At 38.9% G+C, this 72,089-nt stretch overlaps 1 protein-coding gene across 1 annotated transcript; it reads right to left on the bottom strand.

Annotated features, from left to right (window-relative positions):
• Nucleotides 1-8,475: 8,475 nt before the first annotated feature.
• LOC135364202 (cell surface glycoprotein CD200 receptor 2-like) lies at nucleotides 8,476-55,488 on the bottom strand. Its single transcript, XM_064589483.1, has 6 exons — nucleotides 54,633-55,488; nucleotides 50,252-50,311; nucleotides 47,179-47,496; nucleotides 46,816-47,061; nucleotides 11,788-11,911; nucleotides 8,476-8,566 (listed from the first exon to the last, which is right to left on the bottom strand). The coding sequence occupies exons 1-6, from the start codon at nucleotides 54,730-54,732 to the stop codon at nucleotides 8,476-8,478; spliced, it is 939 nt and encodes a 312-aa protein (XP_064445553.1). The 5' UTR covers nucleotides 54,733-55,488.
• Between the last annotated feature and the right edge of the window lie 16,601 nt (nucleotides 55,489-72,089).

Genomic DNA, 72,089 nt, shown 5'->3' on the forward strand with positions numbered 1-72,089 from the left:
TGCATAATATTCTATTTATATATACACTTATATATATAATATATAAGTATATATATTATAATTTTCCATCTTATATTATATTCCATTATAATTATGTTATAATTATAATATTCTATTATATGTCATATTATTATAATATTCCATAATATTCCACATATATTCCATATATATGTATATATATATACATATATATATATATATATATATCACATCTTCCTTATCCATTCATCTATCAGTGGACTCTTAGATTGCCTCCCTATCTTGGCTCTTGTAAATAATGCAATAAACATATAAACATAGGGGTGCACATATCTTTTTGAATTCGTGTTTTTGTTTTCTTTGGGTAAATACCCAGTAGTGGAATTATTACATCATATGGTATTCCTATCTTTAATTTTTTGAGAAACCACCATACTGTTTTCTGCAGTTGACTTCCAATTTACATTCCCACCCACAGTATACAAGTATTCCATTTGTGACAACATGGGTGGACCTAGAGGGTATTATGCTAAGTGAAATGAGTCAGACTGAGAAAGAAAAATACCACATGATTTCACTCTTATGCAGAATCTAAAAAAAAAAAAAAGAAGAAGAAGAAGAAACAAACAATGAGCAGAATCGGACCTGTAAACACAGAGAACAAACTGAGGGTTGCCAGAGAGGAGAGGTGTGGGGGGGATGGGCAAAACGGGTAAAGGGGAGTGGGAGGTACAGGCTCCCAGTCATGGAATGAATAAGTCACAGGAATAAAAGGCACAGCATAAGGAATATAGTCAATGACATTGTAATAGCGCTGTATGGTGACAGATGGTATCTACCTTTGTGGGGAGCACAGCATAATGTTTACAGTTGTGGAAACACTATGTTGTGCACCTGAAACTAATATAACATCGTGTGTCAACTATACTCAAATAAAAAGGTTAATTAAAATAAAATAGGATAAAAATAAGGTACATTTGGTGGCAATTAGGGACGCATCTGGTCCTAAGTCATCTGTCTCACAGGCATTTGTGGAGAAAACCCTTGTTTCCCTCTGCCTGGCTCCTCAGAACTGGAGCCTGCCTTTGCCACGTCAAGATCAGAAGAGTAGGAATCAGTCTACTGCTACTGCCTGTTATAACAAGAGAATCCCTGCAAAGTCATCCAGGTTCTCTTCCACCAAAATTCCCTCTGCCTTTCACCACTTAGCTCTGCCTGGGTGAGAAAGCCCCCCAGAGTAATCTGTGTTCTCGTCACTTACCCCATTTTCCCTTCTCCACTCAGCTCAAGGTTGGTTGTTGCTGTTGTTTAGGTTCTGGGGAGGGTGGAGGGAAAAGATTCAGAATTCTTTCTGTTTCCCTAAAAGAATTTACACTATTGAAAACCAGAGTTAAGAAGGAGCATAGATGCAACATTCTTAACTTCTGCCCAAGTATGTCTCTGCCAAGGTGATGAGCCTAAGATGGCCAAGCTTGAAATGAAAGGGGATACAGAGAGAATGGAATTATTAAAAAGACACTGAAAAAAAGTTGGTTTTTATACTTACTGTACATAAATTAGATCATCCTAGATGTATTATTCTTTAACTTGCTTTTTCTTCTTGTTCAGTATGCTTTGAAGATATTTCCATGATGCTACATATAGTTCCACAAAAGTCATTCAATAACCACTTATTGAGTCCCTATTATGTACCAGAGGCTGCATATATAGCACTGGAAAAATAGACTAAATCTCTATTCTTGTCAGTCAGCTTACATGTTAGAGAAGAAGAAAGATAATAGTCAAATATGAATATGCATGAGTAATATAATATGAAGTGATGGATAAAAGGAGAAAGAAGGTGTGATAAAGGGGCAGAAACAAAGGTGGTGTTGCAGACAGTCAGAGAGGACCCCTCTTCAGGGACAACCTCATTCTTTATAGCTAGCATGACATAGCCCTGCAGAAGGATAGCAAGATTTGCTTCCCATTACAAACCATGCTGTAGTATTACCTCCTTGTGCACATGAACAATAGTACTTCGAGTAGATGCTGAAAAACAGAAATATTGAACCATCCTTGCAAACTGTTATCTGAAATGGCTATACTGATTTTTATTCCCATCAGAAACTGTTTGTTCCCCATAATCCTCTTAGTTAATACTATCAAAATTATTGATTTTACCAATCTGATGTATCCAAAAAATGGCATCTTGGATTTTTTTTTTTTTTGTAATTGGCACTTCCCCTTACTACTGAGGTTGACTATGGTTTCCTATGTTTATTAGACATTTATATTTCCAATCTTGTAAAAATAGCTATACATATCCTTTGCCCATATTTCTATGGGATTTTTTGTCTTTCTCTTTTGATTTGTTGGAGCTAATGTACTCAAGCTAATAAAGATTGTCTTACATATGTTGTAAATATTTTCTCTCATTTTATTCATCCTTTTAATACTCATACCTTCATCAGTCTTTATTATTTTGAATTTTTAAATTCAAATTCAGCACACATTTATTGAATACTCACTGCATATAAGACACTGTGCTAGGCCCTTTGGAAAATATAAAAATAGTTGAGACCTGACATCTGCCCTCATGGATCTCACAATTCAGTGTTGGGGACACATGTACACAAATATCTATAAAGCCAAGGGTCTTAATAATCTTCAAAGTACAGTAAAAAGAAATACTGTGGTGAGGCAATATCTAGCTCAGAAAAAGGCACGTGGAAAAGTTTCACAGATGCAGTAGCATTGAAGAGACAGCAGCCTTTTGAAAGGCAGGGATAGGTAAAAGTCTTCATCACAGGAGGAACAGCACAAGCCCAGCAGAAAATGCAGCCAGGAAGGGTTGGGGAGAAATTTGTGGGAAAGCTGGATAGTGGCTGTCTACATAGGAATAAGAGGAGTCAAGTCAGTGGAAGACCAGATTGAAAAGGTTGGGTGGAACTATCTTAATCTTCTATCCATAAATAAGAAATAAGTGATAACTTCTACAATTCATAGTCTCCCTGAAAGGTAGTCATTAAGGAAAAGAACATTGTTGACTGTGAGACGTTAAGTAAAGATTTGGAGTGACTGGGAGAACATGGATGGCCTTGTCTGCAAGCTTGACAACAGCCTGAAGATGGGTGCTCTGCAGTCCCCCAGAGTGTGCGTGCACACTGCCCGTGTGTCTGCTGATGGCCGCCGGCTGGAGAGAACCCTCGCCTGAGAGCAGCTGCAGTTGGCAAGTCTTGGGTCTGTTTTACCATCCTGCAGAGGTAGGAGTTGGATAGCTTATGCACTATGACTTCACAGTCCTCTGGGGAGGCTGCCAAAAAAAGCATGTTTTGGAGAGGAATCTGAAAAAAAGTGAAAAGAAAAAAAATAAAAATTTGAAATACCCAAGAGGAGTTTGGCGTAGGGATAAGGTTTCACATCCAGCTCCTCCCTAGGCTCTGCCATTTAATCATCCTCCAGGACACAGGGGCTGCCATGGATAGTGATTAGGCCTCCTTGGGCTGCATCAGCAAACACCCTCCTTTGATAGGCAGTTGGAAAGTAATGGGATTTGGGTTTTAGTTGCAAGGGAATGGTGGAAAATGTTACAAACAGCCGACCTCCTTTGCCCTCACTGAAATGGCTGCCATTCTCCGCACATTTTATGTTGCTTTGGGGAGAATGACAAAAGACAGATGCTTCTTGCTGGAATGGGAGTTGTTTAATCTTTCTTTCTAGTCCCAAGACAGTTACTGTAGTTTCTTGGAGCAGACATCTTGGGCCACTCCTTGGTTTTCAATATCTTATAAATGGTGTTGTGTTGTGATTTTCCATTATGTGGAATATAGAAAAATCTGTAAGAGAGATTTTTTTTTAAAGGTGTTATGTAGTAGATGGTGTCCTCAGGCCAAAAGCCTTAAATTGGGTGTGTACAAATTGTAAATAAACTGTAAGCTGTTTTAGTCAGACACAAAATACATAACCTGGTCTGGCCTCATCTCCTACAGAACATCAGCTAGGTGTACAAAGATGCTTATGTCCATTTCAAGGGTCACTAGGAATATCCAGAATCATCTTTCCACTAGCATGACCTATTTTCACAGTACCCACAAAAGAGAACTGCTTTCTCTCCGGGTTTTTTGGTCCCCATGGAACCCCAGAAAGCTGCACAGTAGACAGAAACGCCCTTCAGAAACATAGTAAAACTCATATGTTAGCACCAACCACCCTGCTCTCTGCTCCTCTCTCTTTTCGTAAAGACAATGAGTTTCATAAAGGTAATGAGATAAAAGAGAAACTAACAGGATGTGATGTACTCAAGCATTTTCATCATGTTAAGGCACAAGAGTAAATAATTAATCTCATAAACAACCTCACTTTCCCAGGAGGAGCACATTCTTATTAACAGGCAAATCATGACAGCAATTTGGAAAGTGATTCATTTCTCCTAAAAGTCTTAACATTTGATGGGACTTCACACATCTTTTTGTTTTAGTGCATCTTGTTTAAATTTGTTTTTTCTGATTTTGAGCCTGTGTAAGTTTTTTCTCTCTCTTTTGTTAAATTTTCAAATTGCCTTGATTAGCCACATGGCCTCCTCCTACCTGCGCAGAGATGATCCCTTCTTCCCTACCTAGTGATTGTCATACCTCGACAGAGCTCTCTCCTCAGTGTGTAGGAACTTCAAGGTAGACAACACAGCTGGAAATGGAAATCTATGTCTGTGGTTGTCTGTGTGTGGGGTCTCTGTGTTTTAGGTAGGAGAGATGTTTTAAGGCAGAACACACTGCCTTTTTTTTTTTTTACTTTCCTATGTGTGCATAAAAGACATTTGAAAGCTGGGATGAATAACAAGACTTTGAGTTTCTATAGCATTTTCCCCAAGGACATTTATAAGTTTATAAAGATTATCCTCAAAAACCTTCTCTTCAGCTGGGTTAAGAGCAAGAATTATTTTCCGTATTTCATTAGAGGAAACCAGGATAAAGAGAAGCGTCTCAACTCTTGTCAGCTTTACTCTGCTCAGAAACGGAACCCTGCCCTTCGGAGATGAGTGACATCATCCCGCTAACCCACTGCCTCTCTAGGCCGAGCTCCCCTGCCTTTCTTTGGTTGTCCACTGTGTATAAGCCAATGTTCTTGGCTCCTCATTTGATCTTAAAATCAGTGTTGGGTGAATCAGTCAGAAGATTTGGACATTCTGTTCAGAAAATGTTATAAATTCGTCAAGATTTGCTCGATCTGCAAAACTCTTCTGGCATTCTCAATAGAATAGCAGTCTTGTGTCCCCAGATGACTTCCTGAAACACAGGACTTGTGTGGGATGATATAGTTTCCCCATGACCTGGAAAGAGACATGCTCTGTCACAGCCCCCTGCCTTTACCCATGCTGTCTCTCCCCTTTCTTCCCTGCTCTTGTCCACCAGCAACATTCCTGTGCATCTTTTAGAACTCAACTTGACTGTGACCATCTTCTTCACTAAGGCTTCTCAGGCATTCTCCTCACCGAAGCTCCAGTTTTTGTTCAGGTCTCTATTCATTCCTCTCCCACTAGGATATGTGCCTGGTGAAAGGTGCTGACTTTAGCCCAGCTCCACAGAAGTCCTGATCAACACAAAGAAAATCTCGGGCTCTGCCAGAGATTAGATAAAGAATTGTCCTGTGGCTTTGGCCAATTAGGAGAAGAAACGAATGTGGGGCTTTTGGTCCTCATGAGTAAGATGGGATTTGAGGAAGAGATGGTCAACCCTCTTCCTCTGAACATGACATATGGCCTTAGGGGGGCCGCCGCCTTCTCACTTCCAGCCTGAGGATGAAGCAAACACTGAAAACGGCAGAGCACAGATGAGGATAAAATCCAGGCCCTTCAAGATTTCATAGAGCCATTGAAACAACCAGATTGAAGTTGGTTCTACTTCCGGATGCCTTCTTCTTCTTCTTCTTCTTTTTTTTTTTAAAGATTTTATTTATTTGAGAAAGAAAGAAAGAGTGAGAGAGAGAGAAAGCATGAGTAAGGGCAGGGGGCAGAGGGAGAGGGAGAAGCCAACTCCCTCCTGAACAGGGAGCCCAACGTGGGGCTAGATCCCAGGACCCTGAGATTAGGACCTGAGCCAAAGGCAGATGCTTAACCCACTGAGCCTTCCAGGAGCCCCTTCTGGTTGCCTTCTTATGTAAGATAATAAATGTTTTTATTGATTAACTCAGAACCCTACTTTCTGTTTATTGCAGCTGAAAGCTTTGTAATTCATCCAATGCTTTTCCTGACCTTCAACCCACAAGTTCAGCCAGAATTGAGTACTCCTTCCTTTGATTGCTCTGGCATTGTGTACCTACCTCCATTACAGCATCAGTACTGGGTTTTCATGATCTGCCTTTCCTTGCTGGTTTCTTGTTATGTCTTACTATAAACTTTAAATCCCAGACCAGTTTCTTGGTCACCCTTGGTTTCTCATCACCCAGGTGGCAACTGCTGCCTTCTGTGTACTGTTTTCCCCATGATGTGGGTAGGGTTCCTTCTTCCTTCATTTTTAAATCACTATTAATCACATGAAGGCTGTTGTATATAACAGACTTTAACTAAATGCTAACAGAGAGGCATCCTTAATTCGAGAATTTTTTAGCTACCCCATCATGGAGAATTTACAACCACCCAACTTTCTTTTTGTAGCTAAGGCCTAGTCTACTTCTCTTACCTGGTTCCTCAAGGGTCCCCAGATTCCCGTCATTGGAGCCCAGAAACAGAACTTTTTTAAAAAAATTATGCTGACCATTTTGGTTCCCTTTATTTTGATATTCCCAATGCATTTTATGACCTGAGCTTTACCTTTACTCTCTAAACTGTGGGTTTATTTCCCTAAACAGAAAAAATTTCCCCTTCTGTGTCTTCCTGCTTCCAAATTGTAGAAAGGACTGAAGTAAGATTTAAACAAGCGATTTTTAAAATCTCTCCATTGCACTTGTATTCTCAAAGCTTAAATGTGGGGGCACCTGGGTGGCTCAGTTGGTTAAGTGTCCAACTCTTGATTTCTGCTCAGGTCATGACTCAGGGTCATGAAATCGAGCCCTGCATTGGGCTCCGTGGTCGGCCAGGAGTCTGCTGGAGATTCTCTTCCTCTCTCTCTGTTCCTCCCCTCCTCAAAAAAATAAATCTTTTTTTTTAAAAAAAAAAAAGCTTAAATGTGATATCCTTGACATGTGGTGACACTCAATTTTTAATAATATCCAATCCTTCCTTGAAGATAGTAATTAATTTCATGAATATTTCATGTGTTATTTCACTTTTTTATTTTGTCCTTTTTTTGAAGACTCCCATAAATTCCCTCTTGAACCCCAATTCTCACTCCAAACAAAACAAACTCTAAGGTCCACTTTGCGAGTGCTCTCATCAGCAAGCAAGGCAGGTCCACACTCCAGCTGGCTTCTTAGTAACACCCTACAGTCACTTAACTCTGAGTGTCTTAGTTTCCTTTTTTGTAAAATGAGGAAGTTGGTCTACCTATCTGCAGCTTCCTTCTTACCAGATAGGCCTCAAAGTCATGGGCCATGAGAAATGGGGTTGGACCCAAGAAGTAGAGAAGGCCGGCTAATTTTATTTGTAGCTCGAACCATCTGCTGCTGTTAACACTAACAAGCAGCTATTTGGTTCTTTAGTGATTGAAGATCTCAACACTCCATTTAAGAAATAAGTGAATACTGATTTTGGTTTAACCACCAAGAGAGTCTCACATTTCCTCTTTCCCTGAAACTAGACTATTAATATCCACCCTTATCTCGTTTGATAAACAAAATGTTTCTACCAAAACTAAGTGGCAGAAGTAGTACAATTCAAGTTTGGGAACGAAACATTTTTTTCTCTTTAATTTTAACAATTGTTTTCTTCCTTCTGTAATTGTCCTAAAATTACCCCAGAAAACCTAAAGAATTAATGAATGTAGAGACAGTTGAGTGGAAAAATTAAAGAAAAAAATACAGGATTACTATCTGAGGCTAGATTTTAGCTTTCTTCAAAATGTTAAAAGAATTAAGTTGAAGCACCATCTAGTGGTTCTCAATTATGTTTTGCTAAAGGTTGCTCCCAATTTTCCTCAATTTAGGGCCACAATTAATTTGTTGTGCATGTATATATGTATGCATATATGTGCTTAAGAAAGAAAAAATGTTTTTTATCTTTATGCAGGGCTAAGAGGTTGAGAGAGAGTAGCTATAGCTTTTTACTCTTCCAATCTGACATCACATAGAAAATGATGGCAGTGAAGAAGCATGAATTCAGATAAATCTCTTCCATGAATAATGGAGTCCTTTCATTTCAATGATGGCAGAAAAAAGGATTAACACAATAAAGCCCCATAGATTTCAGTTCCTCTGTTTCTCCTGATCAGATCCTCTCTTAAGAGCCCACAACAGTGTCTTTATCTTCCCAATCCTGTAATGCAGACATGTCCTCACATGTGTAGGGATTGGCTATTAGATGATTTTGCACATCTCTAGATTCCCAAGCCCTTTCCTATCACAAGTCCACAGTATCCTTCAGCTTTACATAACCAGCAATTCTTCTGGAACTATCATGGAGATGCTCTTATACCTATGATTGCTATCTTCTGAAGTTATGTCTGTTTCATAATCTCTATGGGAAGAATGAAAATAGAACATGAAAAATGCTCATGAATAGAGTATAACCAGTGTTGCAAGATTAACAGCAAACCTTGAATTTGGCAAAGTAGGTACTTGTGTTAACCAGGGTTAAGTTCAACTGTGTATGGAGTGAAACTCAAAATAACAGTGGCATGAACACAGTAGTGTATTTTCTCTCACATAAAAGAATCTTATGGTAGGTATTCTAGTGTTAGTATGACAACTCCATGGTCATTAGGACCCGGGATCCTTCTGTCTTTCTTTTCCATCATCTTAGTGTGTGGCTTCCATCCTCAATGCTATCCATGGCCCAAGTTGGCTGCTGGACCTCTAGTCATTACACCAGTGTTGTAGTCCAGGAGATAAGGAGGAAAAGCAAAAGAAGATCTCTTCTTTCTCTTTAAAGAGATATCCTAAAAATATCACACAAGATATATGCTTACACCTTATTTGCAAAAATTTTAATGGGTAGTCATATTCAGTTGCAAGGGAAACTGAGAAATGTCTTTTAGTTAAATGTGTCTCCATACAAAATAAAATTGGAATCATGTCTTTAAGCACTGTATCAGAGATCTAATACCACAATAATGCTGTGTAACAATCACAAAACCTCTGTAGCAACAATTGCTTAAATGACTAGGATCATCCGAGGGTCAGCTAGGCAGCTCTTCTGACCTTGATTGAGCTTCTCCCTTGTCTAAGAGATGACTAACTGTTGCATTATCTAGGCTGGCCTCAACAGTGAGGTGGCGAAGGGAACTAGGATGACCCAGCTCTGCTTTACATGTTTCTCATCCTCCAGCAGACTAGCCCAGGCACGTTCTCATGGACTAGCAACAGAAACACACAGGACTTCTTGAGATGTAAGCTCAGAACTGGTACACTGCCATTTCTGCCTCATTTGATTGGCTGAAGCAAATTACATGAGTTTGAGAAACATGCACTTGCTTTATGTTTCCAACTCAAAAAGTACTAACAAATTACATGGATTGAGGGAGGGAGAAAGATCTGGAGTCATGAATACAATCTACCACACAGAGAAAGGGGAAGATGAGCATTGGCTCAGGCAACTAGCAATCAGTGCCTCATTGTTTTTGAATCTGTGATTGAACTATGGTACTAGACTTTTTTTCCATTCTGTGCCCTGTTTTAAACATGAGGGAGTTATAATTAAAAAAAAAAAGAGAGAGAGAGAAAAGAGCTAATATAAGTTATATATGAAATTATTTACTGGTTGATTTCTTGGCTCATGTTCAGTTACTAATGAAATAGGTATTAATCTTAGCACTTGTCCTATTCTTTACTGTAGGCAGAAACTAGCTATCTGTACCCAAACCCTGACTCTATTTTGCTGAGGCAGCTACACTACATTCTCCAACTTCCATAAAAGTGTGGCCATGTGACAAATACTAGCCAATAGAATATGAACAGATGTCATTACTTCTCCAGGCCTGGTTCATAAAAACCTCCTACATAAAATCCCTCATTCTCTCTGTCTCTTTCCCATTCACCAGCTGAATGGAGAATACTCTGAGAAGGGCAGAGCTAGAGGATAAAATGCTACCTTAGAGCAGAACCACTCCTGTTCCCTGACCTAGATCCACCAACCTACCCTGGGATATGATGTGAGCAAGAATTAAACTTTTGTTGTATGAATGCACTGAGATTGGGAGGTTGTTTGTTTCAACAATTAGACTAACCTACCTATATGTTATCTTCCAGATAGTAGTCTGCATTCATTTTCTCCCTTTGGGCTTTGCTAAAAATAAAAGTAATAGCTTGAGGGGCACCTGGGTGGCTCAGAAGGTTAAGCGTCTGTGTTTGGCTCAGGTCATGATCCCAGGGTCCTGGGATCGAGCCCCGCATCGGGCTCCCTGCTCAGCGGGGAGCCTGCTTCTCCCCCTCCCTCTGCTTCTCTCCCTGCTCATGTTCTCTCTCTCTCTCTCTGTATCTCTGTGTCTCGAATGAATAATAATAAAAAAAAAGTAATAGCTTGAATCACCTGCCACCTTACACAAGAAATTTTTCCTTTAAATAAAAGGATACTTTTTACTATAGGATTACCATATGTACCAATGAAGATAGGGTTCCTGTTTACAGTGGCCCTAGAAGATGTTGGGGTTTCACCAAGAACTCTTATTCTTACCACCATTAATCCATTCCAACCTGGAGTACAGATGAGAGAGAATTGAGACAATGGAGCTCTAAAAGTTGAGGGGACATTCAGCACCAATGACTCTAAGAGCTCCTCATTTGGGATCACATTATAATTTCTTTGAAAATAAAGGTACTGCTAAAAATGACTCCTGGCCATTTATTCAATGACCAGGCCAAACATGCACTAATTGCTAGCAAGCAAGAAAGGGACGGGAAGTTGGCTACAGATCAACTGGAAGGCAGTGTTTGTAGTGGCTTCTGACATTGCAACATTATTTATCATCTTAAAGGGGCAGAGGAAACAAGAAGCACTATCCAAAGAACCCAAAGGGGTACAGAAAAACTGCAAAGCCTTGTAATTTGCCATTTGCTGAGCCATCTTCCTCTTTAGGCTAAGAAGCAGGGCTATTTTTTGTTTGCAAATAAGAACTCAGTAAGGCAAAGGAGAAAGTAGATGACTCATCCCAGGCATTTATAATGGCAGGCAGCAAGCTTTGGCGTGTGTATAAATACACATTGCTAAGACTTTGAAACAGGATTTGCCAACTATCACAGCGATTCACATAAACACAAAGGTATCAATTCGTAATAGGAGCAGTTGAGTTAGATGCTGAACCCAAAGGCTGATCTTCATGATGTCTCATCAAATCTAAATTGACTTCCAGATTTTTCAATTTCATGCTCTATGAAAAAAACATAAAATATATAATTAGTGCAATGAATACAAGCCTTCAGAGGCATAGAAACTAGGGAGTAAACACTTAAGAAGCACCAGTTGAACTTCATTTCCCCCACAGAATTCTTGAAGGGTGGCCCAGGACAGGTTATCTCTCAGGAAAGCACTGTAATGAAACAGAAACTTTTGCCCCAGTGCTGCAGGCATCTCTGCCTGGGCTCCCCGGTGTTAACAAAGCTTATACATCAAAGAAAGGGCTAGGGGAACAAACAATGTGCCAAAAAATGCATCAAGCTGTTCCCAGGACATTGTAAACTTAAAGCCTTCTAATGATGTTTTCTTTCTAATGAGTCTATATTTTTTTAGACTTCATTGCCTACCTGCAATCATTTATTCTCTGGAAGTAGATGAATCCCTCGATGACCAGGATAACCAAGAATAGAGAGAATTTCACATAGAGAATGATCAGTAAACGTGATGCTGGAAATTCCAGAGTTATGACACCTTAAAATACAGGCAACACAGCAGAGATAAAGAGCCATTTCAAGGATTCTTCTAATAAACAAAGTAGGGTCAATTGTTTAAAAGAGACCTTTAAAATATTCTTAAAAGTTCACAGACTATCATAATCAATACACCGTCTAGACTACAATTCAAATGCTGTTAAGATATCCTTTCATGACAGAGTTTAGGAACTGTGTCTGTGTTTTATAAAATGGCAGATTTTCAATATTTTCTAAATGAATAAATGCACAGTAAATGTTGTTAATACTTCCCAATTTTATAAGAAAAAAGGAAATATGCTTTCTAACTTCTTGTGTAAATGTTAGTCTTTTAGGGTATTGTTATTAATATTTTGAGCACTATCTGCTATTTTCCACACAGTGAAGTAATTTTGTCACTGAGTTGCTGTCACCCCTTTAATAGGGTATTTTATGTCTTCTTACTTTCATTTATTCATCTGTAAAATGGCCCCAAGAATTGTTAAAAAGATAAAATGAGACTAAGTAGGACTATCATTCTGAAGTTTATTTCTGCTATGAAAATGGTAACCAAAAGTAAACTTTAAGTACTATTCTGACTCTTGGCTCCAAAAGTCATGTCATCCTGTTAAATAAACTGCTCAAATACTAAACTAGAAGAATGTCAGACAATCTCCTTCCTATGCACTCTCAAGGAAGAAGAAGACATGGTCTCAGCCTGAGCTCAAAAGACTCACAATCCAATTGGAGACATCAGATCCATACAAATGAAAAGATCACTTATGAGAGAGTGAACATTGCTAACTAAGTGAGCATTACAGATTGTAAATCATCTCAGGAATAAGAAAACTGAATCAACTCCAACTGGGAGGTTAGGGTGAAGTGGGACTTGAACTGAGCCTTGCCAATAACAGGATTAAATAGGTTAAGAAAAGAAGGAAGAACTTCCCAAGGGAAAGAAACAATTTGAACAAAAATTTGAAGAATTCATTAACTTAAATCAAATGTGGTAGAGCATAGAGTCAGGTACATAGAGATGAATTCTGTGATGATCTGAACCTAATTCTGTAGCTATTTGTGTATGTCAGGCGCTGTGTCAGACTCTGGATATAGAAATGAAGAATATGGTTCTTACTCTTAAGGAGTTTACCTTACACTGGGAGTCAAAGAAGTTAGAGTCAGTTACAGGACTATGAAGTACTCAGAGGCATGCATGAGGCATTACATGAGCACAGAGTAGGAACAGCTAAGCCAAACTGCAGGGTGAAAGAAAATTATCCCAGTTTTTTTTTTTTATTTTATTACGTTATGTTAATCACCATACATTACATCATTAGTTTTTGATGTAGTGTTCCATGATTCATTGTTTGCATATAACACCCAGTGCTCCATTCAGTACGTGCCCTCTTTAATACCCATCACCAGGCTAACCCATCCCCCCACCCCCTTCCCCTCTAGAACCCTCAGTTTGTTTCTCAGAGTCCATAATTTCTCATGGTTCATCTCCCCCTCCAATTTTCCCCCCTTCATTTTTCCCTTCCTGCTATATTCTCCTTCTTCTTCTTCTTCTTCTTCTTCTTCTTCTTCTTCTTCTTCTTCTTCTTCTTCTTCTTCTTCTTCTTTTCTTCTTCTTCTTTAACATATAATGTATTATTTGTTTCAGAGGTACAGGTCTGTGATTCAGCAATCTTACACAATTCACAGCGCTCACCATAACACATACCCTCCCCAATGTCTATCACCTAGCCACCCCATCCCTACCCCCCATCACTCCAGCAACCCTGTTTGTTTCCTGAGATTAAGAATTCCTCATATCAGTGAGATCATACATGTCTTTCTCTGATTGACTTATTTCACCCAGAAAATTATCCCAGTTTCTAAGCCTTAAAACTTCAATAGGAGGGGTGCCTGGGTGGCTGTTAGTTAAGCATCCAACTCTTAATTTCAGCTCAGGTTCTGATCTCAGGGTCATGAGATCAAGCCCTGCGATAGGCTCTATGCTCAACAGGGATTCTCTCCCTCCCTCTGCCTTCCCCCCAAACTTACTCCTTCTAACTTTCTCTCTCAAATAAATAAATAAATCTAAAAAAAAAAAAAACTTCAATAGGAATTGAGCAAACAGAAGAAGAGAGTATGAGGAAAGAAGTACATTGTAGAGAGATAGAAATTGCATGTACAGAAGAATAAGAAAGGATAACACTTTTGAGGAGCCCAAAAAGGCCTACATGCATGATGGGGGCTGAAGATTAGCAAAACTTGAGGCTAAGGAGAGTGGCAGATTAAAGGGGTTTAGCTTTCCAAGAGACAAAGAGAAGCGACTGGGGGTATTTAAGTAGGGAGGGGCATGTTTTTCATTTTAGAAAAGTCACACTGGTAACAGTGTAGGTGATAAATTGGAAGGAGTTAAGTTAGGAGCCAGAAGACCTGTTACAAGAATACTGTAATAATTCCAGTGAGAGAGGACCATGTGCTCAACTAACGCGAAGGAAAGAAAAAGGTCTAGATTTAAGAAAAAAAATTAAGAAAAAAATTTAAGATAAAATCAACAGAACATAGTGACTGATTTTGAATATGGGAAATAGGAAAGAGTGATATTGTAGGATATCTTCAATTTTCTGGCTTGAGTCATTTATCAAGACAAAATATAAGTATGGAGCTTATGAAGGGGTAGAGAAGAGGAATTCCTTTTTAGGAATATGCAAGTTGAGGTGCCTTTGATTCATTCAAGTGCATGTGAAGCCATTCATTTAGAAATTGGTTCTAACCATGGCATAGCCAAGGAGAGAAACCTGGGCTAAAAATACAGATTTGAGGATCAAGAGTTAGGCAGCAGTTGAAGCCATAGGTATGGATGAGATCCTTCAAGGAATAGGGATAAAGGTGAAAAGAAAATAGAGTCAATGATGGAACTGAGAGAAATGCCTTCCTTCATGGAATGAATAGGTGGAAAACTATTTAAGAAGAACTAAGAAGTCTAAAATTGCTGCAGAAGTTTTGTAAAAAAACAAACAAGAAAACACAATATAAATTAAAGGACAAAGTCATCTAAGTCTAATCCTTTTGTCATAGTAACTATTAGATTTATCTTATAACTGATGCTCCTCAGGACAGAAAATGGAAAAACTGATGATGTGGTTTTCTCCTCCTAAGTTTTGATCAGAAAGATTAAATCAGTAATATCAGAATGAAATGTCTATCCTGAAGGGTGCCACTTTGGACAAACATAAATAAAAAGCATAAGATGGCATTCAGGTTGAACAAACTGGACTTTTTAAAGCTATTTTTTATTTGGAGAATCACAAAGTCAGTAAAACCAACAGATCTTCCTTCCTTCCTACTGAGTCACACATATACTACCAAACAGTCCCACTATGAACTTTGCTCACAGATTTTATTTCTGTACGTCCTACCTAATTATGAGGATTAAATGAAGAAGTTCACTGCTTTTGCCCATCGTTAGTGTAAAAATTAAGCCCTGCAACCTATGATTTTTCTCCAATATAGAAGCTTCAGCTCTCCCATAAACACTTATAATGCATCCATGACTGGGAGGGCTTTGCTGAGAAAGGATTAGGGGCATCAGGTACCACATACTGTAACCCAGGCGAATGGTGGGGAGCTCATCACTTTAAAGTGAGCAGAACAAGCTGTGGGGGGCTAAGTTGTTGCATTTCACAGCCAAATCAAGATCCCACAACTGCAGGAAGCAAGTGGGGGTGGATTTTAGAACAGATCTGAGAGGCAGTTAAATCCATGCTCCTTCCACCACTGCAGGTGGCTCCCCACCCTAGGCAACTTGGGCAAGGCTCAGAGGCCAGCAGCAACATAGCTGCTTGGAGAACAGCTAGGGCTGGGTGTGGGTGAGCACACATGTGCCCAAGGGCAGGATGCTGAAGATGAACGCAGAAAGAAAAGAGGCTGGTGAGGACCATGTCTATGAGTGCTCTCTGCACTTCAGCTTGTGAACAGTCTAAGGCTTTAATATTTTGCTTGATACTTATTCTCAAGATCTGACTCTTCTTTTAAAGGAACCTACAATGTCGAAGAGGTTACTGCCTATGTTCTCCTCTAGGATTTTGATGGTTTCCTGTCTCACATTGAGGTCTTTCATCCACTTTGAGTTTATCTTTGTGAATGGTGTTAGAGAATTGTCGAGTTTCATTCTTCTGCACATGGCTATCCAATTTTCCCAGCACCATTTATTGAAGAGACTGTCTTTTTTCCATTGCATATTTTTCCCTGCTTTGTCGAAGATTATTTGACCATAGAGTTGAGGGTCCATATCTGGGCTCTCTATTCTGTTCCACTGATCTATGTCTGTTTTTGTGCCAGTACCATGCTGTCTTGGTGGACAGCTTGAATATAGCTTGAAATCAGGCAACGTGATGCCCCAGCTTTGTTTTTCTTTTTCAACATTTCCTTGGCAATTTGGGGTCTTTTCTGATTCCATACAAATTTTAGGATTGTTACAACACTTTGAAAATGTCATTGGAATTTTGATCTGGATGGTGTTGAAGGTATAGATTGCTCTGGGCAGCAGAGACATTTTAACAATGTTTAGTCTTCCGATCCATGAGCATGGAATGTTTTTCCATCTTTTTGTGTCTTCTTCAATTTCTTTCATGAGTGTTTTGTAGTTCCTGGAGTATAGATCCTTTGCCTCTTTGGTTAGGTTTATTCCGAGGTATCTTATGGGTTTGGTGCTATTGTAAATGGAATTGTTTCTCTAATTTCTCTTTCTACAGTTGTGTTGTTAGTGTATAAGAAAGCAACTGATTTCTGTGCATTGATTTTGTATCCTGCCACATTACTGAATTGCTGTATGAGGTCTAGTAATTTGGGGGTGGAGTCTTTTGGGTTTTCCACATAAAGTATCATGTTTTTGCGAAAAAAGAGAGTTTGACTTTTTCTTTGCCAATTTGAATACCTTTTATTTCTTTTTGTTGTCTGATTGCTGTTGCTAGGACTTCTAGTACTATGTTGAACAATAGTGGCGAGAGTGGGCATCCTTGACGTGTTCCTGATCTTAAGGGAAAGGCTTTCAGCTTTTCCCCATTGAGGATGATATTCGCTGTGGGTTTTTCATAGTTGGATTTTATGAACTTGAGGAATGTTCCCTCTATCCCTATACTCTGAAGAGTTTTAATCAGGAAAGGATGTTGTATTTTGTCAAATGCTTTTTCTGCATCAATTGAGAGGACCATATGGTTCTCTCTCCTCTTGTTAATGTGTTCTATCACATTGATTGATTTGTGAATGTTGAACCACTCTGGCATGCCGGGGATAAATCCCACTTGTTCGGGGTGGGGGTGATCATTTAACTGAGGGTTTTAGAGGGGAGGGGGATGGGGGGATGGGTTAGCCCGGTGGTGGGTATTAAGGAGGGCACCTATTGCATGGAGCACTGGGTGTCATATGAAAATAATGAATCATGGAACATTACATCAAAAAACTAATGATGTACTATATGATGACTAACATAATATAAAATTAGATTAAATTTAAAAAATAAAAAATAAAGGAACCTACGAGCTGATCAATTAAACATATGCATTTTAACAAGGACAGACCCCAGAGAAGTAACTCCAAAGATGAGGATCCCAAACACCATGGATAGACTGTTCTTTCACCTTGCTCTGCTCTATGACCCTCCAGCAATCCCCCTTCACCTGGGATGAGACTTCTTATGTGAAGGCAGTTATTCACCCTTTCCTAATCCTCTTCTTTCTCTTTTCATATCCCTCCCCCACACTCAGTGGGTTGGTACCTATCCAAAAAATAAAATCTCCACACACCCTCTGATCAGCTATGGTGATTTCACCTCCTGCTTCACACAGAGAGACAGCGGGTAGTCTCATACTTGTTCCAGAACCAGCACTGATGTTCCAGCATTGCTGCATCCTGTGTCTATGACTCCCCTCCAGCCTCCTGCAGCCTTCTGCACATAGACAAATCCCTTTTCCTTTCTGTTCTTAGTGCCATACCGTAGTTTAAGACCCTATCACCACACACCTGGATCACTACAGAAGCCTACTACCATCTGTCTCTCTCTCAAAACTCTCCTCTCCTCAGCTCATACCTTACCTTGCAGCCAGGTACATGATTCTGTAACCCAGGGGTGATCCTCTCCACTCTGACACCCTTCAGAGATCTCTCACTGCCTGAAGACAACACTTACATGTCTTTGTACTGGCTTTGAAAGCCCTCTTTTTCACATTGACTCACCTTGGTAACCTTATCATCCCTGTGTCATCCCCACACTTCAGAAAGGAAACAGCAAGCACAAGTGCATATCTAGGTCTTCCCTCAATGGTTCTTGGAGTCTGGGATGCCTACACAGCACCCTCTGTCTATGAAAACGCTCTTCTTCCTTCAAGAGCCAATTCCCATGCTGCATCCTCCTTGAAGCCTTCCCAGAGCCTTGGTGCTCTCTCTCCCTCCTCTACATTCCCAGCACACTTGCTGTGAGGGCTTATCTCCTCTATTTTATAGGGTATCTGTGCTTATTTCTGGGCTCCCCCACAAAACTGAACCCCCTTAGGGTGCTTTGGCAGTCTAGCTCACCTTGCTCATCTCTGTGCTCCCCACAAAGCCTGGCACAGTGCCTGATAGAGAGAGCTCCATAATCTTCCCATGGAATTGAACTGCTTTGGGGGAGGAGGACCGGGGTCATTCAGGGTCCCCCACACCGCAGCATTCAGATCACCATACTCTTCAACTGGGCTCAAGGCTGGCCCCCTGACCAGACCATCAACTATGTTTCTAAAGAAATTCCATACTTCCTCCCTTTAGTTTTGGCCTCTAGAAAAAAATTAAAAATCATATTACCTTCCAAAGGAGATGTGAGCCTGCTCTGCTTTCCTTCCACAGCTGAACTATATGGTGAAGCTAGAAAATATTCTGAGAAAAGTAAAAGAAATCAATTTTAGGTGCCTAAAAGGAGTGCAAGCCACTGTGTATTCACAAATCTTACAGACACCATGATAGAAAATCAGTTAACCATAACTAAATTCCATTAAAAGCTTTGCAAAGCAGAAATTAGAAGTTTTTCCATCATTAAATGAAAAAAACATGTTAACACTTGAAGGTTACATTATAATTTCTTAATCAAGATTTCCCATTTATGAAACACCTTGCTGTAATTGACAACAATTTGTCCAAGGTAACCCTGCTTCCACCTCTTTCCTAGCCACAGTGGATTGGTCCATCATGGGTACCTCACATGAGCTGGGCTGAGTAGTGCTTTCTCCAGATGCTACCCTCAGGATGAAAGTTGTTTAATCCAGTGGTGGCCTCACCCAGCTGCACAAATGATTTACTTTCAGGAGAATTTGGAACCAAATTGAGAAGTATATTTCATCCCTCTTTTCCCCCATTTTTCCTACTGTGACTGCTAATTTTATATGTTAACTTGGCTTGGACATCATTCCCAGGTATTCAGTTAAATATTATTGTAGATGTTTCTGACATTCTGATATTTTTTAGAAAAGATTAACATTTAAATGAGTAGACTTTCAGTAAAGTAAATTACCCTCCATATGTGAATGGGCCTTTTCAAATCAGTTGAAGTCCTTGATTGAAAAAAGAGTGACCTGCTGGGAAAGTGAGTTCTATAGCAGACTGCCTTGAGACTCAAACTGCTACTCTTCCCTGGGTCTCTAGGGCTGGCCCACCCTGCAGATTCTGGACTTGCCAAGCCTCTGCAATCATGTGAGCCAATTCTTTAAATCTCTCTCTCTCTCTCTCCCCCACTCCCTTCCTCCACCCTACTATCTCTCTATGATTCTGTTACTCTGAGGAACGCTGACTAATGCACCCATCTTGGAAAGAATGAAGCAGAGCAAAGAGAGATAGAATGATACTCCTCACCTAGTTCAAGTTTCTAACACCATAGTTCCTGAAACACACATGCATCCTGAAACACACAACCCCGGTCTTCCCTTGGGTTCTACAGAGTTTCTGACAAAGTAATCCTAATTTACTTCAAATATGGGTTCTGAAAAAAATTCTGTATTCAAGTAATTCTTGTAAAAATAACATTCTTTTTAAATTACGATTTATTCTATGGAATATTCTCTGTGTGCTTGAGAAGAATGTATTCTGCTGTTGTTGGAAGGAATGTTCTGTACATGTCTATTTGGCCATTTGGTCTACAGTTTGTTCAAGTGTACTGTTTCCTTATAGATTTTATGTCAGAATACTCTATCCATTTTTCAATGTGGGGTATTAAGTTCCCTACAACTGCTGTAATTTTTTCTATTTCTCCTTCAGTTCTGTTAATATCTGCTCTACCTATTTAGGTGCTCTGATGTTGGATGCATAAATATTTGCAAGTGTTATATCCTCTTGATGAATTGACTCCTTTACCATTAGATAGTGACATTCTTTGTCTTTAGTTAAAGAGTTTTACTTAAAGTCTATTTTCTCTAAGTATAGCTATCCCTACTTTTTTTGGTTTTCATTGACATAGAACACCTTTTTCCATCCCTTAACTTTCAACCTACATGTATCCTTAAAGGTTAAGTCAGTCTCCAGTAGGTAGCATATTGTTGAATCTTACCACTTCATCCATTCAGACACTATGTACCTTTTGATTGGAGAGTTTAGTTCATTTATATGAGGATAACTAATGAGGATGTACTTCTATTGCCATTTTGTTGTCATTTTGTTCATTGTTTTCTGACTATTTTGAAGTTCCTTTCTTCCTGTCTTGCTGTTCCTTTGTGATTTGGTCATTTTTTGTAGTGATATGCTTTGATTCCTTTTTCTATATTTTTTGTGTATTTATCAGATGTTTTTCTTTGTGGTTACTAGGAAGCTTACATAAAACACTTTATAGTTATTTTAAGCTGATTACAACTTAGTGCATTACATACAATACTCAATACTCCTACTTTTACATCTCCTCCCCCCATTTTACGTTATTGATGTCACAATTTACACATTTTGGTTTGTTTATTCACTAACAGATTATTATAGCTATACTTATTTTTCATACTTTTCTTTTTAGCATTTGTTCTAGAGTTAAAAGTGATTTACACAACACCATTACAGTATTAGGCTGATCTGTGTATTTAATTATATATTTGCCTTTACCAGTATGTTTTATTTTTCATATGTCTTCATGTCGCTGATTAGCATTCTGTCATTAAATTTGAAGAGCTCCCTTTAGAATTTCTCGTAAGCAGGTCTAGTACTGACAGATTTTATCAGCTTCTGTTTTTTTTTTTTTTAAGGAAAGTGATTATCTCACCTTAATTTCTGGGTTGTCAAGTAGAGTATTCTTCCATGGCAGGCTTTTTCTTTCAGCACTTTGAATATATCATCCCCCTCTTCTGGTCTGCAAGGTCTCTGCTGAGAAATCTGCTAGTTTTATGGGGCTCCCTTATATGTGATGAGTCACCTTTCCCCTGCTGCTTTCAAAAGTCTCTCTTTTCCATTTGGCTATAATGTGTCTCAGTGACGATTTCTTTATAGTCAGTCGAGTTATTTGGGGTTCTGGATTTTGACGTTCATTCCCCACACCCACTGCCCCCAAAGTTTTAGGAAGTTGTCTCTCACAATTACTTTAAATTAGCTTTCTCCTTCTTTCTCTTTTATGTCCATCTGGGGCTCCCATAATGCCTATATTATTTTGTTTGTTGGTGTATCATAAGACCCATAGACATTCATCACTCACTCATTTTTTTGTTCTTGCTTTTTATCTCTGACTAGATGATTTCAAATTATGTCTATGTGTTCACTAATTCTTTCTTCCACTTGAAGCTCTCTGTTGAATTTTTCAGTGCAGTCATTACATTATTCAGCCCCAGAATTTGTGTTTGTTTCTTTTCATGACTTCTATCTTTTCTTGAAACTTCCTTTTGTTTACGTATTGTTTTCCAGATTTTATTTAATTATCTATCTTTTCTTGTAGCTCACTGAATTTACTTACATAGACTATTTTTTATTTCTTTGTCAGGCATGCAGATCTCCATTTCTTTGAGATCAGCCATGGGGGCTTTATTTTGTTCCTTTGGTGGTGTCATGTTTCCTTTTTTTTGAAATTTTGCATTGCTATTGCCTTCACATTTGTAGAAGCTGCCACTTTCCCCAGTCTTTATTGACTGGCTTCAGAAAAAGATCTTTACCTGGCAGCCCAGTTAGAGATTCTGGGAAGTGTTTCAGACCTTTCCTAAAGATGCATTCCTTCTCCATACTCCTGACTCCTTCTTGGGGTGGAAGTCTTAAGATTGTGTGTCTTCTCTCAAACCTACAAACCAGACACAATTCTGAAAGTCTGTCATTTATTTACACTAAGGAAGTGCCCTGAAGTTTTCAGGGCTGTGTGCCATCTCCCAATTCAGTAGAATAAAGTTACTGCTGTTACCCATGCACTCTATCTAAGGAGGTCCACATCATCTGTGGTATAGTGATGCTGGTCACAGAGAAGATGATACAATTCTGTAGTACCAAGACAAAGTGAAAGCACTTAACAGTCACAGGCAAAGTAGATAATCATAAACATTAGCAAGGCCAGAATGGCAAACAAGAGACTCTGATCTGATGGATTTTGGCAAAAGCTAAGTAAGCCTTAGTGTTCTTAGGGGTAAGATAAAAGAGCAGCCAAAGAGGGTGCGGTTATATATAACTAAATCAAGGATAAATGGGTATCTTAGTTTTGTCAGCTGCAACAAAAACGCCATAGAGTGGCTTAGATAACAAACATTTTTTTCCTTACAGTTCTAGTGGCCGAGAAGTCTAATATCAAAGCACCAGCAGATATGGTGTCCAGTGAAAGCCCACTTCCTGGCTTGTAGACAGCTGCCTTCTCACTGTATTCTCACATGTGAGAGCCAGAGAGAGAGAGAAAAAAAGAAAGCAAGCTCTCTTGGGTGTCCTCTTATAAGGGTACTAATCCAAGAGCTCCACCCTCATGACAAAATTCCTCCCAAAGCCTCATCTCCATCTCCAAATACCATCACCTTGGAGATTAGGCACCAACATATGAATTTTGGAGGACACATTCAGTCCATAGCAGTGAGTAAAGACTCAGGTTAGTTGCCATAATGGAAAATGATGATCCTTCACCAGGTTACTATACTCAAACCAGTTCTCAGACTCAAAACCACATAATTATGAGTTCATATTCCAAAATTACAAAACACAGGGGAAAAAATGCAATCACAAAATGAGATAATACACTTTTTATTGGCTGCTCTCCTTTATTCCTTAACAGAAGAATAAGATTCAGAATTCAGAATTTGGAATTATTGAATGTAGGGTATAAAATAAATGTATTGAGAATGTTTAAAAAGATAAAGCAGAATTTTTTTAAAAAAAAGAAGAAATACATTCTATGCCCACCTGCCCTGGCTCAAAAAAACTATGCAGATTAGGAGAACACAACAGAGTTCAATTTACTCATTGATTCTCTACTTACACAACCCAGAAAATGATAGAGAACAACACAAATGTACATGAAAGGAGAAAAGCAATAGAATTTCAGAAAGTACTTTATGACATCTTCTTCTAATATAAGATGGTTTCATCTCCATTAAAAATCTCTTATTAGGGGTGCCTGGGTGGTTCAGTCATTAAGTGTCTGCCTTCAGCTCAGGTCATGATCCCAGGGTCCTGGGATCGAGCCCCACATCAGGCTCCCTGCTCGGTGGGGGCCTGCTCCTCCCTCTCCCACTGCCCCTGCTGTGTTCCCTCTCTCGCTGTCTCTCTTTCAGTCTCTCTGTCAAATAAATAAATAAAATCTTTTTAAAAAAATCTATTGTTTGTTGTAGCCACCTTTATGAATTATCTGAGCTAGATCTTCTGGATAACTTGCTGCAGCTTCTACATCAGCACCTGCTCCTTCATCTGGCATGTCTATGTTTTTGAGATGGCTTCTTGCCTTAAACCTCATGAACCAACCTCTTCTAGCTTCCACTTTTGCAACTTCCTCATCTCTCTTAACCTCCACTGAATTGAAGAGAGTAAGGCCTTGCTCTGGATTAGGCTTTGGTTTAAGAGAATGTTGTGGCTGGTTTGATATTCTATCAGATCACTCAAGCTTTCTCTATATTAGCAATAAAGCTGTTTCACTTTCTTATCATTAGTGTGTTCATTAGAGTAGCACTTTTAATTTTCTTCAAGAATTTTTCCTTCACATTCACAGCTTGGCTACTGCTTGGCACAAGAGGAGTAGCTTTTGATCTATGTCAGCTTTCAACATGCCTTCCTCACTAAGCTTAATCTTTTCTAACTTCTAATTTAAAGTGAGAAATATGTTACTCCTCCTTCTACATGAATATTTAGATGTCATCATGAGATTATTAATTGGCCTAATTTCAATATTGTGTCTCAGGGAAGAAAGAGGCTTGAGGAGAAGGAGAGAGACATGGGGGGACGGCCAGAGCTAGAACACACACACATAGGTGTCACTTGAGTTCACCATCTTCTATGGGCATGGTTAGTGACACCACAAAACAATTAAAATAGTAACATCAAAGATCATTGACCACAGATCACCAAACAAATATAAAGTAATAACAAAGTTTCAAATATTGCAAGAATTACCAAAATGAGACAGAGAGAGGCAAAGTGTGCAAATGCTATTGGAAAAAATGGTGTTGATAGTCTTACTCCAGTTTCCTCACCCTAGATTCCCACCTTTCTTTCTTCTAAGAACTGGTTCTCTTCTCCTTTAACTAACAAAAATGTGGAAGCCAGTGTTTCTCAGACTGTTTTGGAACTTCTTTGGGATGATTGCAAGGAAACACAGAATGAATTCAAGTTTGTTTCCACCGCCTAAGACTGCTCTAATTTTAGTCACTCCACTCATTTCTTCTACTTGTTCATGCTTTGGGATAAGATTCCCTTTATATAAAGTGTTCTGGTGTGAACATGAAATTCTTGACTTCAAGTAATTATTTGTCATTTATATATTCTTATGTTCTCCGATCCTCATTTTCTGAAACAACTTTTACCCATTCATTTTTTTGTCTCTATTTTAAAATTTAACAACCCCAAATAGAAACTTGGGGTTTCCTTCTTAGTTTGTGTGCTAGAAATATTAGAAATATCAAAGAAGAAAAAATAATTACACATCAATAAATATAAGGTCCAAAAAATAAGAATTCAAGGAGACAATAAAAATACAAACCAAGAAACTGGAGCAAACACTACATTTTGTCTACTCACACAAGTTTGGTTTCACTCCATTCCAGGGCCTCCAATATTACCCTGGACTCAGCTAGACAACTAGTCAATGCACCATTGACATAAGGTAAATATGAAGGTTTGCTGGATAATATACAAATGTATCACTGCTACTAGAACAAATTTTAAAACATTGGGATGCCTGGGTGGCTCAGATGGGTAAGCATCTGCCTTCGGCTCAGGTCATGATCCCAGGGTCCTGGGATCGAGCCCCACATCGGGCTCTGTGCTCAGCAGGGAGCCTGCTTCTCTCTCTCCCTCTGCCTGCCTGTCTGCCTACTTGTGATCTCTCTCTCTCTGTCAAATAAATAAAATTTTAAAAAAACATTTTATGAGTGGTTAAAGAGCCACCTTGGCACTATTGAAATATAGCTTTACATTTTGCTAAAAATGTCACAGCATCAGACTTACCAGATACCATGATATTGATGGAGATCACTACCATCAAAGTTGAAAGCCTCCCCAGAATATTCATTTGGAGTGGTTAGCCACTGACCAGCCATGGACAGGAAATGTCACTGAGTTTTGTTGAGCAATAAATGAAAAAAGCCAATACTTATGATCATTGGTTCCCCCACAGTACTGAAGTGACACAATAAATTACATAGCAATTTATTTAGGAAGTAGCATTTTGGGAAACATAAATTACATATGGCAAAATGCACAAATCTTTAGTGTACAGATTTATGAATTTATATATATATATGAACTCAGATAATGACCTCCAAAACGAGGTAAGACCATTTCCATTATTCAAGTTTCCTTCATGCTACTTCTCTGTCAGTAGTCCTTCTCCAGAGAGAAACACTACTCTGACATCTATCACCATTTTGCCAGTTTTTTAACCCCATATAAATGAAATTATTTACATAGTTCACTTTTGTAATACTGTGCAGTGGTTTTCTAGTCTGACCATGCCATAATTTTATCAACTATTTTGCTGTGAATTTGGATTTTCCATTTTAGGACTAACACAAATAAATCTTCTGTGAACATTTTTGTTTTGTACATATCTTTTGGTCTACTTATACATTTGTTTTCTTGCATATATACCAAGGAATAAAATCAGTGGATCACATGATAAGCATAATGTGTGGCTTTAATAAATACTTCCTGTTATAAGTTGACTTGTGTCCTTTCAAAATTCATATGTTGAATTTCTAACCCTCAGTACCCCAGAATGTGACCTTATTTGGAACAGGGTCATTGCAGATGTAATTAGTTACCGTGAGACCACACTAGAGTAGGGTGGGCCTTAATCCAATGACTGGTATCATTATAAAAAGAGGGAAATTGGACACAGATACACACACAGGGAGAATGCCATATAAAGATGAAGGTAGAGATCAAGACAGACCCTCCGCAACCCAGTGAACTCCAAAGATTTCCAGCAAACTACCAGAAGGTAGGAGAGAAGCAAGGAACAGATTCGTCCTTCCTGCTCTAGGAGATTTCAAGATTTTTTTGATGGTGGGACAGAACATAAGACATTTGAATAGATGAGAAGCAGAACTTCGTTACTTATAGTTCCAAAAAAGAGAAGGCTGTCAAATAGGGCCACACAGAGCTTGCCCTCATGGACAGGGTAACACCAAGCTGGAACTGTAGAATGTGGGTATGTATGGCATGTGGAATGGGCTTAGGTTTGAAGGCCTCCCAGACAGGCTAATTTGAATAATTCCCCAAGCTCCTATGCATAATTGCATATGGGTTTATTCTGGTTGTCTGGTACTTGGCCCAGGGGCCTAGAGTGTGAAAGTCCAGTTAAGGGAAATAGGTGGGGTGTGGATTTAATTAGGTCTCAAGAAGGGGAACCAACCATCTTCTAGTCAGGGCCTCAAAAATGGCTCTAGATAGCATTTTGTAAAAATTAAAAACTATATTAAAATTGACCCATTGATTTCATCAGCTTTGAACTTCATTATTTGGGGTATTTGAGTACATATGTTGCCCTAAACAGCATAAAAATCATTTTATTATGAGAGGAAAACAAGTAGAATCTTTGTAGGCCAGTCCATAGCCAAGTTCACCATTACATGGTATTAGCCTAGATCACAGATCTGGAATTTCCAGGATCTATAACAATACCCTGGTTGAGTTGTAAAGCATGTTACAAGTATGAGTTATATTTTTTATGACAATAATATCTTGGTGTGTTCCTTGGTTCAAGGTGGCAAGTCCAGCAGTTACATTGGTACGAACTATAGTTCAGTAAGGAATGTGTAATGGTTAGTAACATTTGTAACCAAGGGGTTAGAGATGCAGGGTGGGAGGTTGTGGTGACTACTGGAGGTGTGAAGCAAGGAGATGGCTAGGGGGATTGGGAGGTCCTCTCCCCAGGGGGCTGTGTGTGGACCTATATAAGCAGTTGTCTCATGCAGAGAGTAACAATATCCATTACTTTTAGAATGGCACAGATGGTAGTAACCTCCACCAGATTTCACTCGTTAGATATGAGAGTGTAGGGATGTACGTTTTGGCAGAGAACAAAGAGTATATTAAGATTATGGACTAAGCAAACAGTGAAGGGCGGGTTTTTGTATCAGAAACTCATGGAATATTTATGGCCATTATCGATAGTCCAGAGATCCCAGGCATAAGAGGATGTTGCTAAAGCCTGTACAGTGAATGAGTCTCTGTTAGTACTAGTGGGAAGTCCTATTGATTTTAACTGGATAGATTGTAGAGCCTTTTGTTGGGGATGGGTGTCATTCAACATGAGTTTATTTGTAGGTAGCAGCATCAGGGAGATTAAGTAAAATTAGTAAATGAAGAATATGTTGCCTCTAGAACCCAAAAAGGATTGGAAGATGTTAGACTTAAATGTCCTTAATATTTATGTTAAACAAAATTTCTTGGATAAGAATGTTATCACTGTAATGCCCCTACTTGTGTTTATGGGGAAAGGTGGATGCACTTAAAATCTTGCCTGTAAAGCCTGTGTGTGGTGGTAGGACTACTGAGGTGCTCCATGGGTAGTCCAGTAAAGATGTATTGTGTCCCTTTGGAGAAGAAGGCAAACTGAGAGCCTGTTGAAATAAGCACTGCATGAAACATATTAGATGATGTTACTAATTTTAATAATGTTGGATATTGGGCATGTGGGCTTTAATGGATGCAGCAATGACATTAAGGTTGCAATAATCTACCCTGAAGCACAATTCAATCTTTCCAGGTTTAAGAACAGGTAAAATTGAGCTGTGCAATGGAGAAGTGGGAATAATCACCTATTTATTGATTAGGTCTTATAGAGTGTTTCAGTTGTTCAGGGACCTGTTTTAACTTACACTGATCCATATTAACTATTCTAACTAAAAGTCACAGGGTCCTATTTTGTCAAATTTAAATTATGACATAACTAATATATTTAATTATTAATTTAATTTTAATATTTTAAATTTATTTTATTTATTTTTTAATTTAAATTCAATTTAATTAACATATAGTGCATTATTAGCTTCAGAGGTAGAATTTAGTGATTCATCAGTTGCATATAACACCCAGTGCTCATTACATCAAGTGCCTCTTTAATGCCCATTGCTCAGTTACCCCATCCCCCACCCACCTCCCCTCCAGCAACCCTCAGTTTGTTTCCTATAGTTAGGAGTCTCTTATGGTTTTTCTCTCATTTTGTTTTCATCCTATTTTTCCTCCCCTTCCCTTATGTTTATCTGTTTTGTTTTTAAATTCCACATATGAGTGAAATCATCTGATATTTGTCTTTCTCTGACTTATTTCGCTTAGCATAACACCCTCTAGGTCCATCTTCCAAATGGCAAGATTTCATTCTTTCTGATGGCTGAGTAATATTCAATTGTGTGTGTGTGTGTGTGTGTGTGTGTAGAATACTATATCCAGCTAGGCTGTCACTGAAAATAGAAGGAGAGATAAAAATCCTCCAGGACAAACAAAAACTAAAAGAATTTACAAACACTAAACTAGCCCTACAAGAAATATTAAAAGGGGTCCTCTAAGCAAAGAGAGAGCCTAAAAGTAACATAGACCAGAAAGGAACACAGACAATATACAGTAACCGTCACCTTACAGGCAATACAATGGCACTAAATTCCTCTTTCAATAGTTACCCTGAATGCAAATGGGTTAAATGCCCCAATCAAAAGACACAAGGTATCAGACTGGATAAAAAAACAAGACCCATCAATATGCTGTCTGCAAGAGACTCATTTTAGATGCAAAGACACCTCCAGATTAAAAGTGAGGGGGTGGAAAACCATTTACCATGCTAATGGACATCAAAAGAAAGCTGGGGTGGCAATCCTTATACAGACAAATTAGATTTTAAACCAAAGACTATAATAAGAGATGAGGAAGGACACTATATCCTACTTAAAGGGTCTATCCAACAAGAAGATCTAACAATTGTAAATATCTATGCCCCTAACATGGGAGCAGCCAATTATATAAGGCAATTAATAACAAAATAAAAAAAACATATCGACAACAATACAATAATAGTAGGGGACTTTAACACCCACTGCATGGAAATGGACAGATCATCTAAGCAAAAGATCAACAAGGAAATAAAGACTTTAAATGACACACTGGACCAAATGGACTTCACAGATATATTCAGAACATTCCATCCCAAGGCAACAGAATACACATTCTTCTCTAGTGCCCATGGAACATTCTCCAGAATAGATCACATCCTAGGTCACAAATCAGGTCTCAACTGGTACCAAAAGATGGGATCATTCCCTGCATATTTTTGGATCACAATGCTTTGAAACTAGAACTCAATCACCAGAGGAAAGTCAGAAAGAACTCAAATACATGGAGGCTAAAGAGCATCCTACTAAAGAATGAATGGGTTGTATCTCATTGAAAAAAAAAAAAAAGAATGAATGGGTCAACCAGGAAATTAAAGAAGAATTTTAAAAATTCATGGAAACAAATGAAAAGGAAAACACAACTGTTCAAAATCTTTGGGATGCAGCAAAAGTGGTCCTAAGAGGAAAGTACATAGCAATACAAGCCTTTCTCAAGAAACAAGAAAGGTCTCAAATACACAACCCAACCCTACACCTAAAGGAGCTGGAGAAAGAACAGCAAATAAAGCCTAAGCCTAGCAGGAGAAGAGAAATAATAAAGATCAGAGGAGAAATCAATGAAATAGAAACTACAAAACAGTAGAACAGATCAATGAAACTAGGAGCTGGTTCTTTGAAAGAATAAGATTGATAGACCCCTGGCCAGACCTATCAAAAAGAAAAGAGAAAGGACCCAAATGAATAAAATCATAATGAAAGAGGAGAGATCACAACCAACACCAAAGAAATACAAACAATTATAAGAACATATTATGAACAACTATATGCCAGCAAATTAGACAATCTGGAAGAAATGGATGCATTCCTAGAGATGTATCAACCACCAAAACTGAACCAGGAAGAAATAGAAAACCTGAACAGACCTATAACCACTAAGGAAATTGAAGCAGTCATCAAAAATCTCCCAAAAAACAAGAGCCCGGGGTCAGATGGCTTCCCAGAGGAATTCTACCAAACATTTAAAGAAGAATTAATACCTGTTCTTCTGAAATGTCCCAAAAAATAGAAGTGGGAGGAAAACTTCCAAACTCGTTTTATGAGGCCACCATTACCTTGATCCCAAAACCAGACAAAGAACCCATCAAAAAGGAGAATTACAGACTAATATCCCTGATGAACATGGATGCAAAAATTCTCACCAAAATACTAGCCAATAGGATCCAACAGTACATTAAAAGGATTATTCACCACGACCAAGTGGGATTTATTCCTGGGCTGCAAGGTTGGTTCAACATCCACAAATCAATCAATGTGATTCAATACATTAATAAAAGAAAGAACAAGAACAATATGATCCTCTCAATAGATGCAGAAAAAGCATCTGACAAAGTACAGCATCCTTTCTTGATTAAAGCTCTTCAGAGTGTAGGGATAGAGAGTACATACCTCAATATCATAAAAGCCATCTATGAAAAACCCACAGCAAATAACATTCTCAATGGCTAAAAACTGAGAGTTTCCCCCTAAGGTCAGGAACACAGCAGGGATGTCCACTCTCACCACTGCTATTCAACATAGTATTAGAAGTCCTAGTCACAGCAATCAGACAACAAAAAGAAGTAAAAGGCATCCGAATTGGCAAAGAAGAAGTCAAACTCTCACTCTTTGCAGATGATATGATACTTTAGGTGGAAAATCCAAAAGACTCCACCCCAAAACTGCTAGAACTCATGCAGGAATTCAGTAAAGTGGCAGGATATAAAAATCAATGCACAGAAATCAGTGGCATTTACATACACCAATAGCAAGACAGAAGAAAGAGAAATTAAGGAGTCAATCCCATTTACAATTGCACCCAAAATCATAAGATGCCTAGGAATAAATCTAACCAAAGAGGCAAAGAATCTGTACTCAGAAAACTACAAAATACTCATGAAAAAATTGAGGAAGACACAAAGAAATGGAGAAATACTCCATGCTCATGGATTGGAAGAACAAATATTGTGAAGATGTCAATGCTACCTAGAGCAATCTAATGCAATCCCTATCAAAATACCATCAACTTTTTTCAAAGAAATGGACCAAATAATCCTAAAATTTGTATGGAACCAGAAAAGACCTCAAATAGCCAGAAGAATGTTGAAAAAGAAAAGCAAACCTGGTGGTATCACAATTCCAGACTTCCAGCTCTATTACAAAGCTGTCATCATCAAGACAGTATGGTACTGGCACAAAAACAGACACATAGATCAAAGGAACAGATTAGAGAGCCCGGAAATGGACCCTCAACTTTATGGTTAACTAATCTTTGACAAAGCAGGAAAGAATATCCAATGGAAAAAAGACAGTCTCTTCAACAAATGGTGTTGGGAAAATTGGACAGCCACATGCAGAAGAATGAAACTGGACCATTTCTGTGGTGCCTGGGTGGCTCAGTTGGTTAAGCGACTGCCTTCGGCTCAGGTCATGATCCCGGAGTACCAGGATCGAGTCCCGCATCAGGCTCCCTGCTCAGCAGGGAGTCTGCTTCTCCCTCTGACCCTCCCCCCTCTGTCATGTGCTCTCTCTCTCTCTCTCATTCTCACTCTCTCAAATAAATAAATAAAATCTTTAAAAAAAAAAAAAAGAAAGAAACTGGACCATTTCCTTACACCACACACAAAAATAGACTCAAAATGGTTGAAAAAAACTAAATGTGAGACAGGAGTCCATCAAAATCCTAAAGGAGAACACAGGCAGCAACCTCTTCGACCTCAGCCACAGCAACTTCTTCCTAGAAACATTGCCAAAGGCACACAAAGCAAGGGAAAAAATGAACTATTGGGACCTCATCAAGATAAAAAGCTTTTGCACAGCAAAAGAAACAGTCAACAAAACCAAAAGACAACCGACAGAATGGGAGGAGATATTTGCAAATGACATATCAGATAAAGATATCCAAAATCTATAAAGAACTTCTTAAACTCAACACCCAAAGAACAAATGATCCAATCAAGAAATGGGCAGAAGACATGAACAGACATTTTTCCAAAGAAGACATCCAAATGGCCAACAGACACATGAAAAAGTGCTCAACATCCCTTGGCATCAGGGAAATCCAAATCAAAACCTCAATGAACTACCACCCACACCAGTCAGAATGGCTAAAATTAACAAGTCAGGAAACGAAAGATGTTGGCAAGGATGCAGAGAAAGGGGAACCCTCCTCCACTGTTTGTGGGAATGCAAGCTGGTGCATCTACTCTGGAAAACAGTATGGAGGTTCCTCAAAAAGTTGAAAATAGAGCTACTGTATGACCCAGCAATTGCACTACCGGGTATTTACCCCAAAGACACAAATGTAGTGATCTGAAGGGGTATGTGCATCCCAATGTTTATAGTGGCAATGTCCACAATAACCAAACTATGGAATGAGCCAAGATGTCCATCAACAGATGAATGGATAAAGAAGATGTGTAAGATTTGTGTGTGTATATATATATATATATATATATATATATATATATATATATATACACACAATGGAATATTTTGCAACCATCAAAAAAAAAAACAAACCACGAAATCTTGCTATATGCAATGACGTGGATGGAACTAGAGGGTATTATGCTAAGTGAAATAAGTCAATCAGAGAAAGACATGTATCATATGATCTCACTGATAGGAGGAGTTCTTAATCTCAGGAAACAAACTGAGGGTTGCTGGAGTAGTGGGGGCTGGGAGGGATGGGGTGGCTGGGTGATAGACATTGGTGAGGGTATGTGCTATGGTGAGCGCTGTGAATTGTGTAAGACTGATGAATCACAGACATGTACCTCTGAAACAAATAATATATTATATGTTTTAAAAAAAAGATAATATGAAGGGGGGAAAATCGGAGGGGGAGATGAACCATGAGATACTATGGACTCTGAGAAACAAACTGAGGGTTCTAGAGGGGATGGGATGGGGGGATGGGTTAGCCTGGTGATGGGTATTAAAGAGGGCACATATTGAATGGAGCATTGGGTGTTATATGGAAACAATGAATCATGGAACACTACATCCAAAACTAATGATGTAATGTATGGTGATTAACATAACAAAATAAAATTTTAAAAAAAGAGATAATGGAGCAGGAGAGGATTTAAGTGCAAGTAAGAGGGAAATAATGTTGGTATGGAGAAAGGGAAGTCAAGAATTAGAGATGGTTTCATGGGGGAGGAAAGGCCAGTTCAGTTTCTCCAAACATTATAGTCCAAATTTGGCAAATATTATGTGCTATATAGGATACAGTATTGAAATTACAATATTGTTCAGAATGTGTATAAGTAGTACATGGTAGATAATTAACAAAATAAGTACACCTACTATTAGCATTATGTAATTAGAATATTTGCTTTTTAACTAAAATACTAATATTGATGCAAATTATAATTACATGGCTATATTTTGACTTTGTGGCTTAAAAGTTTGCAAAAATACTTTTTAATGTTATCTTACCTCCTCAACAACTAAGTAGCTTCTGGTTTTTTTTTTTAATTAACATTTTCTGCCAAAAAAAAAGATAAGCTGGAGTGAATGTAGAAAACATCATTATTTAATGAAAAATAGGAAAACAAAACAGTATACTATTGATAAGTGTGGTTTATTTTTTATAGAAGCCATAGTAAATCAGAAATGGACTATCAGAAATAAGAATGCTGCTTACAGTTAATATACCTAAACAATATAATTCTGGATTTGGGGAAAGGAACCAGAATTATGCAACAGAAGCCAGATATATGAAATAAATGTGGCACATCCTTTTTGGTACATGAAATGAATTATTGTAATTCTTTTCTCAAATACAGATTAGCATACATTGTCTCTACCAAGATCTTGCCCTAAATGGCCTATTTCACTATGCTTGCATGCCTAAGTAACCAAGCAAAATTCCTCTTGTCATTTAGAGTCGTCCAAATCTAACACCTTTAGGACATGCTTCTTGATTATGGGAGAGTTATTGTTAACATATTAATTTTAGCCCATCAATTCCATATATCTGACCCCTTCTAGCCTAATAAAGCTGAGAAAAAGCATCACTCAATACCTGCAGCAATCGATTTTCAAAAACCAAATGGATCCCACAATAACCAAGGTAATCAAAATAGAGGAGGTGATAAATAGAATAGTTAAGTTTAGTGGTGATTGGTCACCTGTAAATATAAACCCAAAAATATATGGTTTATCTGTGGTGCATCCAGACAATGAAATATTATTTAGCACTAAAAAGAAATGAGCTATCAAGACATGACAAGACATGGAGGAAATTTAAATGCATATTACTCGGTGAAAGAAGCCAATCTGACACTGCTACATTTTGTATGATTCCAATTATATAAACATTCTGGAAAAGGCAAACTATGGAGACAGTGTAAAGATCGAGGTTTGCTAGAGATTAGGGTGGAGGGAGGGATGAGCAAGTGGAGCATAGGGGACCTTTGGGACAGTGAAACTACTCTGTATGAAACTACAGTGGTGGATATATGCCACTTCTACATTTGCTAAAACTCACAGAATGTACACCTAGAGTGAACCCTAATGTAAACTACAAATTTTGAGTGATAATGTTGTGGGTTATTTTATTTTATTTTATTTTATTATGTTAGTCACCATACAATACATCATTAGTTTTTGATGTAGTGATCCATGATTCATTGTTTTCATACAACACCCAGTGCTCCATGCAGTATGTGCCCTCCTTAATACCCATCACCGGGCTAACCCATCCCCCCACCCCCCTCCCCTCTAAAACCCTCAGTTTGTTTCTCAGAGTCCATAGTTCTCATGGTTTGTCTCTCCCTCCAATTTCCCCCCTTCATTTTTCCCTTCCTTCTCCTAATGTCTTCCATGCTATTCCTTATGTTCCACAAATAAGGAAACCATACGATAATTGACTTTTTCTGCTTGATTTATTTCACTTAGCATAATCTCCTCCAGTCCCATCCATGTTGATGTAAAAGTTGGGTATTCATCCTTTCTGAAGGCTGAGTAATATTCGATTGTATGTATGGACCACATCTTCTTTATCCATTCATCTGTTGAGGGGCATCTCGGCTCTTTCCACAGTTTGGTTATTGCAGACATTGCTGCTATGAACATAGGGGTGCATATGGCCCTTCTTTTCACTATATCTGTGTCTTTGGGGTAAATACCCAGGAGTGCAATTGCTGGGTCATAGGGTAGCTCTATTTTTAAATTTTTGAGGAACCTCCACACTGTTTTCCAAAGTGGCTGTACCAACTTGCATTCCCACCAACAGTGTAAGAGGGTCCCCTTTCTCCACAACCTCTCCAACATTTGTTGCTTCTTGCCTTGTCAATTTTTGCCATTCTAACTGGTGTAAGGTGGTATCTCAATGTGGTTTTGATTTGAATTTCCCCGATGGCTAATGATGATGAACATTTTTTCATGTGTCTGTTAGCCATTGTATGAATTCTTCAGAGAAGTGTCTTCTCATATCTTCCACCCATTTTTTGACTTGATCATTTGTTTTTTGGATGTTGAGTTTGAGAAGTTCTTTACAGATCTTGGATACCAGCCCTTTATCTGTAGTGTCATTTGCAAATATCTTCTCCCATTCTGTGGGTTGCCTCTTTGTTTTGTTGACTGTTTCCTTTGCTGTGCAGAAGCTTTTTATCTTGATGAAGTCCCAAAAGTTCATTTTTGCTTTTGTTTCACTAGCCTTTGGAGATATATCTTGAAATAAGTTGCTGTGGCCGATGTCAAAGAGGTTATTGCCTATGTTCTCTAGGATTTTGATAGATTGCTGTCTCACATTGAGGTCTTTCATTCATTTTGAGTTTATCTTTGTGTATGGTATTAGAGAATGGTCAAGTTTCATTCTTCTGCACGTGGCTGTCCAAGTTTCCCAGCACAATTTATTGAAGAGATTGTATTTTTTCCATTGCATGTTTTTTCCTGCTTTGTCAAAGATTATTTGACCATAGAGTTGAGGGTCCATATCTGGGTCTCTATTCTGTTCCATTGGTCTATATGGTTGTTTTTGTGCTAGTACCATGAAGTACTTGTGATCACTGCTTTGTAATATAGCTTGAAATCAGGTAACATGATGCCCCCAGCTTTGTTTTTCCTTTTCCTTTTCCATTTCCTTGGTGATTCGGGGTCTTTTCTGATTCCATACAAATTTTAGGATTGTTTGGGGTCTGGTAGATATCCAGCTCAATTCCGGGGGCTATTTGGAATAGGGTCCCCTACTCCCCCACCATCTTTTCCAAGTACCCCTGGTAATACAACCTTGATAATGTTGTGTTAATGTAGGTTTATCAACTCTCACAAATGTACTACTGTAGCATGGGTGATGTAGAGAGAGGGGGTGACCATGCTTGTGTTGGGACAGTGGTAATATAGGAACTCTCTGCACTTTCCACTCAATTTTGCTGTGAACCTAAAACTGTTCTAAAAACTGAAGTCTATTAAATGTATATATAACTGTAAAATAAAATATATGTTCAAGGATGTCTCAGAGTTCACAAAGTTCACTTCTGTGATTTTATTTTAAACAGTTTTGACTCATTAACAGTTCAAATCATTGTTATAATAAAATTGCTTTATTAATTCCAATTCTAGGGTATTTAGCAAGACATCATCCTAAGTCAAGGTTTTGTGGCTTTAAGGATTCATGAATGATGAATTCCTATAGGAGAGATGTGCAGACTAAATTTCTCAGTTACAGTAATAGCAGGGTGTTTCTCATCTCCAATATTCAGAAATAAATGGGGAGTTGCAAAGGAGGTAATTGGAAAAACAACCTAATCCTGAAGTCACCTTTCTTCCAGGTCTTTGAAACTGACATGAGTGCATGGCAGCAACTTTCAGTTATTTATTAACTCTGGCAGCAATATCAAACTCAGTCTAACAAAAAGAGATGTCAACAAAGGAATTGTCAGCTCTGAGAGGCACTGTTTATTTGTTTGTTTGTTTAAATTCAGTTTAGTTAACATATTCTGTATTATTAGTTACAGGGGTAGAATTTAGTGATTCATCAATTGCTTATAACACCCAGCTCTCATTACATAATGTGCCCTCCTAAATGCCCATCACCCAAATACCCCATTTCCCCACCCACCTCCCCTCCAGCAACCCTGAGTTTGTTTCCTAGCATTAAGAGTCTCTTATAGTTTGCCTCCCTCTCTGATTTCATCTTCATTTATTTTTCTTTCCCTTCCCCTAGGTTAATCTGTTTTGTTTCTTAAATTCCACATATAAGTGCAATCATATGGTATTTGTCTTTTTTTGACTGACTTATTTCGCTTAGCATAATACCCTCTAGTTCCATCTATGTCATTGCAAGGGGCAAGATTTCATTCTTTTGGCTGAGTAATATTCCACTAAGTAATAAAATAATCTTTATCCATTCAGCTGTCAATGGACATCTGGACTCTTTCCATACTTTGGCTGTTGTGGACATTGCTGCTATAAACATTCCGGTGCACGTGCCCCTTTGAATAGCTATGTTTGTATCCTTTAGATAAATACCTAGTAGTGCAATTGCAGGATCATAAGGTAGCTCTTTTTTTAACTTTTTGAGGAAACTCCATACTGTTTTCCAGAGTGGCTGCAGCAGTTTTCATTCCCACCAACAGTGTAAGAGGGTTGCCCTTTCTCTGCATCCTCATCAACACCTGTCGTTTCCTGTGATGTTAATTTTAGCCATTCTGACTGGTATGAGGTGGTATCTCATTATGGTTTTGATTTGTATTTCCCTGATGTGGAGTGATGTTGAGCATGTGTCGGCCATTTTTATGTCTTTTTTAGAGAAATGTCTGTACATGTCTTCTGCCCATTTCTTGACTGGATTTTTTGGTTTTTTGGGTGTTGAGTTTCATAAGCTCTTTATAGATTTTTATACTAGTCCTTTATCTGATAAATCATTTGCAAATATCACCTCCCCTTCTGGCATTTGTCTTTTAGTTTTGTTGACTGTTTCCTTTGCTGTGCAAAAACATTTTATCCTGATTAAGTCCCAGTAGTTCATTTTTGCTTTTGTTTCCCTTGCCTTGGAGATGTGTCCAGGAAGAAGTTGCTGTGGCCAAGGTCAAAGAGGTTGCTCTCTGTGTTCTCCTCTAGGATTTTGATGGATTCCTGTCTCACATTTAGGTCTTTCATCCATTTTAAGAGGCGGTGGTTCTAAGACCTTGCTCCTGCTCTACCCTGAATGGGGCTGAGGGCAGCAGAGTGAGCTAAGTGGAGGCTAAGTAGGCTGGCATCCTGTCCCTCCACATTCCTTCAACAGTTTGTTTTTTAAACATTGTGTTTCTCTGTTTTTTATTTGAAAAAAAATTTACACTTAAAGCCAATAATATTGTTTTGAAACCCTTTCTTGCAAATTAATGCACTCTCTTTCATTGGAAGTATAGCCATAGAGGCTGAGGATCTGCCCTGCAAGGAAGAGAGGGAGGTGACCCCAGCACTGGCTGGGAGTGAATGAGACAGTCCCTTCAAGTCTGAGCATCCATAAACATGACATCTTATTGTAATACTGGGTAGTCGGATTACATACATAAGTAAGGCACAGTTACTCTCCTCAGTAAATAATGCTAAAATATTTTTTAAAAATCACTTTAATAATGGATATTGGAAAATGGTGGTTTAAAGAAATGGGTTTTTCTCTTCTCCCTTCTTAAAGTTTACTAAATTATCAGTAGGAAATTTTTTTCCATATAGACTTGCAAAGACAAAGAACATGGATGAGATGAGCAGATAAAAATTTTCAACTTGTTTTTAAATGAAAAATGAACAGAAGGCGGTAAATAATTTAAGGTAGAAATAAGTAAGAATCTTGGTGCCCATAGAACACCAAGAAGACTTTAGAATAGGAAAGGCTAAATATATAAAAAAAAAAGGGGGGGGGCAAGTGGGAGGGATGAAGTGTGAGCTAAAAGTTGGAAGCTTCTTTGAAGATCTGTATTAAGAAGAGGTAGGCTGCCAAGTCCACTCCCACCCTGTGCAGCCAGGTCACTTCACCTTCCTCAAACTTCAGGAAACAGGAAGTTTGACCAGAAAAGGTAAACTGCAGAGATTCCAGAGTCAAGGATCCAGACATAATAGAGTGTGGAGAGGAAGTATCAGACTGAAGAGAGGTATTAAAGAAAAGTCTGAGTTCTGAACAGTCTCTCTCTCTCTCTCTCTCACACACACACACACACGCGCACACACACACACACTCTTCTTCCCTGCTCCCATAACACTAATAGTCAGGGTTATCCTTCTAAGACAATAGACTGGAGAGTTATTTTCTGCAGAACCTAAGAAGTTTCAGAGAAAAGTCCTTTAAATAACTAAAGAATCCATATTTAATTTTTTTCATTTACCTCCTTGAAGCTAACTAGATAACAAGATCACCCACAGATAACATAGCATCCAATCAGTTCATTTTGAATGCTCAGTGCTTGAAATGAATGGTTAGCCAAGGATACCAATGACTTAAGGAAAGCCTCATACATAAAGAGATTAAAACTAGCAAATGTCTGGAAGGTAGAAGGAACTCAGATTAAACAGACATGGAATCAAGCAGAGCACTGTGAGAAAGAGTGCTCAGGACAATAGCTGTGCAGCAGGTCTAGTGACTACCCAGGCCAGATTAGAACAAGAGTATGTAAAACTCAAGGATTTCTTCAAGAAAAAAAAAAATAGAACCGATGGATTACCCAATAAATTTGACCATGTGGAAAGTAGGATTAAGAGGGGTTTTTCTACCATAAGAACTCTTAATCATAGGAAACAAACTGAGAGCTGCTAGAGGAGAGGAGGGTGGGGGGGATGGGGTAACTGGGTGATGGATATTAAGGAGGGCACATATATAATGAGCACTGTGTGTTATATAAGATTGATGAATCACTGAACTCTACCTCTGAAACTAATAATACACTATATGTTAATAAATTGGATTTAGGGAGGAGGGAAAGATGGCGGGGGAGTAAGGGACCCTATTTCAACTGGTCCCCAGAATTGAGGTGGGTATCTACCAGACCACTCTGAGCACCCACAAAACCTGCCTGAGATGTAAGAAGATCTGGATCTCTACAAACAGAATATCGCAGGTGGTTGGTTTTGAGGTACGAAGTGGGGAGCCATGATTCTACGGGCAGATATCGGAGGATAAACTGCAGCGGGAGGGACCTGGCCGTGGGGATCCTACACCGCTGGTGAGTGACAGCCTCGCTCACTGGGGACAGGGCACAGACTCGCAGACCAGTAGCCGTGGGGAAAGGACTTTAGGGCAGCCCCCGGGGTGGAAACCTGGAGGGGCGGGGTCACGCGTGCCATCTGGGGCGGCTGCAGGTTTTAGAAGCACAAAGGGCAGAGACGTGCTCTGACCTGGAGGCGGGACTGGGAGTGCTTTGGAGGGGCGCACAACCCAGGACGCTGCAGTTTATAGCAGCACGGACAGAAACGGAGACGGTGTGGCCTGGAGAGCTCACTGAAGAACAGACTGCGATCTCTCTGCTCTGAGGCAGAGGGTTGGAAACAGTCTCTTCTGCTCTGACTCATGGAAGAGACGCGGAAAGACACCAGGGAAAGCCGCCAGAGAACAAAAGCCCCCAAACTCATTCCCGCTGAGCCCAACCCCCACCACACGGGGGCAGGGCAACTCCGCCCAAACAGGGTTGCCTGAGTAACAATGCGGCAGGCCCCTCCCCCAGAAGACAGGTTGGGAAAACAAGAGGACAGCAACCCTAAGGTCCCAAGAAAACAGGTGCATCTTGCTTAGGTTCTGGTCAATAATTTGTACTCTATACATTCTCTCAAACACCCATCAACAGAATGACTAGGAGGAGGAGCCCCCCAAATAGAAAAGACTCAGAGATTATGACTTATGCTGCAAATTTACAAATGGATGCAGATATAACCAAGATGTCAGAGATGGAATTCAGGCTAGCAATTGTGAAGACAATGGCTAGAATGGAGAAATCAATTAATGGCAACATAGAGTCTCTAAGGACAGAAATAAAAGGTGAATTGGCAGAACTTAAAAATGCTGTCAATGAGATCCAATCCAATCTAGATAATCTAAAAGCTAGGGTACCTGAGGCAGAAGAGCAAATAAGCGACCTGGAAGACAATATAATAGATAAAAAGGGAAAAGAGGAGGCCAGGGAAAAACAACTCAGAATCCATGAAAATAGAATCACAGAAATAAGTGACACCATGGAGCGTTCCAATGTCAGAATAATTGGAATCCTGGAGGGAGTGGAGAGAGAGAGAGGACTAGAAGATATATTTGAGCAAATCGTAGCTGAGAACTTCCCTAATCTGGGGAATGAAACAAACGTTCGAGTCCTAGAGGCAGAGAGGACCCCTCCTAAGATCAAGGAAAACAGGCCAACACCCCGGCATGTAATAGTAAAACTTGCAAATCTTAGAACCAAGAAAACCATCTTAAGGGCAGTTAGGGGGAAGAGATTCCTTACGTACAGAGGGAGGAACATCAGAATAACGTCAGACCTATCCACAGAGACCTGGCAAGCCAGAAAGGCCTGGCAAGACATATTCAGGGTACTAAATGAGAAGAACATGCAGCCAAGAATACTTTATCTGGAAAGGCTTTCATTTAGAATGGATGGAGAGATGCAGAGCTTCCACAACTGGCAGAAACTGAAAGAATATGTGACTAAGCTGGCCCTGCAAGAAATATTAAGGGGGGTTCTATAAAAGGAGAAAGACCCCAAGAGTGATCTACAACAGAAATTTACAGGCACAATCTATAAAAACAACATCTTCACAGGCAACATGATGACAATTAATTCATATCTTTCAATAATCACTCTCAATGTGAATGGCCTAAACGCTCCCATAAAATGGCACAGGGTTGCAGATTGGATAAAAAGACAGGACCCATCCATATGCTGTCTACAAGAGACTCATTTTGAACCTAAAGATACATCCAGACTGAAAGCGAAGGGATGGAGATCCATCTTCCATGCCAGTGGACCTCAAAAGAAAGCTGGGGTAGCAATTCTTATATCAGACAAATTAGATTTTAAACTAAAGTCTGTAATAAGAGACACAAAAGGACACTATATCATTCTTAAAGGGTCTATCCAACAAGAAGATCTAACAATTGTAAATATCTATGCCCCAAACATGGGAGCAGCCATCTACATAAGCCAATTGTTAACCAAAAAAAAGAGTCATATTGATAACACTAGGTTAATTGTAGGAGACCTCAGTACTCCACTCTCAGCAATGGACAGATCATCTAAGCAGAAAATCACCAAGGAAACAAGAGCTTTGAATGATACATTGGACCAAATGGACATCATAGATATTTACAGAACATTCCACCCTAAAACAACAGAATACTCATTCTTCTCGAGCACACATGGAACTTTCTCCAGAATAGACCATATACTGGGTCACAAATCAGATCTCAACCGATACCAAAAGATTGAGATTATTCCCTGCATATTCTCAGACCACAATGCTCTAAAACTGGAACTCAATCACAAGAAAAAATTTGGCAGAAATTCAAACACTTGGAAGCTAAAGACCGCTCTGCTCAAGAATGTTTGGGTCAACCAGGAAATCAAAGAAGAACTTAAACAATTCATGGAAATCAATGAGAACAAAAACACATTGGTCCAAAACCTATGGGATACTGCAAAGGCAGTCCTAAGGGGGAAATACATAGCCATCCAAGCCTCACTCAAAAAAATAGAAAAATCCCGAGTTAACCAACTAACTCTACACCTTAAAGAACTAGAGAAAAAACAACAGACGATGCCTAAGCCACGCATTAGAAGAGAAATAATTAAAATTAGAGCAGAAATCAATGAATTAGAAACCAGAAACACAATAGATCAGATCAACGAAACTAGAAGTTGGTTCTTTGAAAGAATTAATAAGATCGATAAACCACTGGCCAGACTTATCCAAAAGAAAAGAGAAAAGACCCAAATTATTAAATTATGAATGAAAGGGGAGAGATCATGACTAACATCAAGGAAATAGAAACAATTATTAGAAATTATTATCAACAACTATATGCCAATAAACTGAGCAATCTGGATGAAATGGAGACCTTCCTGGAAACCTATAAGCTGCCAAGACTGAAACAGGAAGAAATTGACAACCTGAATAGGCCAATAACCAGTAACGAGGTTGAAGCAGTGATCAAAAACCTCCCAAAAAACAAGAGTCTAGGGCCTGATGGATTCCCTGGGGAATAATACCAAACATTCAAAGAAGAAATAATACCTATTCTACTGAAGCTGTTTCAAAAAATAGAAACAGAAGGAAAACTTCCAAACTCATTCTATGAGGCCAGCATTATCTTAATCCCCAAACCAGGCAAAGACCCCATCAAACAGGAGAATTTCAGACCGATATCCCTGATGAATATGGATTCCAAAATCCTCAAAAAAATCCTACCTAATAGGATCCAACAATACATTAAAAGGATTATCCACCACGACCAAGTGGGATTTATCCGCGGGATGCAAGGGTGGTTCAACATTTGCAGATCAATCAATGTGATAGAACACATTAATAAGAGGAGGGAGAAGAACCATATGGCCCTCTCAATTGATGCAGAAAAAGCATTTGACAAAATACAACATCCTTTCCTGATTAAAACTCTTCAGAGTATAGGGATAGAGGGAACATTCCTCAAGTTCATAAAATCCAACTATGAAAAACCCACAGCGAATATCATCCTCAATGGGGAAAAGCTGAAAGCCTTTCCCTTAAGATCAGGAACACGTCAAGGATGCCCACTCTCGCCACTATTGTTCAACATAGTACTAGAAGTCCTAGCAACAGCAATCAGACAACAAAAAGAAATAAAAAGTATTAAAATTGTCAAAGAAGAAGTCAAACTCTCTCTTTTCACAGACAACATGATACTTTATGTGGAAAACCCAAAAGACTCTACCCCCAAATTACTAGACCTCATACAGCAATTCAGTAATGTGGCAGGATACAAAATCAATGCACAGAAATCAGTTGCTTTCTTATACACTAACAATGAAACTGTAGAAAGAGAAATTAGAGAAACGATTCCATTTACAATAGCACCAAAAACCATAAGATACCTGGGAATAAACCTAACCAAAGAGGTAAAGGATCTATACTCTAGGAACTACAAAACACTCATGAAAGAAATTGAAGAAGACACAAAAAGATGGAAAAATATTCCATGCTCATGGATCAGAAGAATAAGCATTGTTAAAATGTCTATGCTACCCAGAGCAATCTATACCTTCAATGCCATCCCAATCAAAATTCCAATGACATTTTTCAAAGTGCTGGTACAAACAATCCTAAAATTTGTATGGAATCAGAAAAGACCCCGAATCACCAAGGAAATGTTGAAAAAGAATAACAAAGCTGGGCATCACATTGCCCGATTTCAAGCTATATTACAAAGCTGTGATCACCAAGACAGCATGGTACTGGCACAAAAACAGACATATAGACCAATGGAACAGAATAGAGAACCCAGATATAGACCCTCAACTCTATGGTCAAATAATCTTTGACAAAGCAGGAAAAAATATGCAATGGAAAAAAGACAGTCTCTTCAATAAATTGTGCTGGGAAAATTGGACAGCCACATGCAGAAGAATGAAACTCGACCATTCTCTAACACCATTCACAAAGATAAACTCAAAGTGGATGAAAGACCTCAATGTGAGACAGGAATCCATCCAAATCCTAAAGGAGAACATAGGCAGTAACCTCTTTGACATCACCCACAGCAACTTATTTCAAGATACATCTCCAAAGGCTAGTGAAACAAAAACAAAAATGAACTTTTCGGACTTCATCAAGATAAAAAGCTTCTGCACAGCAAAGGAAACAGTCAACAAAACAAAGAGGAAACCCACAGAATGGGAGAAGATATTTGCAAATGACACTACAGATAAAGGGCTGGTATCCAAGATCTATAAAGAACTTCTCAAACTCAACATCCAAAAAACAAATGATCAAGTCAAAAAATGGGCAGAAGACATGCATAGACACTTCTCCAAAGAAGACATACAGATGGCTAACAGACACATGAAAAAATGTTCATCATCACTAGCCATCAGGGAAATTCAAATCAAAACCACATTAAGATACCACCTTACACCAGTTAGAATGGCAAAAATGGACAGGGAAAGAAACAACAAATGTTGGAGAGGTTGTGGAGAAAGGGGAACCCTCTTACACTGTTGGTGGGAATGCAAGTTGGTACAGCCACTTTGGAAACAGCGTGGCGGTTCCTCAAAAAATTAAAAATAGAGCTACCCTATGACCCAGCAATTGCACTCCCAGGTATTTACCCCAAAGACACAGATGTAGTGAAAAGAAGGGCCACATGCACCGCAATGTTCATAGCAGCAATGTCCCCAATAGCCAAACTATGGAAAGAGCCAAGATGCCCTTCAACAGATGAATGGATAAAGAAGATGTGGCCCATATATACAATCGAATATTACTCAGCCATCAGAAAGGATGAATACCCAACTTTTACATCAACATGGATGGGACTGGAGGAGATTATGCTAAGTGAAATAAGTCAAGCAGAGAAAGTCAATTATCATATGGTTTCACTTATTTGTGGAACATAAGGAATAGCATGGAGGACATTAGGAGAAGGAAGGAAAAATGAAGGGGGGAAATCGGAGGGAGAGACAAACCATGAGAGACTATGGACCCTGAGAAACAAACAGGGTTTTAAAGGGCAGGGGGTAGGGGGGATTGGTTAGCCCAGTGATGGGTATTAAGGAGGGCACACACTGCATAGAGCACAGGGTGTTATACAAAAACAATGAATTATGGATCACCACATCAAAAAATAATGACGTATTTTATGGTGTTAACATAACATAATAAAATTTTAAAATTTTAAAAAATATATATATTTATAAAATAAATAAATAAAAATAAAAGCACAAAGATTTCTTTAAAAATACAACTTAGTCTTCTCCTAAAACCAGAAGTATTAATTTAAAAGTACACTACTCAAGCCAACTTACTACTTGTATAGAGTGGACATTAAATTATTAAATTATTTTTCATTTTACTTTATTAAATAATAAACTTCGCTCTGAAATATGGCTATAAGGAGGAGAAGGACATAAAAAAGAGGGTGGGGAGATTATGCTTGAGAGAAATTCTCTGCACACTCCTGTTTCATTCGCCTGTAACTTCTCTGAAAGAATGAACATATCAAGCAAAAACTGGAATTACTAACCTGGATTCAGCTCTAAGGACAGAGTCTTGTTGCCGGTCACGTGGGAGACAGAGCAGGACACGTTAGACACCTGGCGGTCCTCCCAGTGGCATGTACTCAGGATGGTCACCGTGCCATTGCCCAACTGTTGTTCCACAGTGTGACAGTCTCTCCCTGGGGTCCAGGAGATCCGTGCAGCTGGCTTCCCTGCAGCCCTGCACACCAGGGTTCCATTGCTGCCTCGAAACAGGGTCACCTCGGGGGGCACTGCAGAGATGCAGGGGAAATGCTTCAGGCTTAACACATGGGGTATGGAATAGAGAGAGATTTGGTTCAGTCCCAGATCTGCTTCTCTGACATACCACAATATGTCATGCTCCTTACCTAATAATTGGAGGTGATATCCAAGACCAAAATTCCCATCAGCTGCGGCCACTTCACACCTGTAATATCCATCATGAGTGATGGCCACGGGATCAATCCGAAGGGCAGGATTCTGATCGGGTCTGGACTCCCAGGATATTCTCTCGTCGGTACAGTTTCTTTCACTGGTCTCATTGTTATCTCTCCTGTAGGCTCTAATGCAGGAAGGCTTGTCTCTGAGGTTTATTTCCCACCTTATTATCAGCACATTGGTTAAGCCGACAGGAGGGCAAGTGAGCACAGCCTTTGTAGCCACAGGTACAGACTGAGAAGTGTTAGCTGGACACACACACAAAGAGAAAGAAAAGAAAAGCTTGATAAAAAACTTCAGGTGTTAAATTTTCCACAACATATTACATAAAGTAGTACTAGAACACGACTTTGCTGGTGATCCTATCCCAAAATATTAGACTTACATAAAAAATTAAACATGAACCAAATGGTGTATAACACATTAAACCTAATCCAAAGATGAAACCATTTGTCTCCTATATTCTGTGTTATTAGATAAACTATATTTATTATATGTATGAAATATTTTAAGGGTCTAAAATCGCTTCATAAGTTCTGTATAAAACAAATAAGAAAACACAATTTAAATTAAAGGACAAAGTCATCTAAATCTAATCTTTTGGTAGTAGAAATTATTAGATTTATCTTATAACTGATTCTCCTCAGGACAGAAAGTGGAAAAATTGATGATGTGGTTTTCTCCTCCTAAGTTTTGATCAGAGAGACTAAATCAGTAATATCAGAATGAAATGCCTATCCCGAAGGGTGCCACTTCGGACAAACATAAATAAAAAGCATAAGATGGCATTCAGGTTGAACAAACTGGACTTTTTAAAGCTACTTTTTATTTGGAGAATCACAAAGTCAGTAAAACCAACAGATCTTCCTTCCTTCCTACTGAGTCACACATATACTGCCCAACAGTCCCACTATGAACTTTGCTCACAGATGTTGTTTCTATACATTCTACCTAATTATGAGGATTAAATGAAGAAGTTCACTGCTTTTGCCCATCATTAATGTAAAAATTAAGCCCTGCAACCTATGATTTTTCTCCAAGATAGAAGCCTCAGCTCTCCCATAAACACACATAATGCATGCATGACTGGGGGGGCTTTGCTGAGAGAGGATTAGGGGCATCAGGTACCACATACTGTAACCCAGGTGAGTGGCAGGAAGCTCATCACTTTAACGTGAGCCGAACAAGCTGTGGGGGGCTAAGTTGTTATGTGGGTGAACCTCGTTGTGCTAAACTCTGTATGTGAGGTCTCTCCTCTCCTCTTCTGGTATCACTTGCCCCTTCTGTGATGAACTCAAGACCTTGCATTTCACAGCCAAATCAAGATCCCACAACTGCAGGAAGCAAATGGGGGTGGATTTTAGAGCAGATCTGAGAGGCAGTTAAATCCATGCTCCTTCCACCACTGCAGGTGGCTTCCCACCCTAGGCAACCTGGCCAAGGCTCAGAGGCCAGCAGCAACATAGCTGCTTGGAGAACAGCTAGGGCTGGGTGTGGGTGAGCACACATGTGCCCAAGGGCAGGATGCTGAAGATGAACACAGAAAGAGAAGAGGCTGCTGAGGAGCATGTTGTGAGTGTTCTCTGTTTGCACTTCAGCTTGTGAACAGTCTAAGGCTTTAATATTTTGCCTGATACTTATTCTCAAGATCTGACTCTATTATTTTAAAGGAACCTACGAGCTGATCAATTAAACATATGCATTTTAACAAGGGCACAGTCTCCAGTGAAGTAGCTCCATCGGTGAGGATCCCAAGCACCATGGGTAGTCTCTGTTCTTTCACCTTGCTCTGCTCTATGACCCTCCACCAATCCCCCTTCACCTACAATGAGACTTCTTATGGGATTGCTGTTATTCGCCCTTTCCAATCCTCTTCTTTCTCTTTTCATACCTGTTGTGATAATTTGCCAATGGCCAGTCACTCCCGCACACTCAGTGGGTTGGCACCTGTCCAACAAATATAATCTCCACACACCCTGTGATCAGCTATGGTGATTTCACCTCCAGCTTCACAGAGGGACAGTGGGTAGATACTCATATTTGCTCCAGAACGAGCAGTTGACGTCCCAGCGTTGCTGCATCCTGTGTCTATGACTACCCCCCAGTCTCCTGCAGCCTTCTGCAAACAAAGCCCTTTTCCTTTCTGTTCTCACTGCCTTACCCTAGTTTAAGACCCCATCACCACACACCTGGATCACTACAGAAGCCTACCACCATCTGTCTCTCTCTCAAAACTCTCCTCTCCTCAGTCCGTACCTTACCTTGCAGCCAGGTACATGATTCTGTAACCCAGGGGTGACACTCTCCACTCTGACACCCTTTGGAGATCTCTCACTGCCTGAAGACAACACTTACATGTCTTTGTACTGGCTTTGAAAGCCCTCTTTTTCACATTGACTCACCTTGGCAACCTTATCATCCCTGTGTCGCCCCAACACTTCAAAAAGGAAACAGCAAGCACAAGTGCCTATCTAGGTCTCCCCTCAACGGTTCTTGGAGTCTGGGATGCCTACACAGCACCCTCTGTCTATGAAAACGCTCCTCTTCCTTCAAGAGCCAATTCACATGCTGCATCCTCCTGAAGCCTTCTCAGAGCCTTGGTACTCTCTCTCCCTCCTCTACATCCCCGGCACACCTGATGTGAGGGCTTATCTCCTCTATTTTACAGGGTATCTGTGCTTATTTCTGGGTTCCCCCACAAAACTGAACCCCTTTAGGGCGCTTTGGCAGTCTAGCTCACCTTGCTCATCTCTGTGCTCCCCACAAAGCCTGGCACAGTGCCTGATAGAGAGAACTCCATAATCTTCCCATGGAATTCAATTGCTTTGGGGGAGAGGACCGGGGTCATTCAGGGTCCCCCACACCACAGCATTCAGATCACCATACTCTTCAGCTGGGCTCAAGGCTGGCCCCCTGACCAGACCATCAACTACGTTTCTAAGGAAGTTCCACCCTTCCTCCCGTTAGTTCTGGCTCCTAGAAAAAAATTAAAAAGCATATTACCTTCCACAGGAGGTGTGAGCCTGCTCTGCTTTCCTTCCACAGATGACCTATTTGTTGTAGCTAGAAAATATTCAAAGAAAAGTAAATGAAATCAATTTTAGGTGCCTAAATGGAGTGCAAGCCACTATGTATCCACAAATCGTACAGACACCATGATAGAAAATCAGTTAACTGTAACTAAATTCCACAAAAAGCTTTGCAAAACAGAAATTAGAAGTTATTCCATCAAGTGGAAAAACATGTTAACACTTGAAAATTATGTTAGAAACCCTTAATCAATTATTCCATTTATGGGACACCATACTGTATACTTGACAACAGTTTTGTACAAGGTAGCCTGACTCCATCACTTTCTTAATCATAGTGGATTGGTCCATCATGGGTACCTCACATGAGCTGGGCTGAGTATAGTGCTTTCTAGACATGACACCCCCAGATTAAAGTTGCTTGATCCAGTTGTGAGCACCTCACCCAGATGCCAATCAGATTACTTTCTCAAGAATTTTGGAACCAGTTTGAGAAGAAGCGTTCATCCCTCTTTTTCCCTCATTTTTCCTACTGCGATGGCTAATTTTATGTGTCACCTTGGTTAGGCCATGGCTCCTCACTATTTAGTTAAACAGTATCCTAGATGTGTCTGTGAAAGTATTTTTTAGATGGGATTTACACTTAAATCAGTAGACTTTGAGTAAAACAAAACCCTCCAAAATGTGGGTGGGCCTCATCCAATCAGTTGAAGACCTTAGTAGAAAAAGACTGACCTTCTTGAAAAAGGAATTCTGCCAGCACACTGCCTGCAGATTCAAACTACAACTAACTGTTCCTTGTGTCTTCAGGCTGCTGGCCCACTCTGCAGATTTTGGATTCACCAAGCCTCCACAATCATGTGAGCCAATTCTTTAAAATAAATATTTCTCTAGATACATTGATAGATAGATAGGTAGATAGAGAGATGATAGATGATGATAGATAGATGATAGATGATAGATAGATGATTGATGACAGATAGATGATTGATCGATAGATAGATAGATAGATGATAGATAGATTAGATAGATCTCTCATTGTTCTGTTTCTCCTAGGAACCCTGACTAATACATCTACCTTCTGAAGAATGAAGCAGAAACAGAGAGAGAAGTGACATTCTTCACCTAGCTCAAGTTTCTGTGTATAGTTCCTGAGATCAACATGTATTCCTTTCCTTGCGTTCTGTAGAGTTACTGACAATCAAATAGTTCGAATCTCCTTCAGACTTGGTTTCTGAGAATTCCCATTTAAGTATTGTTTTTTTAAAAAAAACAACAATGAAATATAATACTTCTATGATTTAAGAGCCTAATAAAGTTCTTCCTCTGGGTTTATAAGACCACCATTTAATAAGCATTTTATGAGTCCTCTGTTTATAAAAATGTACTTCTTGCTTCCCATTCTAATTATGTACCCAATTCTACCACATTAAAAAATAAACAAAGAAATTCACTAAAGGTCTAAGAAGTAAGCATAGTTAGGCCTCTAAAATAATTAGGCTTTTTTAGGCAAGTAAGTTGTACTGGCTTGGTCTGGAAAGAAGGCAAAGAATGAAGTTGTGGGGCACCTGGGGGACTCAGTCGGTTAAGCGTCTGCCTTCAGCTCAGGTCATGATCCTGGAGTTCCGGGATCCAGTCCTGCATTGGGCTCCCTGCTCAGCGGAGAGCCTGCTCCTCCCTCTGCCCCTCACCCTGCTCATGCACTCTCTGTCTCTCAAATAAATGAATAAAATATTTTTTGAAAAATGAAGTTGTAACAATTAAATTTAGCTCATATTGGGCTCAAGAATCTATTCCAGGAACAGATAAGTCAGAGATGACTTCAGAGGGCTTACTGAAATCGAGCTATAACTTAGATATTCTATATTTTAAAAGCTCTTTTATAACACAGTATAACTTAGCCTTTCCAGACCTCTCCCATCCTATCACACCCGGCTTCTTAGAGGTCTAAGGTCTGACAGTTTCTTCCTTTGTCAAATTCACCAACAACCAAGACTAAGGGTTTATAATGAGAGAAAATTTAGGATGCGGGTAGTTTTGATGATGGTATTGTAGTTTGCATTTGGAAGTGTCAAAAGGAAATCTCTAAGTTGTATTAGGAATAAGGGATAGAAGTAAGGTGGGCTGGGGGTACTGGAAGAGAAAAATAAAAAACTGCAAACTTTTTCCATAAAGGGCCAAAGAGTAAACATTTGAGGTTTTGCAGTCCATATGGTCTCCATTGAAAGTATTCAATCCTACGATGGCAGCAAGAAAGCAGCCATATATAATACATAAGTCAATGGGCATGGCTTTTTTCCAATAAAATTTTAATTATAAAAATGAGCTGGCTGGATTTTGCCCATGAGAGAGAGTTTACGGACTCTTGATTTAAAGTATAGTGTTTGAAAACTTCATTCAAATCAGTTATGAAGACATCAGTTAATGCCAGACCAGGTTCTTCTAATAGAATCCTATACTATCCAGACATGACTTTAGCTATATCTGATAAGAACGAAGTTGCAGATATTCCCAGACAAGATATCTGCAACCTCTCATGTCAGAGATAAATCTCACAAGTCGGAATGTACTCTTAAGTGTGCAAAAGGATTGTTTTCAGAAGAGAAGAAAATGCTTATTTTCACAAATATTCCTCTAATTACTTTTATGATACTGGAAATACTTTTTAAACTTTGTTAATTGTTGATATATGAGTCCTTTCGTTTTATTATCTCCACTGCAGCTAGTTGCCATGGAATGCTGATTTCATATCAAGTATCTTCATTGAAAATAGAAAGCGTTCTTGTCCAGTCTTGCTTGAAGCTTCATGTACACCAAAGTAGTAAAACAAATGTGTCAACCTTCTGACCAATGGTGCTGTGATTTCTTTATTTATCTGAAACCAAATTTTCTTTAAAGTTCAGAAAGATTATACTGTTACATTAACATCAGAGGTCTAATTTAACACTTTCACAATGTACATATATATAGACCGAAACAAACGTGAATTGTGTTTTTTAAAATATATTTATAGTAGAAAAGTAATTTAATGACTCATTAGATTAGTCACCTAGGGCTGCCTTACTATAAGACGACCAACGTGGTCACATAAAACAACAGAAATGTATTCGCTTCTATTTCTGGAAGCCAGGAGTCTGAAACTAAGATGGCAGCAGGGCTGTGTTCCTTCCAGCAGCTCTAGGAAGAATCCTCCGTGCTTCTTCCAGCTTTTGGTGGCAGCTAGCAATCCTTGGTATTCTTTGGCTTGTAGATGTGTCATTTCAGTCTCTGCGTCTATCTTCATATCGCCTCTTCCTGTGTCCTCTCCTTTTCTCTTCACTTCTAAGGACTCTTGTCATTGGATTTAGGGCCCACTCTCTTCCAGGATGATCTCATCTCAAGCGCTTTAACTTAATTACATCTTTAAAGACCCTTTTTCAAATGCAGCCACATTCACAAGTTTCAGCTGCATATTTCTTTGGGGGGGAACACCATTCAACCCACCATTCTTGGGGGGCACCATTGTTGCATTGTTTCCAACCTTTAGATTTATAGTTTATATAATTATTTTACTTATTTTATTCTGTAGTTGACCAGGAATCTAATTTTTCTAGATGGCGAATAATTGAGTGAAATTAGAAAGCATATTTATAAGTCCAGGAATGCATTTTGAAGTCACCGGAATTATTTTTCAATGAAGTGAGGTATATAACAAAAATAAAAATTTAAAATATAAAGAAAAAGTTAACTATAATGGCAACTTTGGGCGACAGTACGGCTGAGTGGGGAACACAGACAATAAATTACTAATATCAGCTAAGACCTACTTTTTTAAACCCATTTCAAATATTGAATGAAAAATGTAACTTACATTTCAAAAATTGTATGAAAAAATGTTTTTGTTTATTTTATTATGTTCTGTTAGTCACCATACAGTACTTCATTAGTGTTTTGTTTTGTTTTGTTTTGTTTTCATTTTAATTTATTATGTTATGTTACCATACATTACATCATTAGTTTTTCTTTTATTGTGTTATGTTAATCACCATATATTACATCATTAGTTTTTGATGTAGTGTTCCATGATTCATTGTTTGCGTATAACACCCAGTGAAAAATTTTTGACATGCCATTGGTTTGCTTAGTGATCACCATTCTTGAAAAAGATACTAAATAAGCACAGAAATAATTTTAGAGTGAAATATTTATGAACTCTTCATAAAACAATATTATATTTAGACACTTTTAAACAAGAGTCTATAACTACATATAAGGCAATTCAAGTTCTTAACATAAAAACTGTACCAGCATCAAGTACGCTTCTAGTAGAATTATCATTAAAAGATGACCATTACCCAAACTGTAATTGGCCTTACCCATTTGCAGCTGCGTTAAGTTTCTTGGTGTCCCAGAACTTCGCACTCCTGCACGCACATACCCTGAAAAGACATATGCGGTGATCAGAAGAATACACATTAGTATTTTTCTGACTCCTGGGTAAAGTCACACTTTTTTCACATTCTTCAGGCCATTTTTGGATTGCGGTTGCCAATAAAAACATAAGTTATGACAGGCAATAAGTCTCAGGACAATTTGCCCCAGGATGAACTTCTGACTTGAACTTCCTACCTGTTTGGCATACCCCTGCTTTAGATCCAGAGTGTCTGTCACCACCCTCCTGTCTTTATATTCTACTCACAGTATTTCTTATTCCTGGCTTATGTGCATTTACTTCACCTCCAATTGTGAAAGAAATGGCTTTACCATCCATTACAGGCTTTTCAGGCACCAGTGAGTAGGTCAAGAAACGCTAAGTGAAATAAGTCAAGCAGAGAAAGTCAATTATCATATGATTTCACTTATTTGTGGAAAATAAGGAATAGCATGGAGGACATTAGGAGAAGGAAGGGAAAAATGAAGGGGGAAAATTGGAGGGGGAGATGAACTATGAGAGACTATGGACTCTGAGAAAAAAACAGGGTTCTAGAGGGGAGGGGATTCGGGGGATGGGTTAGCCCGGTGATGGGTATTAAAGGAGGGCACGTACTGCACGGAGCACTGGGTGTTATATGAAAACAATGAATCATGGAACACTACATCAAAAACTAGTAATGTACTGTATGGGGACTAAGATAACATAAAAAAATTAAATTAAAAGAAAGAAAGTTTAATAGTGGTATGTTCATTGAGTGTTGGTATGGAACAAAAAAGAATTTTCCTAAGCGTTGTTGAAATCATATCATATAGACAATGGTCTATTAAGTTCAAATTTTGTAAGGCAAGCTCTAAGTAGGAATTGCTAATAAACATTTTTTTTTTTTTGAGCAGCAACTCCTGGCAAAGTACTCATCAAGCATAGAAATATCATAAAAAACAATGCCCTCTTCTCTCCAAGAGCTTAAGGTCCAGGCAAGGAAGCAGCTATTTATACAATTAGAAAGTAAAGTTTTCAGAGTGATGATAGAAACAAGCATAATGTCCAGAAGTTAAAAAGAAAAAATGTTTAATTCTAAGAGAGCAAGGGTAAAAGATTAGGGAAGATTCTCTACAACAGGTGATATTTGGGCTGGATCTCAGTAGATGAGTTCTGCAGGGAGACAGAAGGAAATCTTTTTGCACACAGAAAGAAAGCCATTTAGAAGATAGAAAGCTACTTGGGACTTTCAAAGAATTACGAATAGTTCAGTGTTGCCATTAAGTGCAAAACAACAGATGTGTGATTAGAATTGAGGCTGGATATTGGCAGGTTCTCACTGTGGAGGGCACAAAACTCCTAGAAAGTGTTCACAAGGAAATGATACACTTCTGGTGCATCTAGAGTGGGTGTACCTGACTGGCAAATAGAAACATTTTAGGGTAAGATTTAGTGCACAGTATTTTTCTAGAGAAATTTTGAACCCACTGCTCCTCTGAACTACCCTTTTCTTTAATAAAACATTGTTTTTAAAATAACAATTTTTGAGCATTTGCACAAGGAACAAATTTTGGGTAACTAGCATATGTTATTTATTTCAGCCTCCCCATAGTGACAAGTATTTTAACGTCATTTTACAGATAAAGAAATGTAGACTCATGGTGATGAAGCAGTTTGTCCAAGGCCACCCTGCTTGTAAGCTGCTCTAATTGCCCAATTATTCTTGTGCAAGTAGGTCCTACTACACTGAATAGAAACCAAGGGTTGGATCCTAAGAAATGCACTAGGATAAATATACAACCCAAATTAATCTAAATTAAGAGAGTCAAAGAAGCAAGTCCAAGCCATGTTTTTGGGGAAACACTGAGAGACAAAGGTCTGAAAGAGTATATCAAATGGCAAGAAAATAGAATCGGGATTATAATGGCGTATGGACACAAGCATTATGAATTCTGGATCTGAATAGGAATAGGAATAGTTAAGCTAAGGAGGAGGGTTGGAGACAATCGCCGAAATTTGTGGGCCAAACTCATCACTCCCTCACTAGATTGTAAGCTCCATGAAGGCAGGGATTTTCATCTATGTTTTCCATTCCACATCCTCAGTGCTTAGAAGAGTGGTTTGCACAGCTCCCTGACATGTAGGTGGCTCAAGCTGGGTTAAAAAGATAAAGGTCAACACAGCCTTACAGCAAACTGTACTAAAGATATGGAGAGTTAGTTTACAGAAGCAGTACAAAGGTCTTATAGGAAGATGCTCATACATCATTCATGGTAAAAGAAATGCAAATCAGAACTATGCAGAAATATCGTTTCTCACCTATTAGACTGCCAAAGGCCAAAAATTTGACAATGTACTTTGGAGCTGTGTAGTGATAGGCTGCCGATATAATGCTGATGGGAATGTAGAATGTTACAACTTCAACAGAGGGAAATTTGGCAATATATAGCAAAATTACATATGCATTCCTCTTCTGACCCAGCAATACCAATTCTCAGAATCTATCCTAAAGATACACAGGCAACAGTACGAAAAGAATACATGAACAGGACTATTCATCACAACATTGTAATAGCAAGACTTTTAGAAATAACCCAATGGCCACTCATAGGGGATTAGTTTTCTAAACTATGGTACTTCCACGAAATGAAATATAATGAAACTCTTAAAAAGAATGAGGGATAGTTCTATAAACTATTATGAAGGGATCTCCAAGATATATTGTTAAGTAGAAAAAGTAGGATATACGAAATTGTATATAGTACACTACTGTTCATAAGCTATGATGGGAGGGGTGTGTGTGTGTGTGTGTGTGTGTGTGTGTGTGTGTGTCTGTCTGTTCTTTCTTTCCTTGCTTATAATTTCAAAACTAAATGGATGAAATAGGAACGGGTATAGAAATGATATGTCTCCGATTATATAGATTTGACTTTGGAACTATGTAACCATTTTCCATAATTATAAAGCATAACCAAATTACTTGTAAACACTAAAATCACGAAGCAAAGTGAAACAAATGAACCTAACTGCTCATAGAATAACCACGTATAGAGCAGTTATTCCAACTGACTTTCAAAACACAGCAATTTGACTGTATGTCTCTAGTGGAATATAACTTAACCACAAAAATAATTGCAAAAAAAAATCTTTACCTATTTTCAATAATTATACTGTCAGTGGTAGTGGACACTACACTGGAAAACTTCTGGCAGTTTTTTTTTTTAAGTCAAACATGTGCCCACCATACAGCCTGACCATCCCAATCCTCGGTATTTACTCAAGAGAAATGAAAACATATGTCCACACAAAGACTTGTGCATGAATGCTCATAGCAGCTTCATTCACAACAGCCAAAAGCTGGACACAACCTAAATATCAATTAACAGATAAATCGCCCGTGTGATGGAATACTACTCAGCATCAAAAGGAACGCACAGCAACCTTGAGGATTCTCAAACTCATTCTGTTGTGTGAAACAAGCAGACACAAAGAGTATACACTATACACTACACAAAAAGAATGCTACTAAGATGAAATGTTAGCTCATCTGTCTGTGGTGCCAAACAGCAGATCAGTGGTTGCCTACAGATAGGGACAAAGGCAAGGATGAACTGCAAATATACCTGGAGGAATATTTGGGGAATAATGGGAATGTTCCGTATCTTGTTTGTGATGATTCACAGGAATATGTCAAAACTCATCAAACTGTACCTTTTCAATGGATGCAGTCAATGGTACATAAATTGCCCCTCAATTGAATTAAATACAGTATCAGAAACATCAGATTTTAACACACGTAACATTAGAACATGCATCCACACAAATAAACACAAAACAAAACACAAATGGAAAAACCCTTGACACTGAAAATAATGTTTAAAAAATTTTTCCCATCTAAGTCAAAAGCATCAGTAGAAGTAAGATTGCTTTGTGATTTTAGTACAAATGAAACCTCTTACTCACTTTGAGCACCAGAAGTTTCCTTTCCCAAATCGTCATTGTCATAAGCCTGAGCAAGCATACACCACCCACACAACAGACATTATATGGGCATGACTGTGCAAAGCCATGCTCCAAAGGCTTCCTCCAGTGAGGGGGGCGGGGGAAGGCTCTCAGAAAGAGCACATGGTTTTTTTGTGAGGTTAAACAGTTTTTATCTATTCTCAGATAGCAGAGGGAGAAGCAGACTCCCTGCTGAACAGGGAGCCCGACGTAAGCCTCAGTCCCAGGACCCTGAGATCATGACCTGAGCTGAAGGCAGACACTCAACTGATGGAGCCACTCAGGTGACCCATAACTGGAAGTTTGTACTTTTGACCATTATCTCCCTCTTTTCCCAGTCCGCAGCCCCTAGGAACTCCCATTTTACTGTTTCTATTAATTTAGTTTTTTAAAATTCCACATATAAGTGAGACCATACAGTATTTGTCTTTCTCTATCTGACTTATTTCACTTAGCATAATCCCTTCAAGTTCCGTCCATCTTGTTGCAAATGGCAAGGTGTCCTTTCTCATGGCTAGATAATATTCCGTTGTATATAAATACTGTATTTTCTTTATCCATTCATCCACTGATGGATACTTAGGTTCTTTCCATTTCTTGGCTACAAAACGTGAATGCAGATATCTCTTCGAGATCCTGCTTCCATTTTCTTTGGATATATACTCAGAAGCGGGATTGCTGAATCATATGGTAGCTATTTTGGGGATTTTGAGGAAACTCCATACTGTTTTCCTTAATGGCTGCACCAAATACGCATTCTTACCAATAATTCATGAGGGTTGACTTTTCTCAACATCCTTGTTAAGATTTGTTATTTCTTGTCCTTTTGATGATAGCCATTCTAACAGGCATGAGGTGACATCTCATTGTAGTTTTGATTTTCATTTCCATGATGATTAGTGATGTTGAGTGTCTTTTCATGTACCTGTTGGCTCTTTGTATGTCTTTGGAAAGATGTTTATTCAACTTCTTTGCACATTTTTCTTTATTATTATATTATGTTAATCACCATACATTACATCATTAGTTTTTGATGTATTGTTCCGTGATTCATTGTTTGCGTATAACACCCAGTGCTGCGTGCAGAATGTGCCCTCTTTAATATCCATCACCAGGCTACCCATTGCCCACCCCCCTCCCCTCTAGAACCCTCAGTTTGTTTTTCAGAGTCCATAGTCTCTCATGGTTTGTCTCCCCCTCCGATTTCCCCCACCTTCATTCTTCCCCTCCTGCTATCTTCTTCTTTTTTTAACATATAATGTATTATTTGCTTCAGAGATACATAGCTCTGTGATTCAACAGTCTTGCACACTTCACAGCGCTCAGCATAGCACATACCCTCCCCAATGTCTATCACCCAGCCACCCCATCCCTCCCATCCCCCACCACTCCAGCAACCCTCACTTTGTTTCCTGAGATTAAGAATTCCTCATATCAGTGAGGTCATATGATACATGTCTTTCTCTGATTGACTTATTTCGCTCAGCATAATACCCTCTAGTTCCATCCATGTCGTTGCATATAGCAGGATTTCATTCTTTTTGATGGCTGCATAATATTCCATTGTATATATATACCACCTCTTCTTTAGCCATTCATCTGTCAATGGACATCTTGGCTCTTTCCATAGTTTGGTTATTGTGGACATTGCTGCTATAAACATCAGGGTGCACATAGCCCTTCGGATCCCTACATTTGTGTCTTTGGGGTAAATACCCAGGAGTGCAATTGCTCAATCATATGGTAGCTCTATTTTCAACTTTTTGAAGAACCTCCATACTGTTTTCCAGAGTGGCTGCACCAGCTTGCATTCCCACCAACAGTGGAGGAGGGTTCTCCTTTCTCCGCATCCCTGCCAACATCTGTCATTTCCTGACTTGTTAATTTTAGCCAATCTGACTAGTGTGAGGTGGTACCTCATTGAGGTTTTGATTTGGATTTCCCTGATCCCGAGCAATGTTGAGCACCTTTTCATGTGTCTGTTGGCCATTTGGATGTCTTCTTTGGAAAAATGTCTGTTCATGTCTTCTGCCCATTTCTTGATTGGATTCTTTGCTCTTTGGGTGTTGAGTTTGATAAGTTCTTTATAGATTTTGGATACTAGCCCTTTATCTGATATGTCATTTGCAAATATCTCCTCCCATTCTGTCGGTTGTCTTTTGGTTTTGTTGACTGTTTCTTTTGCTGTGCAAAAGCTTTTTATCTTGATGAGGTCCCAATAGTTCATTTTTTCCCTTGCTTTGTGTGCCTTTGGCGATGTTTCTAGGAAGAAGTTGCTGCAGCTGAGGTTGAAGAGGTTGCTGCCTGTGTTCTTTAGGATGTTGATGGACTCCTGTCTCACATTGAGGTCTTTCAACCATTTGGAGTCTATTTTTGTGTGTGGTGTAAGGAAATGGTGTAAGGAAATTCTTCTGCATGTGGCTATCCAATTTTCCCAACACCATTTGTTGAAGAGACTGTCTTTGTTCCATTGGACATTCTTTCCTGCTTTGTCAAAGATTAGTTGACCATAGAGTTGAGGGTCCATTTCTGGGCTCTCTATTCTGTTCCTTTGATCTCTGTGTCTGTTTTTGTGCCAGTACCATGCTGTCTTGATGATGACAGCTTTGTAATAGAGCTGGATGTCCAGAATTGTGATGCCGCCAGCTTTGCTTTTCTTTTTCAATATTCCTCTGGCTATTCGGGGTCTTTTCTGGTTCCATACAAATTTTAGGATTATTTGTTCCATTTCTTTGAAAAAGTGGATGGTATTTTGATAGGGATTGCATTGAATGTGTAGATTGCTCTAGGTAGCATTGACATTTCCACAATATTTGTTCTTCCAATCCATGAGCATGGAATGTTTTTCCATTTCTTTGTGTCTTCCTCAATTTCTTTCATGAGTATTTTATAGTTTTCTGAGTCAAGATGCTTTGCCTCTTTGGTTAGATTTATTCCTAGGCATCTTATGATTTGGGGTGCAATTGTAAATGGGATCGACTCCTTAATTTCTCTTTCTTCTGTCTTGCTATTGGTGTATGTAAATGCCACTGATTTCTGTGCATTGATTTTTATATCCTGCCACTTTACTGAATTCCTGCATGAGTTCTAGCAGTTTTGGGGTGGAGTCTTTTGGATTTTCCACCTAAAGTATCATATCATCTGCAAAGAGTGAGAGTTTGACTTCTTCTTTGCCAATTCGGATGCCTTTTACTTCTTTTTGTTGTCTGATTGCTGTGACTAGGACTTCTAATACTATGTTGAATAGCAGTGGTGAGAGTGGACATCCCTGCTGTGTTCCTGACCTTAGGGGGAAACTCTCAGTTTTTAGCCATTGAGAATGTTATTTGCTGTGGGTTTTTCATAGATGGCTTTTATGATATTGAGGTATGTACTCTCTATCCCTACACTCTGAAGAGCTTTAATCAAGAAAGGATGCTGTACTTTGTCAGATGCTTTTTCTGCATCTATTGAGAGGATCATATTGTTCTTGTTCTTTCTTTTATTAATGTATTGAATCACATTGATTGATTTGTGGATGTTGAACCAACCTTGCAGCCCAGGAATAAATCCCACTTGGTCGTGGTGAATAATCCTTTTAATGTACTGTTGGATCCTATTGGCCACTATTTTGGTGAGAATTTTTGCATCCATGTTCATCAGGGATATTAGTCTGTAATTCTCCTTTTTGATGGGTTCTTTGTCTGGTTTTGGGATCAAGGTAATGGTGGCCTCATAAAATGAGTTTGGAAGTTTTCCTTCCATTTCTATTTTTTGGAACAGTTTCAGAAGAACAGGTATTAATTCTTCTTGAAATGTTTGGTAGAATGCCTCTTGGAAGCCATCTGGCCCTGGGCTTTTTTTTGTTGGGAGATTTCTGATTACGGCTTCAATTTCCTTAGTGGTCATAGGTCTGTTCAGGTTTTCTATTTCTTCCTGATTCAGTTTTGGTAGTTTATATGTTTCTAGGAATGCATCCATTTCTTCCAGATTATCTAATTTGCTGGCATATAGTTGCTCATAATATGTTCTTACAATTGTTTGTATTTCTTTGGTGTTGGTTGTGATCTCTCTTCTTTCATTCATGATTTTGTTGATTTGGGTCATTTCTCTTCTCTTTTTGATAAGTCTGACCAGGGGTTTATCAATCTTGTTAATTCTTTCAAAGAACCAGCTCCTTGTTTCATTGATCTGTTCTACTGTTCTTTTGGTTTCTATTTCATTGATTTCTGCCCTGATCTTTATTATTTCTCTTCTCCTGCTGGGTTTAGGCTTTATTTGCTATTCTCTCTCCAGCTCCTTTAGGTGTAGGGTTAGGTTGTGTATTTGAGACCTTTCTTGTTTCTTGAGAAAGGCTTGTATTGCTATATACTTTCCTCTTAGGACTGCCTTTGCTGCATCCCAAAGATTTTGAACAGTTGTGTTTTCATTTTCATTTGTTTCCATGAATTTTTTAAATTCTTCTTTAATTTCCTGGTTGACCCATTCATTCTTTAGTAGGATGCTCTTATATTCCATGTATTTGAGTTCTTTCTGACTTTCCTCTTGTGATTCAGTTCTAGTTTCAAAGCACTGTGGTCTGAAAATAGGCAGGGAATGATCCCAATCTTTTGGTACCAGTTGAGACCTGATTTGTGACCTAGGATGTGATCTATTCTGGAGAATGTTCCATGGGCACTAGAGAAGAATGTGTATTCTGTTGCCTTGGGTTGGAATGTTCTGAATATATCTGTGAAGTCCATTTGGTCCAGTGTGTCATTTAAAGTCTTTATTTCCTTGTTGATCTTTTGCTTAGATGACCTGTCCTTTTCAGTGAGGGGGGTGTTAAAGTCTCCCACTATTATTGTATTGTTGTCGATGTGTTTCTTTGCTTTTGTTATTAATTGCCTTATATAATTGGCTGCTCCCATGTTAGGGGCATAGATAGTTACAATTGTTAGATCTTCTTGTTGGATAAACCCTTTAAGTAGGATATAATGTCCTTCCTCATCTCTTATTACAGTCTTTGGTTTAAAATCTAATTTGTCTGATATAAGGATTGCCACCCCAGCTTTCTTTTGGTGTCCATTAGCATGGTAAATCATTTTCCACCCCTTCACTTTCAATCTGGAGGTGTCTTTGCATCTAAAATGAGTCTCTTGCAGATGGCATATCGATGGGTCTTGTTTTTTTATCCAGTCTGATACCCTGTGTCTTTTGATTGGGGCATTTAGCCCATTTGCATTCAGGGTAACTATTGAAAGATAGGAATTTAGTGCCATTGTATTGCCTGTAAGGTGACTGTTACTGTGTATTGTCTGTGTTCCTTTCTGGTCTATGTTACTTTTAGGCTCTCTCTTTGCTTAGAGGACCCCTTTCAAGATTTCTTGGAGGGCTGGTTTGTGTTTGCAAATTCCTTTAGTTTTTGTTTGTCCTGGAAGCTTTTTACCTCTCCTTCTATTTTCAGTGACAGCCTAGCTGGATATAGTATTCTTGGCTGCATATTTTTCTCATTTAGTGCTCTGAATATATCATGCCAGTCTATATTATGTCAGGTCTCTGTGGATAGGTCTGTTGCCAATCTAATGTTTCTACTATTGTAGGTTACAGATCTCTTGTCCCGAGCTGCTTTCAGGATTTTCTCTTTGTCTCTGAGACTTGTAAGTTTTTACTATTAGATGTTGAGGTGTTGACCTATTTTTATTGATTTTGAGAGGGGTTCTCTGTGCCTCCTGGATTTTGATGCCTGTTTCCTTCCCCAAATTAGGGAAGTTCTCTGCTATAATTTGCTCCAATATACCTTCTGCCCTTCTCTCTTTCTTCTTCTGGGATCCCAATTATTCTAACGTTGTTTCATCTTATGGTATCACTTATCTCTCGAATTCTGCCCTCGTGATCCAGTAGTTATCTTTTTCTCAGCTTCTTTATTCTCCATCATTTGGTCTTCTCTATCACTAATTCTCTCTTCTGACTCATTTATCCTAGCAGTTAGAGCCCCCATTTTTTATTGCACCTCATTAATAGCCTTTTTGATTTCGACTTGGTTAGATTTTAGTTCTTTTATTTCTCCAGAAAGCGTTTCTCTAGTAACTTCCATGCTTTTTTCAAGCCCAGCTAGTATCTTTATAATCATCATTCTGAACTCTAGTTCTGACATCTTACCAATGTCCATATTGATTAGGTCCCTGGCAGTCGGTACTGCCTCTTTTTCTTTTTGGTGAGGTGATTTTTTCCATCTTGTCATTTTGTCCAGAGGAGAATAGATGAATGAGAGAACAAAATGCTAACACGGTACCAATGTCCCCAGAAAATATACTCTAAACAAATCAGAAAAGACCTGAAACCAGGGAAAAAGAACGGGAAAGAAAGAAAAAAGAAAAAAAAAGAGAAAAAGAAAAAGATAAAAACAAACAAAAACAGAACAAAAAAAAAAACAGAATATGATCAAATATGATCATAAATGCATAGATCGGTACCACACACTAGATTTTGGGTGTATTTTGGTCTGTTAGGAGAAAGTGCCTCCCAAAATTTTAAAGAAAGAAAAAACTTATATATGTACAAAAATAAGGGTTAATACGATGAAGGGATGGAATATGACTGTAAAGATGAAAATTATAAAAGATTTTATAAAAGGAAATGATAAGAAGTTGTTTGAAAAAAGAAAGAAGAGGATTTAAAAAAAAAAGAAAAAAAGGGAGAGAATGTGATCAGGCAGGAGACTAGAACAAAGCCATACACTAGAGATTTAGGGTATATTTTGATCTGTTAGAAGAAACTGTATCTCAAAATTTTAAAGAGAGAACAACTTATATATATATATATGCCAAAAATAAGGGTAACTACTATGAAGGGATAGAATATGACTCTAAAAATGAAAAATAAAAATGTTTTTTTAAAAAGGGATTTATAAGATGTTGGTTGAAAAAGTGAAAAAGAAAAAAAAAAAAAAAAAAAAAGACAGTTAAAAAAAATTGACTTTGAGGGCGCCTGGGTGGCTCAGTTGGTTAAGCGACTGCCTTCAGCTCAGGTCATGATCCTGGAGTCCCTGGATCAAGTCCCGCATCGGGCTCCCTGCTCAGCAGGGAGTCTGCTTCTCCCTCTGACCCTCCCCCGTCTCATGTTCTCTCTCTCTCTATCTCATTCTCTCTCTCAAATAAATAAATAAAATCTTAAAAAAAAAATTGACTTTGAAAGACTAAAGAATCATGGTAAAAAAGCCATGAATTCTATGTGCTGTATTCCTTTAGCGCTGGAGTTCTGCTGTTCTCATTGATCAGTAAACTTCGTCTTGGCTGGCTGTTCTTGCTGATCTTCTGGGGGAGGGGCCTGTTGCTGTGGTTCCCAAATGTCTTTGCCAGAGGTGGAATTGCCCCATCCTTGCCAGTCCAGGCTAAGTAATCTGCTCGGGTTTGCTCTCGGGAGCTTTTGTTCCCTGCAAGCTTTCCGTACAGCTTTGGAGGACAAGAGTGAAAATGGCGGCCTCCCAATCTCTGCCCCGGAGGAGCCGAGAATTCGGGGCCCCGCTCCTCGGTGCACCCCCGGAGAAAAGCAGTCAGTCACTCCCATCTCCCCGGTCTCCGGCCGCACTCCGTGCTCACCCAGCCTGTGACTGAGGGTTTCTATCTCTGGCACCCGACTCAGTGTGGAGTCTCCAAACCCAGCAGATCCCTGCAGTACGCTCCCACGCCACTCCTCCCGGGGGAGGAAGGGGAGTCTCCCCAGATCTGATGCTTGTTGGGTCCCTGCTGGACGAGCAGTGGTCCAACTGTGCTGTGGATCACGGTTTATGGTAACCCTGAGCTGAGAGCCCGCTCCTCGGTTCCATCTCTGCAGCCAGCTTCCCCACTCCAATACCTGGGAGCTCTGCCGCACTCAGGCACCCCAATCTTTCTGTGACCCCGAGGGTTCTGAGACCACACTGTCCCACGAGGGTTCCACCTCCTGCTTAGCCACTGGAGCAACGTCCCTCAGTGGAGCCGACTTCTAAAAGTTCCGATTTTGTGCTCCACGGCTCTATCACTTACCAGAAGCGGCTGACAGAGGCCCCCTCCCCCGCCATCTATCCTCCCAAATATCGCCTCGGATTCACTTCTCTTCACGTCCTACCTTCCAGAAAGTGGTCGCTTTTCTGTTCAGAGAGTTGTTGCTATTCTTTTCTTCGATATCCTGTTGAGTTCGTAGGTGTTCAGAATGGTTTGATCCCTATCCAGCTGAATTCCTGGGACCAGACGAAATCCAGGTCTCCTACTCCTCCGCTCCACCCGATTTCTTTTTCTATATCTTTTGTGTATTTACCAGATGTTTTTCTTTGTGGTTACTAGGAGACTTACATAAAATACCTTAGAGTTAGGGCACCTGAGTGGCTCAGTCAGTTAAGCATCCAAATCTAGATTAGGCTCAGGGGAATTCAAATTATATATTTGCCTTTATCAGTGTGTTTTGTTGTCTATATGTCTTCACTATGCTGATTAGCATCCTCTAATAATAATTTGAAGAGCTCCCTTTAGAATTAATTTTAATTAATTAATTTTAAGTCTTCACATTTCTAGAAGCTGTCATTTCGCCCAGTTTTACTGACTGGCTGCTTCAGAAAAAGATCTTCACTTGTCAGCCCAGCTAGAGATTCTGGAGATTCTCTCAGACCTTTTCTAGGGACGCACACCTTCTCCATTCCCCTGGATCCTTCAGGGTGAAAGTCTTAGGATTATGTGTCTCCTCTCAATCCCACAAAAACAGACAGAATTCTGAAATTCTGCCATTTATGGGTATGGTTTGCCCTATATAACCAAATTAAGGGTAAATGAGTGTCTTAGTTTTGCCCGCTGCAACAAAAATACCAGAGAGTGGCTTAGATAACAAATATTTTTTCTCACGGTTCTAGAGGCTGGGATGTCTAAGATGAAAGCAGTGGCAGATATGGTGTCCGGTGAAAGCCCACTTCCTGGCTTGTAGACAGCGGCCTTCTCACTATATTCTCACATGGGAGGGCCAGAGGGAGGAGAAATAGAGAAAACAAGCTCTCCTGGGTCTCTTCATATAAGGGTACTAATCTGAAAGCTCCACCATTATGACCTAATTACTTCCCAAAGGTTCCATCTCCAAATACCATCACCTTGGAGATTAAGTTCCAACATATGAATTTTAGAAGACACATTCAGTCCATAGCAGTGAGTAAAGACTCAGGTTAGTTGCCATAATGGAAAATGATCCTTCACTAGGTTTCTAACCTCAAACCAGTTCTCAGACTCAAACCAACACAATTATGAGCTCATATTCCAAAATTACAAAACCAGGAGAAAACAAGCAAACATAAAATCAGATAATGTACCTTTTTAAAGATTTTTAAAAATTTTTTTGATGGGGGAAGGGCAGAGGGGGAGGGAGAAAGAATCTGAAGCAGACCCCAGAGTGAGTACAGAGCCCAACATGGGGCTCGATCCCACCACAGAGAGATCATGACCTGAGCCAAAACCAAGAGTCAGATGCTTAAATGACGGTGCCACCCAGGTGCCTCTGGATAATGTACTTTTTATTGGCTGCCCTCTCTTATTCCTAAAGAAAAGAATAAGATTCAGAACTTCAGTGTTTGGAATTATTGAATATAGGGTATAAATTAAATGTGTTGAGGATGTTTAAAGAAATAAAAGAACAATTAAAAAATATATATATGTGCCCCATCCATCCTCCCAAAAACCCTGGGTAGATTAGGAGAACACAACAGAGTTCAATATACTCATTGTCTCCTTACTCAACCTGGAAAACTAGAATGAAAAACAAACATACAGGATATGAGAAAGGGAGAATTTCAGAAAGTTCTAGATGACATCTTCTTCCAATATAAAGCAGTTTCATCTCCATAAAAAAAAAAATTATTGTTTAGTGTAGTTGCCTTCATGAATTATCTTAGCTAGATCTTCTGGATAACTTGCTATAACTTCTACATCAGCTTTTGCTGCTTCACCTTGTACCTCTAGGTTATGGGGATGGCTTCTTTCCTTAAACCTCATGAACCAACTTCTGCTAGCTTCCCACTTTTCTTCTGCAGCTTCCTCAACTCTCTCCGCCTCCACAGAATCAAAGAAAATTAGTGCCTTGCTCTAGATTAGGCTTTGATTTAGGGAAATGTTGTACCTGGTTTGGTCTTCTTTCCAGGCCACTGAAACTCTCTCCTTAGCAACAATGAGGCTCTCTTACTTTCTTATCATTAGTGTGTTCACTAGAGTAGTGCTTTTAATTTCCTTCAAGAATTTTTCCTTCACGTTCACAACTTAGCTAACTTCTTGGCACAAGAAGCACAAATAGCAACATGTCTTCCTCACGAAGTTTAATCATTTCTAACTTTTGATTCAGTGAGAAATATGTGACTCCTCCTTTCACTTGAACACTTAGAGGCCATTGTGAGGTTTTTAACTGGCCTAATTTCAAAATTGTTGTGTCCCAGGGAAGAGGAAGGCCCAAGGAAAGGGAGAGAGAGATGGGGGAATGACCAGTCAGTGGAAGAACCAGAACACACACACGTATCACCTAATTTACCATCTTCTATGAGCATGCTTAGTGACAGTGTGAAACAATTGCAATAGTAACATAAAGATCACTGACCACAGATCACCACAACAAATATAATAACAAAGTTTCAAATATTGTAAGAATTACCAAAATGTAACACAGAGAGGTAAAGTGAACAAAGACTTGGAAAAACGGTGCTGATACCCTCCATTCAAGGTTGCCACAAACCTTCATTTACTAAAAACCACAATATCTGCAAAGTGCAATAAAGTGAAAGACAATAAAACAAGATATGCCCATATACCTAATAAGAGCTTCAAAATACATGAGGCAAAGTTGACAAAATTAAATCAAAAATACTGTAACAGAAATGAAGAATGTCTTTGATGAGTTTATTAATAGATGGGATATGGCTGAGGAAAGAATCTCTAAGCTAGAGAATATATCAATAGAAACCTCCAGGGGCACCTGGGGGGCTCAGTTGGTTAAGCGACTGCCTTTGGCTCAGGTCATGATCCTGGAGTCCCAGGATCGAGTCCCACATCGGGCTCCCTGCTCAGCAGGGAGTCTGCTTCTCCCTCTGACCCTGCTCCCTCTCATGCTCTCTGTCTCTCATCGTCTCTCTCAGAAAGAAAGAAAGAAAGAAAGAAAGAAAGAAAGAAAGAAAGAAAGAAAGAAAGAAAGAAAGAAGCCTCCAAAACTGAAGAGCAAAGAGGACAAACACTTAAAAAAAAAAAAAAGAACTGCATATCCAAGGACTATGGGACAACTATGAAAACATGTAAACACATGTAATGGAAAAATCAGAAGGAAAAGAGAGAAAGGAACAGAAGAAATATCTGAAGCAATGACTGAGAATTCCCCCCAAGTTACTCTCATACCAAACCAAAGTTCTAGGAAGCTTGGAGAACACCAAGCAGAATAAATGCCAAAAAAGCTTAGACCTGTCATATTAATTGAAACTATAGAAAATCAAAGATAAAGAAAAACATTTAAAAAAAAAAACAGAAAAACAAAACATAGAGGAACAAAGATGAGAATTATATCCAACTTATTCTAGGGAACCAGGCAATAAAAAAGAGAATGAAGTAAAATATTTAAAATGTTAATAGGAAAAGACCCCACCACACTAGAATTCTGTATCCTAGAAAATTATCTTCCCCTTCTAATGGGATGGAGAAATGAAAGTCTTTCTCAAACAAACAAAAATTGAGGTCAGTTGATTCCAGTGGACCTGCCTTGCAAGAAATGTTAAGACTTCTTCAGGGAAAGAAATAATGTAAGTCAGAAACTCAGATCTACATAAAGAAAGAAGAGTATTGGAGAATGAATAAGTGAAGGTAAAATAAAAACTTTTATTTTTCTTCTTCTTTCTTTCTTTATTTTTCTTATTCTTAATTGATTTAACAGATAACAGTGTATTCAAAATAATAGCAATGATGTATTCTTTGGATATACATAACATAATTCTTTGGATATACATATAACATAAATATATTATAAAATATATACAAATAGAAAAATATTTATCTATGTTTAATTGGATAGAGTATATTTATATACAATTGAAATGAGTGACAGCAATAATATAAGGAATAGCCAAAATCTAGACCACTAATAACATCAAATGCTGTCAAGGATGTGAAGCAATATGGACTCAGTGATTGGCAGTGGGAATGCAAAATGCTACAGCAACTTTGGAAGACACGTTGGCAGTTTATTAATATACTGAAAATACTCTTACAATATGATCCAGCAATAGCACTCCTTGGTATTTACCCAACACAGTTGAAAACTTATGCCTCACAAAAACCTGTACCCAGATGTTTGTAACAACTTTATTCATAATTGCCAACACTTGGAAGCAACAAAGATGCCATTCAATAGGTAAATGGCCGAATAAAATGAGGTGCACCCAAACACTGGAATATTATTCAGTGCTAAAAAGAATGAGCTATCAAGCCATGAAAAGACTAAGAGGAAACTGTAATACATATTACAAAGTGAAAAAAACCCTTGAAAGGCTATATACTGTGCAATTCCAACTGTGATTTTCTGAAAAAGGCAGACACTGTAGAAACACTAAAAAATATAAGTGGTTGTCAAGGTTTAGAGGGTAGGGAGGATGAATACACAGAACACAGAGGACTTTTAGGGCAGAGAAACCAATCTGTATGATTCTTTAGTGATGGATATATGTCATTATATTTTGTTCAAACCTATTGAATGCACACCTAAAATGAACCCTGTGTAAACTTTGGACTTTGGGTGATAATTATGTGTCAGTGTAGGTTCATCACTTATAACAAATGTTAACAGTCTGGTGGGGATGTTGATAATGAGATACAGGCTATGCACAGGTGGGGTTAGGAGGGATATGGGAAATCTCTGAACCTCCCTCTCAAGTTTGCTATAACATAAAACTGCCCTTAAAAAAAAAGTCCTAAAATATGAAAAAAAATCACCCTTATTATAATAAATGGATGTTTAATTTTATCAAATTTTATCAAATACATCATCAATATTATGGTATTTCTCCTTAGAACAGGGAATGGAGTCAGTTACATTAATGCTCCTCAATTACATCTTTTTGTTGCCATCTGTTTCCTGCCACATCTAAATATTTCTCTAGAACTTTTCATGAGTCAAATCTGCTATTCACTGTCTTTTGAGTTCTTCCCAAATGTTTCCCCCTCCCTCCCAATTTCTTTCACCTTTTCCTCACCCTGGAGTCCCACCTTTTTTTCTTCTAAGAACTGGTTCTCTTCTCCCTTAACTAGACATAATATGGAAATATGGAAGCCAATGTTTCTCAGAATGTTTTGGAACTTCTTTGGGATGACTGCAAGGAAACCAGAATGGATTCAAGTTTGTTTCCATCAGCCTAAGACTGCTCTAATTTTAGGCACTCCACTCATTTCTTCTACCTGTTCATGCTTTGGGTTAAGAT

Source organism: Mirounga angustirostris, unplaced genomic scaffold (genome assembly GCF_029215605.1).
Source record: "Mirounga angustirostris isolate CCGP_5_RB_7025 unplaced genomic scaffold, mMirAng1.0.hap1 SCAF_1, whole genome shotgun sequence".
NCBI classification, from domain to species: Eukaryota; Metazoa; Chordata; class Mammalia; order Carnivora; family Phocidae; genus Mirounga; species Mirounga angustirostris.

Coding starts and splice junctions, on each gene's coding strand:
- LOC135364202 (XM_064589483.1), bottom strand. CDS start 54,732: ATGTGTATTCTTCTGATCACCGCATATGTCTTTTCAGGGTATGTGCGT. Junction 47,062..47,178: donor ATATCACCTCCAATTATTAG/GTAAGGAGCATG, acceptor GCATCTCTGCAG/TGCCCCCCGAGGTGACCCTG. Junction 8,567..11,787: donor CAGAGAATAAATGATTGCAG/GTAGGCAATGAA, acceptor TTCTTCCCATAG/AGATTATGAAACAGACATAA.